General features: G+C 38.0%; 2 protein-coding genes across 2 annotated transcripts; both read right to left on the minus strand.

Annotated features, from left to right (window-relative positions):
* Nucleotides 1-6,719: 6,719 nt before the first annotated feature.
* Nucleotides 6,720-45,419, minus strand: LOC140522747 (BOLA class I histocompatibility antigen, alpha chain BL3-7-like). Its single transcript, XM_072638040.1, has 9 exons — nt 45,345-45,419; nt 9,910-9,967; nt 9,462-9,722; nt 8,933-9,208; nt 8,306-8,581; nt 8,029-8,136; nt 7,553-7,585; nt 7,333-7,377; nt 6,720-7,136 (listed from the first exon to the last, which is right to left on the minus strand). The coding sequence occupies exons 1-9, from the start codon at nt 45,417-45,419 to the stop codon at nt 7,132-7,134; spliced, it is 1,137 nt and encodes a 378-aa protein (XP_072494141.1). The 3' UTR covers nt 6,720-7,131.
* Nucleotides 45,420-61,700: 16,281 nt separating this feature from the next.
* Nucleotides 61,701-63,677, minus strand: LOC140523612 (BOLA class I histocompatibility antigen, alpha chain BL3-7-like). Its single transcript, XM_072638412.1, has 5 exons — nt 63,611-63,677; nt 63,149-63,415; nt 62,641-62,919; nt 62,018-62,293; nt 61,701-61,849 (listed from the first exon to the last, which is right to left on the minus strand). Exons 1-5 carry the CDS (start codon nt 63,675-63,677, stop codon nt 61,701-61,703), a joined length of 1,038 nt encoding a protein of 345 aa, XP_072494513.1.
* Between the last annotated feature and the right edge of the window lie 8,412 nt (nt 63,678-72,089).

A 72,089-nucleotide genomic window follows, 5' to 3' on the forward strand; every position in this document is an offset into this window, starting at 1 on the left:
ATATGTGTGAAGGCTTAGCTTCACTGCCATGGGTCTCCTGGATACTAGAGGAGACCCTAGCACATATGTGTAGTTTACCTCCTCCAACAGCGTAAAGAAGCCTTTTTGCCCATAACTTCTGTGAACTGTTTGGTATTTTCATAATTGACAGTTGATATATAACCTCTGTGGCTCTTAGGAAATTTATTTTCAGAGTTGATATTCCCCATATGGAAGTGGCTGAGGAGTCCACTTCCAGGATGCTCATAGCAACATATAATGAAGTGTTTTGAAGGTACTTCGGAGCAAGTATAGACATTCTCCCAATCTGCTAATCATGCACGGAATTGTAGCCTCTTTGGCTCCAGTAGACCCCTTTGTCTTGGTTAGAACACTTCCCTTGCCTTTATTCCTTAACTGATGGCATTCAATGAGAGACGAGGACATAAATGGAGAGGCTTTGGGTTTTTTCCCTCTGAGGTTGACATGTGGCCTTATGGATACTAGCCTTAGTTCTTTATCTGCTTTGGTGATTGTTCTATTACATTTTTCAGTGAAAAGTTTTAGAGGTTATGAACTTATAAGTTTCCAAAGGTCAAGAGAGCAAGTTGTTTAGGAATCTAGGATTCTGGGAGCCAATATCAGGTTTTGCAATCAGCTTGCTCTTGATGTACCAAGGATTGAAGAAAAACATTCAGGACCCAAGACCAGCAGAAACTGAAATGGAGACTCATCTGACAGTGGTGCTGCATTTAGATGTAAATTTGGTGGGACCAAAGTTATATAGGAACTGTGTTAAGTCTGAGTGCATTTTCCCCACAGAAGGAGGCAGTATCGGGAGAGAGTGAGCTCCCGAGGTGTTGGGGAGAAATTATTTGTACTTTTGTCCTTGTTGTATATTCTAATTAACTATTTATTTGTAAAAAGCTAATCAGTGCTAACTGGTTAAGTAGATCTAAGGGCTCTAGTTACTGGTAACTAATGGGGGGTGGGGGAAAACATGTTGAATGGAGGAAGGTTTGAGCTAATGCCACTCAAGAAAAGACATCCCAGTTTCTTGGGGATATCACTAGTATCCTGATCAGAAGATGTAATAGTCTGACTCTGGAATAGTGAATCCAGAATAGTACTTGAACAGTACAATTTATTCACATTTGACCAAATTGAAAGGGTTATAGTTAAGGAGGAATCTGGTTTCAGGAAAATATCTCTAAAAAGAGTTAAAAGTCCTAAATTTAAACTGTGTCCTTTTCTCTTCCTTTGCTGTAGAATTTTGTATTTTCTTCATACTCACTACACATTGCAAATGAAAACTGCTTGAATCAGAGTATTCTGATCAGAAAGGAGAATTCTGGCATTTGAACCTCTCTCAAAGCAGGCATACCTGAATTATAGTAGTGAACTGTCTCTGACAGAGTATGACTTAAAATGAAACTAGAGAGTTTTTCTTTTACACTTATATCATGGGGCTGATCATAGACATAGGTCACACACTCTAGGCTATGCACTAAAGACACCACCTCTCTCAACAAATAGAGTCACTACTTTATGGTATACCCCAGCAGATACTTAGCATGTCAGGAATATAAAGAGTAGTTATCGGATGTCAGAGGGTTAAGGAGAGAATGGATAGTATAGAAGGGGTAAACATGAAGTATAGACAACTTTTCAAAGTTTAGGGCTGAATTAGAGGAAAGAATTGGGATGAAAAGGGAAGTAAGAAAGATATGATCAGGATGATCCTTTGACAGTCTAATGAGCCACTCCTTCTACATAGATCCTAAATAGTTTACCCAATACTCATGGTACCATGTTGCTTTAGAAGTTGAACATACTCTGAAGACTCTCTTCCCCAGTGGACCTTTACTGTCTAAGTAATTCCAGTAAAATGTGTGTAAAAGAGGACAGAGGTCAGAATGAAATGATATCAGATATGTAAGACATCTTGAAAATCTTAAAGCAGAATTTATATAAGTTCTTTAAGAAGAACATTGTACAAGAGCCACAATGGCAATAATCTTCCTTCCCCAAGGATACACTGCACCAGGAAATCTTCTTTCCTCTTTAGAAGGTCAGATCCCTGAATTCTTAAACTTGGGCTAAGGAAGAGGGAGAGGCAGAGGGAGACTTAGGAATTCCTGAGAAAATGTCAGTTATGCCACATATATGCAGACTAACAGAGGAGACTGAATGGGAGAGAAATGATTAAGTAAAAAGCAAAACTCTGAGTAGTTATTATGTACAAGGCATTGTCCTCAGTCTCCCTTACCTCCTTAATTCTGATAAACAGCAGATCTTTAAAGTTGTTCTTCCTTCTATTCTGCCTATTTCATGGGACAATAGTCCTAACAACCATCTACTATTCTTCTATATGAGATTATGCAAATTAATTTATAGCTTAAACCAAGCTAATAATTGGCATTTCTGCTTGGCAAGAAGATCATATTTAGTGACTAAGGCAAATTAGACTCTCTCATCATGGCCACTGTTTGACTTCCCTACAGAATTGCTGCAATTGCTACACAGATTGTTCTAAAATTCTCTAGAGAATTGTTAAAATTTATTTTCTGGTTTTTGGGTTTTTTTTTTTGCATCAATAACCAATCAATAACTCAGATGGAGGGAGGAAAAGGAGAATGAGGAGGAAGAGGAGATGTATTATAGAACAGTTGCATGGTAGGTTTAGTGATTTTATGGAAAACAAAAGAAGGAATTCTGTTTCCACAGGAATAAAACTACTCCCACTTCTGTATGGATGATAACAGAAATGATAACAGGATGTAAGTCCGAGGTGAGTGGTTCTGGTAAGAGCTATGACCTAACAGAATCAGACTTCTGATCAGGCAAAAGGTCAGAATCTTGTACGCATGTTTAATGAGCTGTTTGAGGGAGGACATATCAAGTAAGAGAACATGAAGTTGGCGGTTCAGGAGGTTGCATCTAACCAATGGAGAACAAGGGGGAAATTCGAATTGGGAACAGCATAGAAAGTATTGCTTTGTCTGAGCAAGTGTACTCCATTGAAGGTTACCCACTTACTAGGAAAGTAGAGTAAATGTAAAATAAAATTAGAACTTTGCTGACTTCACAATGAGTATTGTTCTTTTTAGAGTAAGCACATTTCTCACAATTTGGAGCATAGAATGAGATAACTATTCCTCAGAGATATTAAGAGTATTTGAAGGCAAAATATTTATCCCTTAATGTGTAAACCAGGAGGTAATCAGTAAGAAGAGCAGAGGAGTGGTATAGCACTTAAACTGATGTCAGGTTAATAGTCAAAATTGTTTAGGAATGGATTGACAGCTCCTGTCCCAGATAAGGTCATCCACCTATTCATTTTACTTATCACTGTTAACTCTTTACACTTGTTTAGGGTAAAGCCTTAAAGAGATTTCCTTATCCCTGTGTTGCAAACAATATGTTCTACTAAACCCAAAGGGCTATAAAAATGTATATACTCTTTGACCCAGCAATATCAGTTCTTGGTCTCTATCCCAAAGAGATCATAAAAAAGGGGAAAGGACCCACATGTACACAAATATTTACAACAGCTCTTTTTGTTGTGACCAAGAATTGGAAATTGAGGAGGTGCCCATCAATTGGGGAATGGCTGAACAAGTTGTGTTATATGAATGCTATGTAATACTATTGTTCCATAAGAAATGATAATCAGGCAGAACAGAAAAACCCGGAAAGATTTATAAGACCTGAAGCTGAGTGAACTGACCAGAACTAAGAAAACATTGTACACAGTAAGAGCAACCTTCTGTGATGATTAACTTTGATAGACTTATCTCTCCTCAGCAAGGCAAGGATCTGAGACACCTCCAAGAATCTCATGATGGAAAATGCTATCCACATCCAGAAAAAGAACTATGGAGTCTTAATGGAAATTGAAGCATACTATTTTCTCTCTATTTTTTGTTTCTTCTTTCTTCTGGTTCTTCCCATTGGTTCCAATTCTTCTTTACAACCTTACTAATGTGAAAATTTTAATATGAATGTATATTGTGTGTGTGTGTGTGTGTGTGTGTGTGTATAATCTGTATCAGACTGTGTGTGGTATTGGAGGGTGGGAAGTGGATGGGGAGAAATTTGGAACTCAAATCTTATGAAAATGAATGTTGAAAACAAAAAATAAGTAAATACAATATGTTTCACCATTGGTCATTTGGTATGAGGGACAAATGAATGAAGCAAAAATATATTAATTATTTATTGTGTGTCAAACATTATTCTAAATACAACAAATACAAAAAAAAAGTCCTTAAAGAGCTAGTACTCTTTATAGGAAAGAAGAACAGAGAAAACGGAGGAAGGATGAAAGAAGAGAAAAACTGAGGAAAGAAGGAAAAGAAAGGAAAGACACAAGTATTTATTAAGTGCCCACTATAGTGCTAAGCATACAACAATCCAGGAATGTAGGTCTCCGTTTTTACAGTTCAGGAAATTGAGGCAAAAAGACATTAAGTGACTTGGTCACATAGTGAATATCAGAGGCCAAATATAGATTCAAGTCTTCCTGCCTCCAGGTCCAGCACTTTATCCAACTTGTCAGAATGTGGCAGAGTGTGAAACTCACGTCACAGAGTGTGAAACAAATGTCACACACCTAAATCCACTGTGTGAGTCAATTCAGATTTTTTGAATAAAATTGTTCCTCCAGTTAATTTGCACACATGACCAATAGAGCCTAAGCTTTAGTCTGCTCCCATCACAATGTAACTGGGTAACTTTAATGAATTACTAATTATAATAGAAGTGAAATGCAACAAATCATATAATTAAAAAAATAATGTAACTCACATACATGAATTTCTGATCAAGTGAAAACTTGTGGGTGCCCTTGAGATAGGGGAAAGAACACCTGTCTAATGCCAACTCTCAGAGATACCAAGTCAGTCACTGGAGGAAACAAGACACAGAAATGCAAGTAATTAAAATGTATTTCTATTTGGAAAGAACTGCTGAGAGTAGTATAAAAAGTAGAAATCACTTTTTTTTCCTCTAACAGTACGGATCACACAATAGGGGATTCTTTATGGTTAGGATCCAGTAGGTCCTTCTTTGCTGGTTCCAAATTTAGACCACTTGCAGAAAATTGTGGACTAAACATAAAGAAGAACTATCAGCCTTAGAACAGCCTAAAATGTGGGCAACAGGCAGTAGATGGAGTATTGGACTTGGTAGAAAGACCTGAGTTCAAATGTTAACTTTTCACTACACTCATACTGACAAACACTAAACATTTGATCCTCAGCAAGTTACTCAACCTCTTGATACCTCAGCATCTTCATCTGTAAAATGAGGGTGATAATAACAGCACTTATCTCATGGTTTTTTGTAAGGATACAATGAGTTAACAGTATAAAAAGCTTTGTAAATCTTAAAGTATGAAACATAAAGTATGAATTTTTATTATTATTACTAATATCATCATTATCATCCCCCAGGTACTGAATCCTGCAATGGTCTATGGATGGAGGACACTGAAACTCTGAAGTTTCCTGGGCTAAAGGGTAAAATCAGAACACACACACATACACATACACACACACTCAAACACACAAGAATATGAAAACAAATTTGGTATTGATGGTAGGACTGCAGGCTTAAAACCTGGTATGATGGAAAGAGGATTAGCTTGGAATTAGAGGATCTGAATTCTAAACCTACCTGACATTTACTACCTGTGCAAAATTAAACTTTCTTGTCCCCAGTTTTTTTTTAATAGGTAAAATGCCTGTTTGCTAGAATTTAGGTAGTACTTGGGTTTACAAAAAACTGACATATATCATTTCATTTGATCCTCACAACAACGCTATGAAGTAGGTGTTATTACTATAGTAATATAGTAATAACTATACCTGTTTTACAGGTGATGAAACTGAGGCCAAGAGTGGGTAAGTGATTTGCCCAGGGTCATGCAAGTAGTAAGACTTTAAGCTGGCATTTCTACTCAAGTTTCACTTAAAGCCAATTCCACTGTGCCACTTGCCTATCTCCATGAAATAGAAGAGTCTGTCTACGCAGCCTTTGAAGTTCTAGCTGTAGATCTACTGTCACTCAAAGTTTTTTTGCAGTCATATCCAACTATTCATGGCCCCATTTTGGATTCTTTTGGCTTTGGTTTGCCATTTCTTTCTCCAGTTCATTTTATAGATAAGGAAACTGAGGCAAACAGTTTTAAGAGACTTGTTCTGGGTCAGGCCAGATTTGAACTCATAGAGATAAGTCTTCCTGACTCTAGGTTCAGTACTCTATTCACTTCACCACTGAAATATTCATGACCTTATCAGGCAGTAATGGCATGGTTATACTAATCTCCAGTCTTTCTGAATTCCTGGAAAATGTCAGTTACACTACATATGCAGACTAACAGAATGAAATGCATGGGGGAAATATGACTAAATAAAAAACAAGTATTTGTGTAGCTACTATGTACAAGCTATCATCCCCTGTGTCTCCTACCTGATTAATCCAGCCCCCACCTCCATCTGCAGCCACAGACTCAGCATAGCCAAAAAGACAACTATTTAAAGTCTTCAGTCTTTAATTTCTTTTCCTTTTTATATTGTCATAATGTGTCATATGTAATCCCACAAGTTTGATTTAAATGGGGGAAGGGGATGATTGAGACATCAAGAAAAATTATTCAGAATGCATTTCCTTTCATTAAGCAAACATCAAGAAAAAGATCAGTCATCCTAAAGAATAACTGGGTCAAAGAGCAAATCATAGAAACAATTAATACTTTTATTAAAGAGAATGACAAAAAGGAGATAGCATATATAAATTTACAGGATGTAGTCAAAGCATTACTTAGGGAAAAAGATCAGACTTCAAGGTAACAGCTGAGGAGAAAGGGAAAATCTAAAATTTCTTTGCTCCTCACTCTAATTTTCTCCCTGAAAAGTCTGGCAGAATAGAGAGAATGTGGGAGGATGAAGGGAAGACAGAAAATAATAAGATAAGGACACTGATATCATGAGGTTTGACTGGTAGCCATATGGGCTTGATCACAGAGACCAGTACAAGGAAGGAATTTGGGAGCAGGGAAACAGAAGTGAGAAATGAAATGGAGAATTAGGTGCTTCTGTTTTTTTGCGTTTCTTTTTCCTTCCCTCTGTTCCACACAGAGCAGCTACCTTAGGCTGAAAAAGGAAACAGATTAAGGAAAGATGAAAAACGTCAATTCTACCATCAAGCCCCTCAGTACTTTGAGCAGCCTGTCTCACCCCCACCTCCTCCAAAAATCAGGGACTCCCTCAACCCCAGCCACTGTCATATTTATCTTCACTGCCTTTGCCATCTTTACACCAGCCCCCTCTAGAATCATCAGACTCTCACCTTTTGCCACAAGAGAGACATCTGATCCCTGGGCACTATCATTATCTGGGGAAACAGGAGAAAAGATAGCCTAGTCAGGAATATATTGCTCAGAACAGGAAAATGGGAAAGAATGGTGAGAGGTGAAGAGAGAGGGGAAACTCTGGTTTTCCATTTCCTTGTCCCAAAGTTTAAATGAACAAATCCCTCTCATATATTCCCATGTTGAACCTTTACTTACTTGCAGTTGTAGTATAGCTCTCTCTTTTTCCATCTAGAAGTAAAATAATAATGCTAATTCATTGGGAAAGTTCAAGAGAAGCAAGTACCCTTGAGATTCAATTGATGGTTACCTAAACAAATTCCTATGACTGTGACTCTTTAACTAGTACAGAATCATAATTCAACAGAAAAAGAAAAAAGATTTTAGGCCTGGTCACCTCTGGGTCAGCACTCAATTCTTTTGCCCTAAATTTCTAGATCTATTTGTGGTCTGAGTCTGAATTACCCTGGTCACTGACCCTATTGTACCTGAAATGGACTAGCTGTAAAAATGATGTTTCTTTATTAACTTGTTCTTCTACAGCCATAAAAGGGTCTTATTCTTAGTCTTAATATAAGAATAGGACACTTGTAGGGTGGGACTGATACAGGATGGGATAACCCAGAATCTCCATGATGCCCACTGCCTACTGAGCCCCTTTCTCCTTTCCATACCTGGAATATTTTTCCTCCAGATCACAACTCCAATAATGACTGCAGCGAGGAGGAGGAGGAGAGCAGTGATGACCCTTGCAGAGAGTCCTATGGTTGAGGACTGTGGCTCTAAAAGGAAATAGCCAAGTGAAAAGTCCTGCCCCCTCCTTGGACTCAGGTCTGTCTCTCTCCAAACACCGTCCCATTCTCCCTCACTTAAGAATAGTTCCAGATCCTTCTGTAGCTGGGAGTGAGGAACAATGGAGAGCTCCCCCAAGCCCCACCTTACTGTCCTCACCCCATTTCAGGAAGAGCGGCTCAGGTAGTCCTTCATGCTGCACTCGGCAGGTATACTTTTGTTCACTTCCAGAAAGCATCCCCAGAGCTGCCCACTTCTGGAAGGTCCCATCTCCCGCAGGTCTGGTCTCAATGAGTTCCATCTCCTGGAGCTGTTCTTCTCCATCTCTCAGCCAAGTCAGTGAGATCTCCGCAGGGTAAAAGCCTTGGGCTCGACACCGCAGGGTCACTTCCCCTTCAGAACTTATGTGTCGGGTCACTTTTACGGAGGGAGGATCTGTGGGGCCAAGGTCAGAGACATGGTCAGGGTCGCTTTTCGCTCCTTGTTTTAGGGGCCAATCCTTCAGATAGACAAAGATAGACTGAACACAGGGAAAGGGTTCAGGCATGAAGAGATTCTGGCCTTGGTCCTTAGGTCCTCGGGGACCTGACCCTAAGACTGCGGCTGCAGGGAAGGCAGAGAATGCTAGAGATGAACTCCCTTTCCCCCTGTCTCATTCAGGCAGAGGTAAACTGAGCCCCACTTAGGCCCACAGCACATTGAGACTGGGGCCCTGGTCTCTGGGTGAGGAAGCTGAGCAGGCCAGCTAGGGAGCGAGTGCGGCAGGGCGGGGAGGTAGGACTGTACCTGTCCGAAGTAGTGTCTCCTTTCCGTTATCCAGGTATTTTTGTAACCAGTACACGCACTCCCCCTCCAAATATCCCTTCCAATATTTCGCAAGGCTTTGTTCTTCCAACTCGCGCTTGCGGTTCACGGCTTCTGCGTTCCCCGCGATCCAAAGCAGCGTCTCCATATCCAGCGCCAGGAAGTCTAGTCCATCGTAGGCGTATTGCACGAAGCCCCGGCTGAAGCTCCCGTTGGAGAAAACCTCGCAGCCTGATAGGCTCTGGAATGTGTGAACCCCTGAGACCCCCAAGAAGATTCAGCATGACTCAGAGGGCGGCGTAGCACCAAGATTGCACAGCGCCTGGACCCCAAAGACCATCTGCAGGGTAAGAAATCTTGCTCCTCTTGCCCTGAGACCTCCCCCTCTCCTCTCAAAGTTCCGCCCACCCCAAACCCCTTCCTCCCCGCCATCCCACCCCCTATCGACTATGTGTGTAGGCGGTAACTGTACTGACACAGCACGTTACCCGTTGTCCCTCTGGTCACTCACCTCCCTCACTATGGTTGTAGTATGTGGATACTTTCTGTAGGCACATTCGATAACGCTGCGTGGCTTCCCTAGAAATACGCGTCTCCCGCTCCCAGTAGTCGTGCTCTATCCACGGCATCCTAGGCTCCTTGCTCTGGCTATCGCTGTCGCTATCGAAACTCAAGACCTGCTGATCGTCCACGTAGGTTACGGAGGTGAACCTTGTTTCAGCTAGCCCTGGTCGAGACATGGTCGTGTAGAAATACTTCAGAGAGTGAGAGCCTGAGTCAAAAACATCGGAAACCTTGGCCTCAATGCAGGGACTTGGTCCCGAGAGTATCAGTGAACCCCTCTGTACAGTGTGTCCCCAGTATCTATTTCAGTATCTCCGAGGTTTCGAGGAGCAAACCTGTCCCGGCCCTCTGGACATTTGTCCCCAGGCAGACGTTTAACTTTAAGCTACACTTACCTGCCCAGGTCTCTCTAAGGACTAGGAAACCCAACAAGAGTAGAGTGAGCACATACATCTCCACGGTCAATAATCATAAGACGTTGAAACCAGCTCACAGAGGCGTTATGTAAAAGCAGAGCCTTAATTCTAATTGGCCAGTGACAAATGAAAGTAGAAAAGTATCACGCGTGGGTTGTCAGAATAAAGACAAGTAATCCCCAACATTAGGATAAATCATCATTCTTTGGTATCCACTGACTATGCCCAACTTTCTTCTAATACCCTCCACACATAGCTCCTGTGCTCTGAGCTTGAATTATCCCTCAGTTCCTCAAACTTTTCCCCAATATCTTCTTTTATGATCTTCCTACCTCCTTTTATCCTCAGCTTCTCCCTCTGTGAATGACTTAGTTACTCTCAGGAATACGATAATGCAAAGCAATTTTGCAGGACTGGAGATGAAAAATGCTGTATATCTCTAAAAAGAACAGATAAAGTCTGAATGCAGATGGAGGCATACTTTTTCTTTACTTTCTGTATGTTTCCTATTCCCTTTTTTGTTTTCTTTCACAAGGTGACAGACATGGAAATACATTTTGCTTGTTTTTTTAACCCAGAGCCACCAATACTTGGTTTATACTCCTAAAGAGATCAGATGAAGAGGAAAAGGATATGCACACATGCAAAAAAATTTTTTTAACTCATTTTGTAATAGGAAAAAACATAGCAAGTGAATTATTTGTGAATTTTAAAAAGAGCTATTATGAATATGTAGGAACCAAAAACAATTTGAGAGCACGGACAATGAAAAAGTCTACCTTTTGCCAGAGAGTTATCAGACACAAGATGAAGAATGGGACAGACATTTTGGTGTATGCTCAATGTGAAAATTTGTTTTGCCTGTCTGGCTATTTGTTAAATTCCTTTCCCTTCCCTTCCTTTCCTATTCTTTTTCTTTTCCTTTCCCATTTTTTCCTTTTCCTTCTTGTTTTTTTTTTTCAATTTTGGTGAAAACATATAGGAAAGAAAGAAAAAAATGCTTGTTAATTTGAACATAGCACAAAATAATAATAATAAAAAAGACTAATGAAAATATACTTTGAGAGAAAAGGAGCCAAAAACATCTGACTGAGAAATAAAAGATAATGAGAGTCAATGAATTGACCCCCCAAGAAAAAACAACCTAGAAATCCTAACATCTGTCCCCTACCTAAAAAGAGCTTCAAAAATTATTTTGCGTACAAGATAAAGTTTAATGCAATTCAATAAATATATATTGATCACTTCCTCTGTGTAGAGCACTGTATGTCAAAGTCCTAAATAGTAATTGTTTCTCTTCTATCCAGGAACCCTGGGGGTCTTTCCCTCACAGTTTGATTTTTTCTTCTCTTTAATTAAAGGGGCCATCCCTTGAGAAACTAATTAAAGAAGCCTATTCATGGAATGGGTGTATCTCACTCAAAGTGAGAATGTGACAAGACATTAGCCTGAAAGGGCCAGGGTCTCACATTGCATCCTGGGTCATCTCCAGCCATTCTGATGATCAGGCCACTGGAACCAGATGGCTCAGGAGAAGAAGATGAGGTTAGTGACCTTGCACAGCTTGTGCTCACTCAAAACAAAGTCAACTGCAAGTCCTGTTATCATGTTGATGTCATGGCCCTCTTCATGAATGAAGGACAAAGACAACAACAAGTATGTCAAGGAAAGAGTATTTCAGAAACAAGAACATGGTAAGCCCACAGTACCAGAACTTTTACTTTATCTCAAGATTCCTCTTTTTAGGTGTCTTTTTGTTATGGTCTCTGGACTTCCTTTACTTAGGGAGCCAATTCATTTAATCTCCCCAGTTTTTCCTCCCAGCCAAAAGTGCTTTCCAGTTCTTTCTTTCTTCAAGTATTTTACTTTTTTAAAAAATAGATTTTGTTTGATTGTCAAAGAACATTGTATACAGTATACAATACAGTATTACATACAGTAATATCAATATTGTTTTTAAGAACGACTTTGAGTGAATTCTGACTACTACAAATGCCCTAATTAACCATAAAGAACATGTGAATAAAGATGCTGTCTGCATCCAGAGAAAGTACTGGTAAATAGAAGTATATATAGAATAATTATATATACACACACATATTCTAATGATAGTCATCCCAATGACTAATGATAGCCATCTTCAAGGAGGGAAGAAAAGAGAAATCTACATGATAATTTTCTTGTATATTTGAAAGGAATAGCAAATTGTCCATATTAGATTTATGGTTTAATGTGTAATCATCTTTTTAATTATACTATGTTATAGAAATGCTTGTTTTATTCCATAAATTAAAAAGAAAACAAAATAATTTTATTTTTCAATGAGGTAGTTAGACCCCAGGGATATAAAAATGAAAAAGCTATGCATTCCCTTCAGGAGGTCACATTTCCAATAAAGCTATTTAACATGAAAAAACCAGGTATGATAATAAGGCAGAAAGCAGTAAGAACAAAGGAAATGCCTAGGACAGTATTCCAGGAAAACTGGAAGATGGAAAGATTATGTTCAATTGTAAGAGTCAGGGATAGCTTTCTGAAGAAGGTCAGATCTAAGCTGAGCCTTGAATGAAGACAAAAATTGCAGTAGGCAGAGATGGATGGAAGTTCCTTCTAGGAACACAGAAAACAGCATGTGCACAAGTAAGGAGACAGAAGTGAGGATACTATTTGGAGAACACCTAGCAATCTAGAATGGGTATAGTGAACACTCAGTTTGGCTTTCAAGGACTTTTTTTTTTTTGTTATGACCCCAATCAATTTTTCTAACCTCAACATTTACTACTCATGGGACTATAGATTTAAAGTCGGAAGAGATCACAAAAGTCATCAAATCCAACTCCCTCACTGTACACATGAGGAAAATGAAGTTCAGAGAGACTAAGTGACTTCCTCAGGATTGAATATATAAGAGATAGAAGAGTTAGGATTTAGACCTGGGTCCTGGGACCCCAAATATAGCATTCTACTTCACTATGCCCTACTGTCCCCTCTGTAAGAGTTGCCTAGAATAACCATAGAAAATTATTTTATCCTAAAAATAATACCATTGGCTTTAACCTTATTCCTCCACTTCTCCAAGGTCCTGGTACTTATATTGTTCCTAATGCATTACTCCCTTATCTGAGTTGTCATAGAAAGTTAACTTCTGTGGGCAGTTGTCCATAGAGGCAGTTAGGGTCATATAGACATCAAGGATATATGGAAATACTAAAGGAAAAGGAAGATTAAATAGACGCAGAACTTTGCTTTGGATTGGAAGGAAAAGAAAAAGTATTTATTAAGTCTCTCCTATATGACAGGCCCTGTGTTGTTTTTTACAAATAATGTTTCATTTGATCCTCACAAAAGTCCTCAGAGGTAAGTTCAATTATTATTTTTATTCCCATTCTACAGTTGAGGAAACTGAATCAGACAGAGGTTAAATGCCTTGTCCAGGGTCATGCAGCTAGTGTCTGAGGTCAAATTTGAACTCAAGTCACATTGGCTCTAGGCCCTATGTTCTATCCACTGTGCCAAATAGGCCAGCTTTTCTTACTTTTAATTCACCACTTTTATTCATATTACATATATATATATATATACATATGTGATAAAAACTAGAAGAAAGGGAAGTGCCCGAATAATGTTGTTGCTTAGAAATTTCTTTCCCTATAATAATAGGGGAAACTATTACAGTGTGGTTGCACAGCATAGATCAAACATGATGTTCATTCACCATGGTCTAAAAATAAATATTTTTCACAGCTAGAATCGTCTGGGATTTCCCTTCTTCCCTGACCATGCATATAACCATTATTTGTTCCACTTTGGCACGAATTCAGGGCAAGACGTCCCATATGTATGCACCTGGTAGAGGCTCTATTGGTACATATTCAGTTGATGGCAAGGGAAAGAGAATCAGTAAAGTGGCCAGAGCTAGTTAACCTTTTTGGTAAGACCAAACAGGTACTGAGAATAAAACCTGACCTTAGATTCCTCTTATGATTACGTCTGATAATGTGTTTCAGGGAATTTCCCTAAACATCCATTGGAAAAATCTTTTCCAAGGAAGGCAACACTTGCCTTGCATGGGATGTTGAAATATTTGCTTCCACATAAATGATCCAAAGTGTTGAAAATGTCATTTTACTAACTGCAAAAGTACAAAAAAGAATTACTTAAAAGATGGGTGGAGGTACAACTATTTTATTCATGTATTTGTGGAGACAATCTAATGCTTTTTATGTGACACCAGACATGATTTTGTGTGGTTCAGAATGTAGCACAAAATATAATAAGTAAAAAAACAAAAAAACAAAAAACAGAAAGCAAAAACCAACAGAAAACAATTGGAAAGGTGCAGTAAAGTTTGCCAATTCTTTTTGGTCTTGACGATCCAGTCCAACATTTGAGATTTGCATATAGAACATGAGGAGCATTAAGGGGCATTCAAAGCAATCATCTCTCTATAATTCTACTTCATTCTTTTGCAGTTTGGGGTAGGGTAAGAAGATAGATTATGATGAGGGCTAAAATTTAATTTTGACTATCTCTGATGAAAGTTTACCCTTGACTCTGAAAATGCTATCTCTCTTCCTCCTTCCCTCTTTTCTTCCATCTCTCTTCTCTCTCCCTCTATCTCTTTCCCTCCCTGTCTCCTCTCTCTCTCCCTTTTCTTTCTCCTTCTCTCTCCCTCCTCATCGTTCTTTAGACCTTAGAAACCATCTACTCTAATCTCTCCCTGATCAAGTTAGAAGTCAGTCTTTTATTAAAATTCCATTACCAGTCTTCTGTACAGGGTGGAAAAGAATGCTTATGGTCATTCCCAAACCAGTGAACAGTACAGGAGACAAGTAAATACACATCTCCCTAGATCATACCATCTTGGAAGAACCAAATGCTTAGATACCCCCAGAATTACCCCTCAAAAGAGTTGCATAAACAAAACCCTGAAGCTTGGGACGATGCTCCACCCACTCCAGAAGGAAAGCCCCACTGAGCATAGGGTTAAAGTTCCAAAAGTAGCCTGGAACATGAGGAAACAAAAGAAAAAGGTCCTGAACATAGAAATGTACTATGGGGTAGGGAAGTTCAAAACACACACTCAGAGACAGACCACAAAATCAAAACTGCTACATCCAAAACCTCAAAGGAAAATATGAATTGACTCCAAGTCATGGAAAAACTAAAAAATAAAATTAAAAATTAATAAGAGATGTAGAGGAAAAATTTGGAAGAGAAATGAGAGTGATGTAAGAAAATTATGAAAAAAGCAACAACAGATTGGTAAAGGAGGCACACACAAAAAATGTGCAGAAGAAAATATCACCCTCAAAAGCAGATTCGGCCAAATGGTAAAAGAAGGACAAAAATTCACTGAAGAGAGCTCCATAAAAAGGAGAACTGGCTGAATGTAACTGCAGAAAAGAACTCCATACAAAGGAGAACTGACCAAAAGGAAAAAGATGTACAAAAACTCATTGAAGAAAATAAGATCTTAAAATAGAATTGGGCATGTAGAAGCCAATGATCTTATTATATGCCAAGAAACAGTCAAATAAAATAAAAAATGAAACAATAGAAGAAAATATGAAATATCTTATTGGAAAAACAAGCGACCTTAAAAATAGATCAAGGAGACATAATTTTAAAAATATTGAACTACCTGAAAGCCACAGCAAAAAAAGAGAGCCTAGACATCATCTTTAAAGAAATTACGGAGGAAAATTACCCTGATATTATAGAATCAGATGGCAAAATAAAAGTGGAAAGAAATACCAATAATCTCTTGAAAGCAATCCAAAAAAATACTCCCAAGAATATTATAGTCAAATTCCAGAGCTCTTAATCAAGGAGAAAATATTACAAGCAGACAGAAAAAAAAATCAAGTATTGTGGAATCTTAGTCAGGAAAATAGAAGATTTATCAACTTCTATATTTAAGAATTGTAGTGCTTAGAATATGATATTCCAGAAGGTAAAAGAGCTAGGATTACAAACAAGAACTACCTGCCCAACAAAACTGAGTAGAATCCTGCAGGGAACAAAATACATGTTCTATGAAATGGTTGGTTGGCTGGTTGGTTGGTTGGTTGGTTGGTTGGTTGTTGTCCTTCATCTTCAAAGAGGACCAAAATGACATCACCATGGTAAAGTAAAACTTCAGTGTGTCTGACTGTGTCTGATCAGACCAATACGAGCTCGGAATGCACTACCACAGCTTGGGCACAGATAGTCAGTGTGAATATTTGGTGTGGATATCCCAAATTTAGGCATCTAGAGTTTACTTTGTGCTGTCTCAATTCTGCTTTGCTCAAAGAGCACAGCACCTTTTTTTATGTGGGCAAACCATGCTGAGCAGTCCTGTGCCAGTGTCTCCCTTGCTGCACAATCAAATCTGAAGTTCTTGAGAGAGACCTTGAGAGTGTCCTTGTATTGTTTCTTCTGGCCACCATGTGATCGCCTGCCCCATGCAAGTTCTCCATAAAATAGTCTTTTTGGCAAGCGTACATTTGGCAGTCGAACAACATGGCCAGCCCATCGGAGTTGCGCTCTCTGAAGCTTAATTTGAGTACTTGGTAGTTCAGCTTGAGCAAAGACTTAAGTGTCTGGTACCTTATCATGCAAGGTGATCCTCAGAATCTTCCTAAGACAGTTCAAATGGAAGGGATTCCTTTTCCTGGCATGGCACCGGTAGACTGTCCATGTTTCATAAGCATATAACAATGAGGTCAGCACAATAGCTCTGTAGACCTTCAGTCTGGGAGTCAGTCTTCTCTCTTGTCTTCCAAACTTTTCTTCAGAACCTCCCAAACATTAAGCTAGCTCTGGCAATGCATGCATCAACCTCATTGTCAATGTGTACATCCCTGGAAAGTACACTACCAAGGTAAGTGAAATTATCCACAGCATTCAACTGATGTAACTGATGGTTCCACGTATGGATGGTGGTGGCTGATGGAGCACCTGTGGTTTTTTTGTGTTAATTATTAGGCCAAAATCAGCACAGGCAGCAGAGAATTGATCTATACTTTGTTGCATCTCAGCTTCAGAGGCTGCGTTGAGTGTACAATCATCTGCAAACAGAAAATCATGCACCAACACTCCCTCCACTTAGGAGTCTCAAAAGAAACAGGAAAAGGTAAACTTCAAAGAGAAATCATAAGGGATTCAATAATGTTAGACTGTTTGTGTTTCTATATGGGAAAACATAACTCTTAAAAAGGTTCTCACATTAAGGTAGTTAGAAGGACTATACATAGACAGAAAGTGCAGGCGTGATTTGAATATGATGCAGTGATTACATAAAAAATTAAATTAAATTAAGGCATGAGAAGGAAGAATGTGCTGGGAGAATGGTAAAAGGAAGAGTAAGATGTAGAAGGGAGGAAATCATCTGACATAAAAGAGAATTGAGAGAGATTTTATAGAATAGGGCAGAGGCAAGATGTGGAGTAAAGGCAGTAACTCATCTGAGCTTGCCCATAAAACCCTCCAAATACTTGTAAAATGACTCTAAACAAATTTTAGAGCAGCAGAACTCACCAAAAAAAGTACAGTGAAACAAATTTCCAGTCCAAGACTAACTGGAAGGTTGACAGGAAAAGTCTGTTGACACAGGATGAGAAATGAGGATAGTCAAGCATAGGCAATGCCAGCACAGGCTAGTCCCCAGCAAACCCAGAGCAGGCCTGGGGGGACTGAATTACTGACAGCTGTGATGGTGTCCAGACTTGTCAATCCACAGTCTACAAAGACAACTTGAAAGGTCAGTAGGGAGGATCTGTCAGACCTGGGTGACAAAGTAGCACAGTCCAGCCCTGGCCCCTTCAGCAAACCAGGAGGAGGCCTTGGGAGTGACTGAATCAGCAGCAGCAGCAGCAGTGGCAGAAATTTGGAGCTCTCAGACCATAGAGAGTAAGGGGAATGAACAACTGATCAGGAGGATATTACAGGAGTCTTTTCTCTAGCACCAAGGCAGGACTCTTTTGCCTTGCCCAAACTTAGATCTCAGTGCAGTCCTGTGGTGAGGAGGGCCACAGGTATAGCAGAGTTTGTAGAAACAGTGGAGAAGGAATTCTCCTCACACTTTCAGGGTGGAAAGGAGTGCTTGTGGTCACTCACAGACCAGAACATAGGCCAGAAGAAGAGTAAACACCTCTGCTTAGATCATACCATCTTGGAAGAACTGAAAACTTACAGGTTCCTAGAAGTATCTCTGAAAACAGATGCACAAAACTTCTGAAGTTTGGGACAATACACCCTCCACATTGAAAGTAAGGACCTTTGTTAATAATGAGTTAAAAAGTCAAGTAATAGGCTGCAAAAATATGCAAACAACAGAAGAAAAACTCAGACTACAGAAACTTACTTTGGTGCCAAGAAAGATCATAACACACACTCAGAAGAAGACAACAAAGGCAAAGCTCCTACATCCAAAGCCTCCCAGAAAAAAATGTGAATTGGTCTCAACCAATGGAAGATCTCAAAAAGGATTTTAAAAATCAAATAAGAGAAGTAGAAGGACAAGTGAGAAGAAAAATGAGAGTGATGCAAGAAAATCATGAAAAATGGGTCAACACTATTATAAAGGAGACCTCAAAAGAAACTGGAGAAGATAACACCTTAAAAAAATAAACTAGACCAAATGGCAAAAGAGGTCCAAAAAGTCAGCAAGGAGAAGAATGCCTTAAAAAGCTCAATTGCCCAAAGAAGGTCCAAAAGCTCACTCAAGGAAATAATTCCTTCAAGACTAGAATGGTGCAAATGGAAGCTAATGACTCCATGAGAAATCAAGAAATCATAAAATAAAACCAAAAGAATGCAAAAACATAGAAGACCATGTGAAAAATCTCACTGGAAAAAGAACTTACCTGTAAAAAAAGATTCAGGAGTAGCCATGTTAAAATTATTGGACTGTATATCCGAACCTGATAATCACGATCATAACAAAAAGGCTGTAGACATCATCTTTCAAGAAACAATCAAGAAAAACTGCTCTGATATTCAAGAACCAGAAGGTAAAATAGAAATGGAAAGAATCCTCTGATCACCTCCTGAAATAGATTCCAAAAACATACTCCTAGGAATATGGTAGCCAAATTCCAGAGTTTCTAGGTCAAGGAGAAAATAGCAAAAGAAGTCAGAAAGAGACAATTCATGTGTTGTGGAAACACTATCAGGATAACATAAAATTTAGCAGCTTCTACATTAAAAGATTGTAGGGCTTAGAATATGACATTCTGGAGGACAAAGGAGCTAGGATTACAACAAAGAATCACACACTCAGCAAAACTGAGCATAATCCTTCAGGGTAAAAATTGGAAATTCAATCAAATAAATTACTTTCAAGCATTCCTGATGAAAAGATGGGAGCCGAATTGAAAATCTGACTTTCTTTTTTAAAGGTATGATTTATTTTCAATTGTCAACATTCACTTCCACAAGATTTTGAATTCTAAATTTTCTCCCCATCTCTCCCCACTCCCACTCCAGTATAGAATGCATTCCAACTACCCTTTTCTCAATCTACCCTTCATTCTACAATCCCCCTTTCTCCCATCCCCTTCTCTATTTTCCTGTAAGGCAAAATTGATGTCTATACCCCATTACCTGTACATCTTATTGCAGAGTTGTATGGAAGAAAAAAAATTAACATTGTTTTTAAAGTTTTGAGTTCTATGTTCTCTCCATTCCTCCCACCCAACCCACATTCATTGAGAAAGCGAGTATTTTGATATAGTTTATACATGTGTAGCCATGCAAAACACTTCCATAATAGTCATGTTGTGAAAGACTAACCACATTTCACTCTATCCTGTCCAGTCCTTCATTTATTCCAATTTCTTTCATGACTTGCTCCCCACAATAGTGCTTGCTTCTGATTAACCTTTTCCCCAATCTGCCCTCCTCTCTATTATCCTGACTCTTCTATCTCCTTCTCCCATGTCTTTCTGCAGGGTTAGATAAATTTCTATACCCAATTACTTGTGTGTTATTCCCTTCTTAAGTCAAATCCAATGAGACTAAGGATCAGTTATTCCCTCCGACCTCCTCGCTCTTCTTCTCTATTGCAAACACTCCTTCTTGCTTCTTTTATGTGAGATGATTTAGCACATGCTACCTCTCCCTTTCTCCTGCTCCCAGTATATACCTCTCAAGATTTAATTTTGTTTTTTGGTATCTTTCCTTCATATTCAGCTCACCCTGTTCCTTTGTGTATGTAAACATATCCACATATATACCCATATATATTTATATACATACACACATGTAACATAAACGTACATCTATATATACATATATATGTAGGCATATAAACATGTGTGTGCATACATATGTATATATACACATACATATTACATATACATGTGTATACATATACGTACACACATACATATATATACTTATGTGTGTGTGTATATATGTGTTCCCTCTAACTACCTTAATACTGAAAAAGGTCTCATGAGTTACAAATATAATCTTACCATGTAGGGATATAAACAGTTTAACTTCGACGAGTCCTTTTTAGCTTTTCTGTTTATCTTTTCATGATTCTCTTGAGTCTTGTACTTGAAAGTCAAATTTTCTATTCAGATCTGGTCTTTTTAACAAGAATCCTTAGAAGTCCTCTATTTCATTGAAATTCCATTTTCCTTTCTGAAGTATTATACTCAGTTTGGCTGGGTAGGTGATTTTTGGTTTTAATCCTACCTCCTTTCACCTTTGGAATATCATATTCTAAGCCCTTTGATCCCTTAGTGTAGAAGCTGTTAAATCATGTGGTATCCTGATTATATTTCCACAATACTTGAATTGTTTCTTTCTAGGTGTTTGTAATATTTTGTCTTTGAACTGGGAACTCTGGAATTTGTCTACAATATTCCTAGGAGTTTTCCTTTGGGAATCTATTTCAGGAGGTGATCATAGAACTGTTTCCATTTCTCTTTTACCCTCTGATTCTAGAATATCAGGGTAATTTTCCTTGATGACTTCTGGAGAGATGGTGTCTAGGCTCTTTTTTTAATCCTGGCTTTCAGATAGACCAGTAATTTTTAAATTATCTCTCCTGGATGTGTTTGCCAGGTCAGTTGTTTTTCCAATGATACATTTCACAGTCTTCAATTTTTTTGTTCTCTTGGTTTTGTTTGGTATTTTCTCGATTTCTCATAAAGTGTTTAGTTTCCATTTGCTCCATTCTCATTTATAAGGTGTTATTTGCTTCAGTAAGCTTTTAGACCTCATTTTCCATTTTGCCAATTCTGCTTTTTAAAGCATTCTACTCCATTTTGGATTTTAGGGCCTCTTTTGCCTTTTGGATTAGTCTATTTTTAAAGGTGTTATTTTCTTCAGTATTTTGGGGGGGGTAACTTTAGCGACTTGTTGACTTGATTTTTCATGATTTTTTTGCATCACTCTCATTTTTCTTCCCATTTTCCTCTCCTTCTCTTACTTGATTTTAAAAATCCTTTTTGAGCTCTTCTGTGGCCTGAGACCATTTCATATTTTTCTTCAAAACTTTGAATATAGGATCTTTGGGTTTTCTGTCTTCCTCTGGTTGCATGCATTGATCTTCCTGGTCAGAAAAGGCATAAGAACATACCTTTCTTCCACATTTTTCCAGCCAGTTACTTGACTTTTGAGCACTTTTTAAGTGGAGGGTATACCATCCCAAGTTTCAGGGGTTTTGTGCAGCTATTTTCAGAAATATCTCTAGGGGCCTAAAAGTTCTCATTTCCTCCAAAGTGATATATTGAAAGGAGAGGTGTTTACTTCTCTCCTAGCCTGTGCTCTGGTTTGTTAAGAACCACAAGCTCTCTTTTCTGTCCTGAAAGTGTGAGTTGGATTCCCTCTTTACAGCCACCACCAGCTCCATCTGGCCAGCCTTCCTCCTTGCCCCAGGACCACCACTCAGGACTGCAACCCAGATCACCTGCTTAGTTTTCCCACCATCTTTAGGCTGAAAATTCCAGAGGCAGCCACTGCCCTGTCAGTTGCTGCTGCCATCCTCAAATTGTGGGTGTAGATGTGGTAGGACAATGGTTTCCTCTCACCCAGGTAACAGAGTTTTCTCATTGACCTTTGAGAGTTGAGAAGTCTGGAAACTACAGCAGCTACCAATGATTCAGTGGCCAAAAGCCTACTCAGATCTTGTCTGTGCCATCTGCCCCATACTGTGCTGTGCTCAACTCTGAGCCCAGTGCAATAGACCCTTCCTGTTGGCCTCCTAGATTATCTTGGGCTGGCAATCTGTTTCAATTTGTCATTTTGTGGTTTCTTCTGCTCTAGAATTTGTTTAGAGTCATTTTTACAGGTATTTTGCTGGTATTTTGAGGGACTTGGAGAGAGAGCTCAAGCAAGTCCCTGAGTCTAATCCATCTTGGATCTGCACCCCCCCCCCAATCTGACTTTCAAATAAAATAATTGAGAGAAGTATGAAATGGTGAATAGGAAAGAAAAATTATAACGTACTTGTTAAAGTAAAGCTGTTTACATTTCCGCATGGATAGATGATATTTATAAGTCATAAGACCTTTCTCATTATTGGGGAATAGGAGGGAATATACATACATAAACACACATACACACACACGCACACGCTCAGAGAATACAGGGTCAGTTGAATATGAAGTGATGATATCAAAAAATAAAATTAAGAGGTGAGAGATGACTGTATTGGGAAAGAGATAGGTAGAGGTAGAATGGGGTAAATGATTTCACATGATGCAAGAAAAGGAGATGGAAAAAAAGTGGAGGTGAGGAGGTAGAAGGGAGAAGGAATGAGTGAACCTCACTCTCATTGGAATAGATTGAAAGAGGGATCAACACACTCAACTGGGTATGTAAATCTATCTTACCCTATAAGGAAGTAGAGGGAAGGGGATAAGAGAGTGGGGCTCATAGAAGAGAGGACAGATTGGGGGAAGGGGTAATCAGAAGTAAACACTTTTGAGGAGGGGCAGGGTGAAAGGAGAGAATAGAATAAGTGGCGATGTAACATAAGATGTAGAGAAATATAGCTTGTATTTCACTATTATGTAAGATGACTATCATGGAAGTGTTCAGCATGACTACATATGTATAAACTACATCAAATTGCTTCCCCTCTCAATGAAGGTGGGTGGGGAGGGAAGAAGGGACATAATTTGGAACTCAGAGCTTTAAAAACTAATGTTACACATGTTGTTTTTTTTTTTTTACACATAGTTGGGATATAGCACATACAGGCATATGTAGATAGACATCTATCTTGCCCCACAGCAAAACAGAAGGGGAAGAGGATATGAAGGGAATAAGAAGATTTGATAGAAGGGAGGGCAGACTGGGAGAAGGGGTGATCAGAAGCAAAACACTTTTGAGGAGGGACAGGGTTAAAGAGAAAGAGAATAGAATAACTAGGGGTAGAGGAAACAGGATGGAAAAAAATACAACCAGCAATAGCAACTGTGAAAAAAATTGAAGTTTCTCTGACAAAGGCCTCAGTTCTCTAACATACAGAGAACTGCATCAATTTTATAAAAAGTCGAATCACTCTCCAATTGATAAATGATCAAAAATTATAACCAGTTTTCAGATGAAGTACTTAAAGCTATTTATAGTCATATGAAAACATATTCGAACTCTCTATTGATTAGAGAAGTGCAAGTTAAAATTTTTCTAAGGTACTGCCTCTTATCTCTCAGATTAGATAATAGGACAGAAAAGGGAAGTAAATCTACTGGAAGGGATGTGGGAAAAATGAGTCATTAATAGTGTACTGTTGTCAAAGTTGTGAATTGACTAAATAAGTAATTTGGAACTATGCTCAAAGGGCTAAAAAAAAACCATGCATACCCTTTGACATAGCAATGCCACTACCAGGTCTGTATAGCAAAAGACATAAAGAAAAACAAAAAGGAAAAGGACTTATATGTGCAAAAATATTTATAGTAGATCTTTTCTAAGGTAAATAATTAGACTTTGGAGGGATGCACATTAATTGGGGAGTGTCTGAATGTGGCATGTAATTATGATTACTATAAGAAATGATGAGCAGCATGCTCTCAGAAAAGTGTAGAAAGACTAACTGTAGATGATGCAAAATAAAATATTCTGGGTACAAAGTAGTAGCAATATTGTAAGATGATCAGCTATGAATGACTTTGCTATTCTCAGCAATGCAATGATTCATTGCAACTTTGAAGGATTTAGGATGAAAAAATGCTATGCCTCCCCTGAGAAAGAACTGATGGTGCCTGAATACAGATGTAAGCAACCTTTGTTTTGTTTTTTCACTTTCTTTATTTTTCTTGATCATTTTTGTCTATGGTTTCTTTCACAGAATGACTATTATGGATATATTTTTCAAGAGTACACAAATATAACCTATATGGAATTGCTTACCTTTTCAATGGGGGGGGGGGGTGAGTGAGAGAGAAATGGAGAGAATTTTGAACTCAAATTTGTAAAACCAAATGTTAAAAATTATTTTTACATGTAAATGAGGGAAAATTAAACACTGAATAAATACAAAAAAGGTTGTGTCATAGGGATGATGTAATTTTCTTGGAGCAGAATGATCCACTGGGAAGGGAATGTTCCTGGGCATTCTTATTTAAGAAGCTAGTCTTTTCTATGTCTGTTACTTTGTAAATAAAGTATTTCAATGTTTTATATTCTTGTAAGCATGATTTCTCATAAGATATTTAGTGATTATCTTCAAGGAGGTACTACTATATAAGTTCCCAAGTTCCAGTTGAGTGATGACAATGAGTCAAAGAAATGAGAGGCCTCCAAAGTACATATAGTGCCTTTGTGTCAGAGAGGATGCCTCTACCCTAAAGTTTATGTGTATCTAGCAGTTCCTTATAGTTTCTGGAAATTAAGCCATTTTCTGATATATTTATTTCACATATATTTTTTCTCTGAATCTGCTTTTCTCTTTTTAGTTTACAGGTTTTGCTTTCTGTTGTATAAGGTCTTTTTCATCAACATTCTCAAAAATCAATTATTCGATGTCTTATCACAGTTTAGAAATAACTGTGGGTCCTTGGAGGGTGGACATGTAGTATGAAAACAGATTGAAGGAAAAATATGGGTGGAGGGAAAGAATGAAGATCACCCTACACCAGTGGTGTAAAACTCAAATAGAAAGAAAATACTAAGATACACAAAAGAATCCCTGCAGGCTGATTATTGATTTAAAGAAGCACATGTTAACATTGCTTGTGTCCTACTGTATTTTTGTTTATTTTGTTAAATATTTGCTAATTACATGTGTTTTCCCTCAGGATTGTGGCCAGCTGCAGACAGAATATTTGACACCTCTGCCTTATATGAACAGGGAGAACAGACAATTGCAAGGTTATAGATTGCACTAATACTGAGGTTAAATTTTCCTCTCTCATAAACATACTCGTCACACAAGGGAAATAGAGAATATTAACCTGACTGAGAGATCACCATCTAATCAGAGCTAAAGATAGTTGAGAAAGTTTTTGTAATAGTTTAGAAGGGAAATGATGATGATTTAAGAAGGGGTCATGTGCAAAAGATGTGGTGAGAAAAAGTACAAGATTTGGCAACTGAATTTATATGTTGTATGAGTGAATATAAAGAGTTAAGGATGATTCTGATATTTCTAACCTCAGTGGGTAGAAAGATTGTTGTAGTGACCAGACCAGTCCTCTGAGTGCAGACCAGACCAGCATGCTGAGTGCAGACCAGCACGAAACAATAGAAACAGGACCCAGAATAGGATTCAGGGCACCACTGGCAGCAGATTCCTCAGCCCACAGACTCCACAGACAGCTTCAAAGGTCAGTGTGAGGGCTCGTGCATCCAGGAGAGGGGAGCGCGATCTGGACATCTGGCAGCAGGAACTACAGCAGCAGCTGCCATTTTTGGAGCCCTCTGCTTAAAGACCCTGGGGGAATTGAGCCACCAATCTGAGTCTCAACCCTGAGTGGTGGTCCAGGGGTGAGGGAGAGTGTGGGCTGGCGTGATAGAGCTGGTGGAGGGTCGGGAGGGAGAATTCAATTGCATATCCTGGGCAGAAAAGTTTTTGGTTGCTCCGAGACCAGTGTGCAGGTCAGGAGAAGAGTAAATACCTCTCCCTTGATTGTGCCACCTTGGAGGAACTGAGAACTTACAGGTCCCCAGAATATATGCTCCTCTCAACAAAGGTCTCAAAAGTCAAGTAACTGGCTGGGAAAAGGCCCAAAAAAGGGACAACAAATAAGACTATAAAAGGCTATTTTCTTGGTGAACAGGTATTTTTCTTCCATCCTTTTGAATGAGGAAGAACAAAGCATAACATCAGAGGAAGCCAAGGCTTCTGCATCCAAAACGTACAAAATAAATATGTAATGGTCTCAAGCTATGGCAGAGCTCAAAAAAGATTTTGAAAATCAAGTAAGAGATCTGGAGAAAAAATTGGAAAAAGAAATGAGAGCAATGCAAGAAAATCATGAAAAGTGAGTCAACAACTTGCGAAAGGAGACCCAAAAAATGCTGAAGAAATTAACACCTTTAAAAATAAGCTAACTCAATTAGCAAAAGAGATTCAAAAAGGCAATGAGGAGAAGAATGCTTTAAAAAGCAGAATTAGCCAAATGGAAAAGGAGATTCAAAAACTCACTGAAGAAAATAGTTTTTTAAAAATTATAAATTGCAAAATAAAAGCAAAAGAATGAAAAAATAGGAGATAGTGTGAAATATCTCATTGGAAAAACAACTAACCTGGAAAATAAATCCAGGAGACACAATTTAAAAATTATGGGACTACTTGAAAGCCATGATCAAAAAAAGACCCTAGACAGCATCTTTAATGAAATTATCAAGGAAAACTACCCTGATATTCTGGAACAAGAGAGCAAAATAAATATTGAAAGAATCCACCAATCACATCCTGAAAGAGATCCAAAAAGAGAAACCCCTAGGAATACTGTAGACAAATTTCAGAGTTCCCAGGTCAAGTAAAAAAATATTGCAAACAGCCAGAAAGAAACAGTTTGAGTATTGTGGAAATACAATCAGGATAACAAAGGATCTGGCAGCTTCTGCATTAAGGGATTGTAGAGTTTGGAATAGGATACTCCAGAAGTCAAAGGAACTGGGATTAAAACCAAGAATCACCTACCCAGCAAAACTGAGTATAACACTTCAGGGAAAAAAATGGTCATTCAATACAATAGAGAACTTTCAACTATGCTTGATGAAAAGACCAGAACTGAACAGAAAATTTGACTTTCAAACACAAGAATCAAGAGAAGCATGAAAAGGTAAGCAGGAAAGAGGAAACAGAAAGGACTTTCTAAAGTTGAACTCTTTACATTTCTACATGGAAAGATAATATTTGTAGCTCTCTAGACTTTTCTCAGTATTTGGGTAGCTGGAGGGATTATACACATATACACATATATAGACAGAGAAAACAGGGTGATTTGAATAAGAGGGGATGATACCTAAAATAATAAAATAAAATTGAGGGATGAGAGAGGAATGTATTGGGGGGAGAAAGGGAGAAATGCAATGGGGTAAATTATCACTCATCAAGGAGACAAGAAAATGTTTCTTCAGTGGAGGAGAAAAGGGAGTATGTGAGAGGGAAAAAGGGAAGTTTACTCTCCTCGCATTTGGCTTGAGGGAATGACATGCTCACTCAGTTTGGTATAAAAGTATATCTTGCACTACAGAAAGGTAGGGGAGAATGGGACAAGTGGGGTGAGGAGGATGATAGAAGGGAGGGCAAATGGGAGAAGGGAGTAATCAGAAGTAAACCCTTTTGGAGAAGGACAAGATCAAAAGAGAGAATAGAATAAATGGGGGGCAGGATAGGATGGAGGGAAATATAGTTAGTCTTACACAATATGACTATTATGGAAGCCTTTTGCAAAACTACACATATACAGCCTGTATTAAATTGTCTGCCTTCTCAGTGGGGATAGGTGAGAAGGGAGGAAGAGAGAGAAGTTGGAATTCAAAGTATTAGGAATAAATGTTGAGAACTGTTTTTGCATACATTTGGAAGATAAGAAATACAGGCAATGGGGTATAGAAACCTATCTTGCCCTACAAGAACAGAGAGAAGAAGGGGATAAGGGAAGGGAGGGGTGTGATAGAAGGCAGGATATATTGAGGAAAGGGGTAATCAGGATGCAAGGCATTATGAAGTGGGGGAGGGAAGAGAAGGGGAGAAAATTTGGAACTCAAAATTTTGTGGAAATGAATATTGAAAACCAAAAATAAATAAATAAACATAAGAAAAACCATTGTTGTACCTTTGACAGCAAGAGGAAAGTTTGGAATCAGAATGAGCTTGGAGGAAAAAGAGGAAATGATCTCTCATACAGGGTCTTCAGATGATTTAGAAAACCTGTGTCTGCACTGCAAATGCCCTCTGTACCTAGTATAATGTAGAACAAGATGACAATATGGAAATTACTCATGACTATAATACTCATCAGTGTTTATAGCCAGGGAAAATGGAGAAATTGCACCATGGTATGTGAATTAGAGTTCTTAATAGGTGGAAAATGCTACATTCCTAGAACCCTAAAATCCTAAAATTGAAAGGGACCTAAGAAGTCTAGTTCAATTCTTCCATGAAGCATCCCCTCCACAGCATCTTTCAGTTGAAGACTGCCCTTGGAGTGGATAATTTCTCTCTAAAAATAACCATACACTTTGAAATCTCTACTTACCTTGAAGCGAAATCTAGGGACCTTCAACTTCCACTTACTGCTCCTAGTTATACAATGATTGTGGTACAGAGGGATGGAAGAAAAATAAAACTAATACTTCTTCTACATGACCACCTTCAACTATTTGAAAATATTGGTTCTTTCCCATAAATCTTTTATTCTATAGTGAAATATCACTAGATACTTCGAACAATACTAATACGATGGGACTTTAAGCCTTTTCAATATCTAGTGACTCTCCTCAGGATGTACTCCAGCTTGTGTCTTGTGGAGAAGGATGCTAGTACTTCCCCAAATGTGGTTTCTAGGAACTCTCAGTGTGGTCAGTCCAAGGCAGAGGACAGGGACTTTTACTCCCTTTACTCTGGAGAGCATTATTATGCTAACATGGCTTAAATTTACAGAGTATCATAATTGAAGATCTCAGAGTCAGAACAACTGAATTCATTTCCTACCTATGGTAAATCCCGACTGGCACTGGGCTAATACTTCAATTTCTTGGTGCCCCAGAAAACTATTAAAAAATGATGATGAGTTGCAGAATTACTGATCTACCCTGGTAGAGCGGTTTTCCTCAATGGGAGTTCCTTATTCCAATGAAATCATAGGTTAGAGAAAAAAAATATTTTCTTGGGCTGCTATTAACTCTTATTATGCCAGTTATGCCAGCAGACCCACAGACTCAAAGAGGTAGAAGAGACTTCACAAGGTAGCTTATAAAACAAGATCAAGAATTCCTACCAAAATATCTACAACCACTGGTTATCTGACTTCTTTTGAAGACCTCTCATGAGGGATGACATCCTTTCCTTTTGAAGCAGACAAATTTTGTAACCTCTAAAACTTAGGAATTTTATTTTCTTATATTAAGTCTAAATCTTCCTGCCCAATTACTATTCATTATTCCTAAAGCTTCCCTCTGGACCAAGAAGAACAGACATTTCCCATGTAACAGACTATTACATAATTAAAGAAAAAATTTATGGCCCCTATAAGTCTTGTTTAAACCAGACTGAAAAGCTAGAGTTTCTTCAACCGATCTTCATACTTATGGTTGCCAATGGTTTCACAATTCTGGTCACTGTCTCCTGGGCAAACTCCAAATTTTCTATGTCTTTCCTAAAAGAATCCAAAATGTGGCCCATCGGGGCAGAGACTATCACCTTATTCATAAATAACATTATCATTTAGTCCTCCAAAGTCTTGCAATGCTTTTCACGGTGACCATAGACACGGCATACTTTCCCCATCCTGTTATTTATGAGTCTGTCTCTTTGAACCCATATGCAGAACCTATAATTAATCTCAATTAAATTTAAGTTTAATTAACTTGACATGTTGTCCTAGTGAGTTGATTTCCCTTCAGATTCACGTTCTCATTCATATGTTTTCTTTATCTCCAAGCACTGTGTCATCTATAAGTTTGATGTGTATGCTATTTATGCCTACATCCAAGTTATTGATGATAATGTTGACTAGCTAAGGGACTTGGAAAATTCCTTCTTATAGAGAGCTCACTCAAAATTAATGTCTGCTCAGGAATGACTGAACCTACTCCTTGGTTTCAGTCATTCAACCAGTTCTTTTTTTAAAAAATTAAAATTTAATATTTTCCCAGTTACATTTTTGTAAAAACAATTTTAATATTCTCTTTTGAAATTTTGAGTTCCAAATTCTCCCCCTCCCTTCCCTTCTCCTCCCATTGAGAGGGCAAGCAATTTAACATAGGTTATACATGTGTAGTCTTGCAACATGGTTACATGTACATCATGTTGTTAAAGAAAGCACAGACAAAAAATTCCAAGAAAAATAAAGGACAAAGTCTCATAGATCTGTATTCAGTCTCCACCAGTTCTTTCACTGGAAATGGAGAGCACCTTTCATCATAAGTCCTCCAGAATTTTCTTGGATCACACCATTGCTAAAAATAGCTAAGTTATTCATAAAATATTGCTATTACTGTGTACAATGTTCTGAAAGTACTGCTCATTTCACTTTGCATTAACTCATGTAAGTCTTTCCAGGTTTTTCTGATAGCATCCTGCTCATCATTTGTGTGTGTGTGTATGTGTGTGTGTGTGTGTGTGTGTGTGTATATATATATATATATATATACATATATATATAATCTGTGTGTATGTATATATATATCTGTGTGTAATATATATATAAGCATGTATATATGTATGTACATATATACACATATATTGACATACATACATATATAGAGATATACATATCCAATCATCCACATATATAGACACACACACACACACACACACACATATATGTACAGCTTGTGTTTGTCCTTTGTTTTCAAAGAAGACCATGACTTCAGAGAAATGATGACATGACTTGCACTTGACTTTGTTTTGAGTGAGGGAGGGCTGTGCAAGTTCACCAGCCTCACTTTCTCCTCCTGAGCCATCTGAATCCAGTGCCAATATATTCATCAGAATGACTAGAGACAGTGTGGGATGCAATGGGAGACCTTGGTCTTTTTAGACCAAGGCCTATTCAGGTACTCACATAGAGTAAGGTAACACCCATTTAGCGAATAGGCCTCTTTAGGAAGTAGTCAGGGAATGACCCCTTTAATGAACAAAAGAAAAGAAGAACTGGATTAAGCTGGGAGAGAAAGAGCAACAGTTACTCTTGATAATCATTTTAAGCCAGGAGGCTCCAGACATTAAGCGGAGTTTGGGCAGGGACCTATTGTCCAATCTATGGGCTTCAGAGTCCACTGGGTCTAAGTTTTGGGAAACGGAAGGAAGGAAGGAAGGGAGGAAGGAAGGAAGGGAGGAAGGAAGGAAGGAAGGAAGGAAGGAAGGAAGGAAGGAAGGAAGGAAGGAAGGAAGGAAGGAAGGGAGGGAGGGAGGGAGGGAGGGAGGGAGGGAGGGAAGGACGGAGGGAGAGAAGGAAGAAGGGAGGGAGGGAAGCAAGGAAGAAAGAAAAGAATCTAGTCAGTAAACTCCAAGTTAACTGGGCATCATCTTGTCATCCTAAAGAGAAGGAAGGGGATGAAGAGACAGAAGGGAGAGGATGAGCTGAATTTCCCAGATATCTGGATCCCCATTCAGGCAGCTCGGGCTACTCTCAGTTTGTGTTCATCCTTCGATTTTGAAGAAGACCATGACATCAGAGAAATGATGACATGACCTGCACTTGACTTTGGTTTGAAGAAGGGAGGGCTGTACAAGGTCACCAGCCTCACTTTCTCCTCCTGAGCCATCTGGACCCCATGACCAGATATTATATATGCATATACATATACATATACATATACATATACATATATGGAGATAGAGACATATAGAGATAGATTTATGTGCAGATAGATATATGTCTATATGTGTATATAGATAGATGATAGATCAATAAATAGATACACAGATACATAGAGACATATAATACATGGAATACAGTAGTATTTTATCAAAATCACATGCAGTATCTTCTTCAGTCATACCCCAATTGATAGTATCCCCTTGATGTCCAATTCTTTGCCACAAGCATCAAGACTGGTTTAATTAAAGTGATGGGGAAATTCAGAAGCAGCTAAAAAAACAAAACAAAAAACAAAACAAGGACTCTATAGGGTTTACCACCAGGATAGTTCATTCATCTCTCAGAAGGCAATATTTAATTGAATCAAAAGTAAAGTGCAAGTGAAGTTTAGAGATTCTTGGCTCAATAAGAAAGTAAATGATATTCAGTTTTATGCTGATAGTGATAAATCCAAAGCACTTTTACGATGCTCTGAAAGCTATTTATGAACCAAAGACCTATGGTATATCTCAACTACTCAGTGGTTTAGCCATATCAGATTATTTTTGTTATAGACATCATCATCTGCTTTGCCTATACACCCTAATGACCATGGGACCTTTCCCTTTGAGTTATGGATAAAATATTCTGTATGCACTGCCTCTACCATTAGCATGTGAACTCCTTGGGAACAGAGACTTTCTTACTTTTCTCTTTGTATCCTGTATGCTTGGCACGATGATTTGTAGATAGTAACCATTTAAATGCTTCATACTTATAATTATATTAAAGAAAGTTCCATTTATTCTTGTGGGGTTTTTTTTCAGATTTTCAAATTAGACAGTTACTAGATTCCATCAAAAACATTTTCAGCACTTATTGAAATGATCTTACGATTTTATTTATATTATTTATTACATTTGTAGTAGTCCTTATGTTGAACTAATCCTGCATTCCTGCCATAAACTCAACCTGGTCATCATGTATAATTTTTGCAATATGTTATTGTAGCCTGATTGATAATTTCTTTAAATTTTTTGGTATCACTATTTATTATGGAGATGGACATTCTGTTTTCTTTTTCCAATTTGTCTCTTTAGGGTTTAGGTTTTCAGACAATATTTGTATCATAAAAATAAATTAGATTGGAAGGAGTCTTTTCTTATTATTGCAGTTTATATAAAATTGGGGTACTTTGAATGTTTGATAGAATTTACTTGTGAACCCATGCAGTCCTGGACATTGACAGGGGAAAGGGAGTTCATTTATTGATTGTACAATTTCTTTTTCTGATTTTGGGTTATTTAAATAGTTATTTCCTCTCTTGTTAACTCTCTTGTATTTCATATTTTTCTTAGAATTCATTCATTTACTTTCACTTATTGGTTTTGTTAGCATATGATTGTCCATAAAAATTTCTTACAATTAAAAAGAAGTTTCTCCTTGTTTCAGAAGAACAATTTGGTTTTCCCCTCTCTTTTAAAAATCAGATCAATTGTTTGTCTCTCTATGTAAGCTTGTACTTTTTATTAGATTTTTCCCAAAAACAATATCATCTAGTTTTATGTATTAATTTTTTACTTTCGTTTTTTATTAATCTTTTAATTTACTTTACAGAATTTCTACTATTTTTAGGTGAGAATTTTTTAATTTGATGCTTTCCAAGTTTTAAAATTTACATTCCTAATTCATTGATTTGTTCTTTCTCTCTTTTTGTTAATAAAGGCATGATTTTCCCATTTTCCCATAATATATTTTTAATTTCATTAAATATTTATCAATTAGATAGAAAAATATTTCTAAAAAACATTTTGAGCTCCAAATTTCCTCCCTCCTGATCTCCCAATCTCCTTCTTGAGAATGCAAGTCATTTAATATGGAATATACATGTGAAGTCATGAAAAATGTATTTCCACATTAGCCATGTTGCAAAATAATCCCAAGAAAAATAAAGATTTTTTGTAAGCATGCTTCAATCTGCATTCAGACTGCACCAGTTATTTCTCTGAGATGAAGAGCATTTTTCACCATAAGTCCTTCAGTATTCTTTGGATCATTGTATTGATCAGAAGAGATAAGTCTTTTACAGTTGATCATCATACAATATTACTGTTGCTGTGCACAATATTCTCCTTATTCTGCTCACTTTACTTTTATCAGTTCATATGAATCTTCCTAGATTTTTCTTAAAGCATCTTTCTCAACATTCCTTGTAGCACAGTAGTATTCCATCCCAATCATATGCCACAACTTGTTCCCAAATGACGGATACACCCTCAATTTCCAATTCTTTGCCACAGCAAAAGCAGCTTTTATAAATATTTATGTACATATAGGTCATTTTCCTTTTCCTTGGATCTCTTTGTGATATAGCTCTAGTGGTGTTACTGGGCCCTTTGGGCATAGTTGCAAGTTGTTTTTCAGAATACTTAAATCAGTTTGCAACTCCATCAATGAATTGGTGCCCTAATTTCTTCACATCCCTTTCAACATTTGTCATTTTTCTTTTCTGTCATATTGACCAATCTGATAGGTATGAGGTGGAACCTCAGAGTTGTTTTAATTTACATTTTTCTAATCAATAGTGATTTAGAGTATTTTTTTTCATACAGCTATAGATAGATTTGTTTTCTTCTTCTGAAAACTCCATGCTAATATTCTGTGATCATTTATCAATTGGGGAATGACTTGGATTTTCATAAATTTGACACAATTCTCTATACATTTGAGAAGAGAAACCTTTATCAGAGACACTTCTATGCTTTTTTTCTCAGTTTCTTGCTTTTCTTTTAAATCTTGGGTATATCAGCTTGGATTGTTCAAAAAGTTTTTAATTTAGTGTAATCAGAATCATCCATTTTGCATCTTGTAGTGTTCTCCATCTTTATGGTCATAAATTCTTCCCTTATCCATAGTTCTCACAGGGAAAGGTTTTCATGCATCCCTAACTTGCTTATGATATCACACTTTATGTCTAAATCATATAACCATTTTGATCTTATCTTGCAATATAGTGTGAGATTTTTATACCTCGTTTCTGTCAAGCAATTTTCCAATTTTTACTGAAATTTTTGTCAGACTGTCAGGCATTTTGCCAAATGGTTGGAGTTTGGGGTTTATCAAAGACTAGATTTCTGTGACCTTCTACTACTATGTGTTGTGTACCTGATTTATTTCACTGATTCATCATTCCATTTTTTTGAGAAGTGCAAATTAAAACAATTCTGAGGAAAAACCTCACCCCTATCAGATTGGCTATTATGACTGAAAAGGAAAATGATAAATGTTGGAGAGGATATGGAAAAAAAAAATTGGGACAGTAATGCACTGCTGGTAGTGTGGATCCAACCATTCTGGAGAGCAATTTGGAATGATTTCCAAACTTCTATAAAATAGTGCATACTCTTTGACCCAGAATGTGGGCTTATCTTATGCCATGCAATTTGCTAAAGTTGCTTATTATATCAAGTATTTTTTTTAGTTAATGCTCTAAGGTTCTCTAAGTGTACCATCATATCATCTGCAAAGAATCATTGTTTTGTTTTCTCATTATCTTTACCAATTTCTTCCATTTCCTTTTATTTTCTTATTGTTATAGTTAGCATTTCTAGTATGGCACTGAAAAAGTGAATTAGTTTAAGCAGAATTATCATTTTTATTATATTGATTCAGCCTTTGCATGAGCAATTGATATTCTGATATTGAATAATGTCGGTTATGATGGGTACCCTTGCTTCTCCCTTGATCTTACTGGGAAGGCTTCTAACTTATTTGCATTAAAGGATTGTGGGGGGGGGGGGTTGTTCTCTCTTTCTATTCCCCAATGCTTAGTACATAGCAGACTCAATAAATGCTACTTACCTGGATGACTGATCATAAAAACAATCTCCAGTCTTAAAATCTATTCCTCTCATCTCTAGGAATATTCTATGAAGGTAAAATCCGCTTGATAATTTTTAAAAACTTGATTATTAAAAACAAAGATAAATACTTGTAATTATTAATAATAATTATAATAAATAATAAATAAATTCATAATTAATGCGAGATAAATATTTAAAGGGAAAATTCTGGAAATAGAAGGTCCTAAAGTTGCTTTCTGGTTAACTGGGAAATGAATTCTTCACATATGGAATAAAAGTGAATAATACAGGACTGTTGTTATTGTTTAGTTGTCTCTGAGTTTTCATGACCCCATTTGGAGTTTTCATGGCAAAGGTACTAGAGCTGTTTGCCATTTCTTTCTCCAGCTCATTTTGTAGATGAGGAAACTGAGGTAAACAGGTTCCAGGGACTTGCTCAGTAACATAGCTAGTAAATGTCTGCAGGAAGACTTGAACTCAAGAAGATGAGTTTTCTTGGCTCCAGGTCAGGCACTCTATCCACCTTGCCACCTACTTGCCATGATTATAGTGAGATTTTAACATTATTTTTAGACTCTAAGTTATGAAGTCCATGCCAGACCAACCTTAGGACTTCACAGGAGATGGTCTAAGATAACCAGAGAAGAATTCCCAGTGAGAAAATGACTTAGACTTCAAACAAGAAGTTTATATTTCTTTATGTCACAGGTTCTTCACCTGGAGTACACTGACTCCCAAGGGATTTGATGATAATTTTAAGGGGTCTGTGAACTTGGATAGGGGAAACATACATCTTTATTTTCACTAACCTATGATTGAAATGTAAAGTTCCTTCAATTTTTAAAAGTTTTTAAATAGTAATGATATTCTGATAAGGCATTCATGAGCTTCACCAGATGAAACACAAAAAGATTAAGTTGCCCTTGTCTAGGTAGAGAATAGATGGGGCAGTGAGAGAAGTAATCAAGTAACATGTCATTAGGTTAATTGGGTAAAGTTAACCATACTAATAATATATTAGGCAAATTCTTTCAGACAAAATGGATCAGTATTTAACATACATAGGTATGAATATTTTGGACTAAAACAATTCTGAGTACTAGACTTATTTTCCTGTACCAGAATGATGAGGGAAATACAACTGTATGATAGGTGCCTTTACATATTTTTCATACATACATATATATTTATATATATGTACATATATATGTGTGTCGATGTGTGTATGTATATACATATACATACATATACATAGGCATAGACACATAGTGTATTTGTGTGTATATATATATATATATATATATATGTATGGGAGATAATAACTTTTAACCAATCGATTCGTCAATAAGTATTTATTAATAACCATATGTCAGGCACTCTCCTAAGTGCTGAGGATAGAAAGACACAAATGGAACAGCTCCTGCCTTTAAGGTACTTACATCCTATCAAGGTTTATCTGGGACTAGTTCACAAATTCACAGTTATTTTGCCATCTTCACCATCCCTTTCTCCCCCTCCATAACCAATTAGCTGACAAGTCTTTCTAAATCTACTTCCATAGCATCTCTAGTATCCTTCTCCTTTTTTCCACTCAGAAGACCACTACACTATTTCAGGTGTCATCACCTCTTGCCTGGACTATTTTGATAACCTCCTGTTTTGCTCTCCTTACTTTCAATCTCTCTCCTCTTTCTCCTTTATCCTTCACAAGCTGCCAAAATAATCTTCCCAAAGCAGAAGACTGAATTCTGTTATTTCCCTGATCAACAATCTTCAATGTCTCCCTGTTTATTTTATTATAAAATATAAGTTTCTCTATTTGGAATTAAAAGCACCAAACTTCCAGACATTTCATTTTACTATATTCCATTGAAAATTTTAGTCAAAGTGGCCTACTTGCTATTTCCTGACCTTGACACTCAGACTCCTACTTCCATTCCTTTGTATAAATTGTCCTCCATGTTTGAAATGCTCATCCTCCACCCTCTAAACCTTTTGCCTTGTTTCAAGTTTCAATTGAGTCGTCTTCTTCTTTGGGAACCATTCCAGGCAAGCCTTACTTGTTACTGTTTTCACTCTCCTCAAAGTATCTTGTATAAACTTGTTTATGTCACATCCCCTTCTTAAAAGTAAACTTCTTGTATTCAGGTAGCATTTTTATATTTGTCTTTGCATCCCTAGTCTATTTTCTTGTCCATAGTAGGCTTTAAAGGTTCCTGTTTAATGGAATTGTATTGGGAAGGTCACTGGATCAGGATTCAGGGCAGTTATGATTTCTCTGGGCCTTATCATCTTCTGTAAAATTAGTGGGTTGAACTAGATAATTTCTAGGATCCTTAAAGCTATAAATTCCATGAGCCTCCTTTGTAAAAAAGAAAGTAATGCTTGTACATGCCAAAGTTCTTGAGAGGACAGAATAAGACAGTCTGCTCAACAATCTGATGTACAAGTAAGAGCTGTTGAATGCAGACATTAGAGGGACAGCATAACCTTACCTCCATAGTCACAGCAGGTTCAAACCAGCTAAAAGTAGTCTTGTGACTTCTCTGGAAACTCCCCACTGCTGTACTTGGAGCCTACTGTCCTCACCATTTGTCACCACTCTTTGAGCCTACCCAGCCTTCTCTAAGGACTTTTAGCTATTTTGCAAAACAACTTATGTAAAAGCTTCATATGGCCCCTCTGTCCCTCCCAAGCACTCCAGTACTTTGGTGTCACATGGGGTCCCAAACTGCAATTCCATTAAAATCTCCATTAAAGACTTCTGTTGTTGTTACTTTGTGGTCCTTTGTATTTCAAGCTTGATAGAACAAACTGCTGCAGCATCTTTTGCCACTTGACAAACTGTTTGATATGTAAACTTTGTCAAATAAGACTCTCTGCCCTTGACTCTGGAAGGTGCTCGGGAAGAATAGAATCTGCAGAAAATGAGAAGGTAGTGGAAAGGAAGAGAGAAAAACATTACACCTGTCTGAAATTTTCCTGCTGCATAATTTGTTTACATACCCAGTTCACATGCCTAAATTCATATGCAGGACCTTAACATAACCTCAGGGATAGCAAAGCTTCTGTTCCCACCCTAGGGAGTAAATCTCCATTCCTGCTAGGATCCAGAAAAATTTTTTTTTCGCTGATCAACTCCCATGAAGGTGGGACTCATCTGGTAAGGTTGGACAATACTTGTGCAGATGTGTGTGTGTGTGTATGTGTGTGTGTGTATGCAGTACTAAAATTCATGCCTTATCCATTAATGAGGGGCACCTGCAGCAAGAGCCAGGTGGGGATTCACAGGTACTTATCTACCACTCTGTAGCAAGGGCTGTTAGAGTTCAAGACCCTCCTCCCTTGCCTCAGAGATTCAAGGATGGAAAATATGAAGCAACTGTGTCAATGCCGCACACAGAGTAAGTGGTAGAGCCTTAAGGGATATGGATATGATTTTCCTACCTTCCCCACCACCAGTTCACTGATTTTCCAAAGGATAAGAGGTACACAAAGAAGATACCAATGGAAAAGACAACAGGATCAAAATTCTGGCCCAAAATTTCAATCTCACAACTAGTGTAGTGGGAGATGAATGTCTGACAGGGGTGAGGCATGAGCAGTGTGGGTTACAGGCACCATCAAGGACCCATTCCCACATCCATCTAGATCTATTCTTCCACATCCATATCTCTCCATGTCCATTTACCAATGACTGAGACAAGAAGGAGAAGGCTATCTTTCTCCTGTGCTGAAGGAAGGGGTTCTGAGGGGCTCAGCACCTTCCATGCAACATAGATCTTTCCCAAGCCTCCATAAGCCACCACCATCCAGGCCCATGGGGCTGAGGGTAGGAGAGGGAAGCAGTCTCAAGGCTCCTGGAACCAGGACCCTGAAAGACAGGAATTGGGGGGGAGGGGGATTACTCAGGCATAAAGTAGTCAGTAGTTTTTCCATGTTCTCAAGCCTCTCCAATAAACTTAGAACCCCTCACAGTGCCCCCATTTGAAAAGCCTCCTGCAGTCAAAAGCAAAGGAGCCCTGGAAGGAATAGGGTTCCCAGCAGCTCCTGCAACAACCCCAGAAGAGTCAGATCAGACAAGAGGAGTTGAGACCACGGCTTCAGGGCAGGGGGTTGCATGCTGGCACTTTTTAAGGAATATTAAAAAAAATTGCTATGTTGTCAAATTATTATTTTCTTTCATGAAATCACCTACTATTTCTATGGTTTGTGGGGTTTTGGGCACACAAGTTCTTTTGAAGTAATTTTTTACTTCACAATTAATCCTTAATAACAAAAAATTTGGAACAAAAACAGTGCCTACCTATTGGGGGAATGGCTAGGATACCAGGGTATATAAATGTAAGGGATTATTAATGTGCCATAAAAATGATGAAATGACTTTTTCAGAGGAAGCTAGGAACATCTCTGAAATGATGCAAAGCAAAGTAAGCACAACTATGGAAATTCTTTAGACAAGGATAAAATTATAGAGAAAAAATAGCTTTGAAAGACTTTAAAATTCTGGTGGATGTAATGATAAATCAATCAATCAATACTTTTTAAGTACCCACTATGTGTCAAGTTGTGTTCATCCTTCATTTTCGAAGAGGACCATGACATCAGAGAAATGATGATATGACTTGCACTTGACTTTGTTTTGAGTGAGGGAGGGCTGTGCAAAGTCACCAATCTCACTTTCTCAGGCACTGTGCTAAATGCTGCGAATGCAAAAGGAAGCAAAAAAACCCCAAAAAACAAACAGTCTTTGCCCTCTGTGAGGTCTCCATCTAATATAACATAGCCATGAGTCCAGAGGACTGAAGATGAAGTGTACTGCCCACTTCTTGGCAGGGAGATGATTGACTTAGAATGGAGAATGAGGAATATGTTTTTGGATATAGTTAATATGCGAATTTTTTTTGGGAGAGAGAGAAAGAAACTGAAAGACAGACAGAGAGAGAGAGAGAGAGAGAGAGAGAGATTTTTAAATGTATATTTTTATCATGGAAGTTGATGTAACCTATGAACTCTTCAGAATAATGTTTTTAAATGCATGAGATAAAGTACAAAAGACTACAAGGTGAATCAATTATATTGATATATTGGAATAAAATTTCTATTTTCTTCAGGCCACTAACATCAGACACCATGGTTATATCTATTACTCTACAAAGTGCAGTGATATCAATATAGAGAATGGTATGATCATTAGTGGTGACAATTTTGCACCAATCATTCCAAATATTTTGTATACCACTATGCACATTTATCCAATGCCTTCTTAATAAATATAATTTTGACTACTAAGATAGAAAGTGGAGAGTAGTGGTACAAAACCCTAAATGTGCATGCTGCCTACTCCAAGTTTGAGTAGTTATGCATATTCCATTCCCAGATGAATATTCCATAATTGCTTTAGACTTTTGTCCTGGAGATGGTAGACACTTTCCTATGCAGCACAGTCTGTTTGCTGTGGAGTGGCATTTCCCCTTCTTTGGAGGGGAGAGAGGTTACCAGCACAGGAGTAGTAGTTACTAGCAGTAACTGTGTGTTACCTCAAATTCCATAGAAGCAATAGTTCATTTATAATTTACAATTACAATTTACATGACCATAATATTGAAGATCTTGGCTTTTAGAAGTAGTTTTGGGTATTGTCAGTAATGTGGTTAGAATAGTTGCTCAATTGTTTCCTTTGTGACTATTTTAGGGTCTATTTTAGTAGTGAGTAAGGATCAATCCACCCCCAAAACATATATATATATATACACACACATACATATATATGTATGTATGTATGTATATATATATATATATAATGACAAAAAATATACTTATCACTTCAGCATTTAATCATTTGAATAAAATTTAGTTATATGATAACAAAAGAAAAAAAAACAAATTATGGAGAAGGAGGATGAGCAGGAATAAATTTTGGGAAAATATCTCCCAAGAATAAGTCACCTCGAAAGACAAAGAAGCAGAGTTATGGGGTTATGTAAATAGTAACTCTCAGATGACATTTTATTCCCTTTCTTACTGAGGATAATCGTAAGGAAGGGAATAAAACTGATTCCATCTTGAAGGAAGATTTGATTATCTTAGAAATTTACCACCAACAGTAAAAATCTGATAAAGTTAAACACGAAGGAAGGTATTCTCATCAGAAACAAACCTGACCTTTAGCGAGTCCTGTGACTCCAAAGCTTTCAGACTTTCCTCCAATTCCCTTCACTAAGGAAAGATGCGAATTGTTTGTGTCCTGTGAGAGAACCTAAAATCTACCAAAGAAAAAAAACCTCAAAATACCTAAAAAAAGCTGAAGCTTTTACCCACTTGAGAAGTTTTCAGTAGGCTGCATCAAATGCTTTCCCCCAGTCCCTCGAACATTTTTTTATTTTCTTCTTTTTCCATCTTTACAAAGTAATAAGTATAAGGTAAAACTCTAGAACTATTTTAATTTACATTTCTCTATTAGTGATTAGGAATATTTTATTTTCATATGGCTGTAGATAGCCTGAGTTTCTCCTCTTGAGAAATTCCTTTTCATATACTTTGATCATTAATCTATTGAGGAATGTCCCTTAGTTTTATGGAGTTGAATCAGTTCCTTATATATCTTGAATATGAGGCATTTGTTGCTAAAAAGTTGTACCAAGTTACCTTTTGTTTCTAATTTTAACTGTCAGTTTTTTTGTGCAAAATCTTTTTAATTTTGTATTATTAAAATTGTCCATTTTATCTCCTACAATTTTCTCCTTTGTGTAGTACTATTTCCAGTGACCTGTAAGGTAATTTCTTCTTTGCTTCACTAATTTTCATATGATAAGAAGTTTTATATGTTCCTCACATATCCATCTATTATTTATCTTGATATTATGTGAGATAATATTCTGGAGCTAATTTCTGCTGAACTGCATTCCAATTTTCCCAGTAGTTTTTGTCAAATTGTAAGCCCTTATCTCAGTATCTGGGGCTTTGGATTTATCAGATGCTCTAGTACTACATTCATTTGCTACTATACCTAATTATTTACCTAATATATTATTGATTAACCTCTATTTTCTAGCCTACGTCAAATCATTTTTAATGATTATTATTTGGTAATACAATTTAAGATCTGGTTGCTCTATAACTCCTTCTTTTAAATCATATTATTAAGATTCCTAGCCTTTTGCTCCTGCATATGAATTTTGATATCATAGCTCTCCATAACTCTAGTAATATAAAACAATCCTTTGGTACTTTGATTTCTTTATCTCTGAATAAGCAATTTAATTTGGATAACATTGTCATTTTTAGTATATTGGCTTGACCTAACTATACATTAGCAATGAACAATTTTCCAATTATTTGTTTGTACTTTTGCAAAGAATCTTTTGTAGTTGGATTCATATTCTGAATGTGCCTTAGTAGACAGAATTCCTAATATTTTATAGCTTCTGTAGCTATTTGGCCAAGAAGGAAAAAGATGATAATCTATGTTGAAGGATATGTGGAAAGATAGTCATATAAATGCTTTGTTGGTAGAACTATAAATTAGTATAACCATTTTGAAAAGTATCTAGAAGTTATGCAATCAAATAGTTCATAAAAAAGACTCCCATCCAATATATTCAACCTTTAGAAAAGCTATGAAATGAGTTTCTTTAGTGCCTCTAGCCCACTTCTTTGGTGACTTTTTCTGTCACTTTCAGGGTCCTTTGCATCTCTCTCATCTTTTATTCTTGCCATACTACTACTTGTGCTTCATTTTACATACACACAATTCCTTCATTGTGGTATGTTTCAGGCTGCCCATGCCCACCACTTGCCTCTCTCTATTGGGTGAATTTTAACAATTTTTCATCCAAAACTTGAATTTTATGACTTGATGCCAAAGATACAGGATGAACGACAGTTTGGAGAGCTATCTAAATACTTAATAACTATCCAAATTTTATAATTGTCAGAAGTCTCATCAGAGAATGAAAACAACCCCCATAAACCTTACATATTTGAAACCAATTTTATTGTGATGAAATTCTGGGAGGATAGTCAGCTGGTCCTTAGATTCAAGTGGATGGGGAGCATAGCTATTGCTAAGTCCAAGAAGGCTTCCAGTTGGAAAATATTTTCCTGGATCTTGAGGAATTCTCTGACTTTAGGACCTGATATGGAAAAAACTAGCATCCTACCTACTAGTGTAAGAACTAACATATAGGGCACAGCTCCTTAAAGTGTGAAATGGAATAAAACTGAATCTTTCATTATTTGAGGACACACTGATCTTTATTGGACCCTATTTATTGCACAGTGGATAGAGTGTCTGACCTTGAGTCAGGAAGACCTGAGTTCAAATCCAGCCTCAGACACTGGCTATATAAGCCTGGGCAACATATTTAATGTTATTTGTGTCAGTTTTCTCTACTATTAAAGGAGATGGAGAAAGAAATGTCGAAGCACGCTAGTATCTTTGCCAAAAAAACTCCAAATGGGGTTATGACGAGTTAGACACAATTGAAACGACTGAAGAACACAACAACTGGGTCTTGAGTGGAGCTTATTGAAGACCTTTGGGAAGCTATTGGGCTGCGGGAAACACACACTCACAGTTATACAGGAATAGATAGATAGATGATAGATAGATAGATGGATAGATAGATAGACAGACAGACAGACAGACAGACACACAGACAGATAGATAGATAGATAGATAGATAGATAGATAGATAGATAGATAGATAGATAGATAGATAGATAGATAGATAGACAGACAGACAGACATAGAGATAGACATATACAGATATAGCTATAGATATAGAAATAGATGTAGATGGTAGGGGCCTTTAGAAAGTTGATGTTAAGGGCATGCCTATTGGCTAACCACACTGTAGTATAGTTCCAGGTCCAGGGATAACATGTAACTTCTACTATTTCAAGTACTATAACAAGGCAAAGTTATATTGTAGCAACATATGCAAACTAGCAGTACAGACTGCAAGACACACTACAGACAAGGAACTATCCCCTACCTCAAGACTTTTCATCCCTTTATCTCAGTCCCCATCTGAAACCCCAGATTTAGCAGAGTAAGCAAAACAACTCTCACAAGTTTTCAAGTCTTTCCTTTGTTTCCCCTTTCTTATTGCCAGAATGCCTTCACAGGAAATAGTGCCCACCAAGCTTCCCCATCCAGACGTTGGACTGATTTATATTGGAGGAGAAATTAAGGAAAACAATCCAGTGTGCTTCCCCCTTACACTATCTTTCCTCAACAAATATGCAACAGGAAAACAATCCCAATAATTGTGAAGAAAAAATTTCAAAATTCTCTTTCACTTATGGTTCTGTCCCTGCAAAGTCAGGCAGATGGAAAGAAAGAATGCAGGGGTAGGAGGTCTAATGGGATGATCCTTCCCCTGGCGTTTAGCTAGTAGAAGTATGTAGCCATAGTAACAGGGGTCCGTGTTGGGGAAAGAAGCTAGGATGGAGAGAGTGTCAACAGAAATGAGACAACAAACAAAGGAGTATCTTAGTTTGTGTATGATGCTGGGCAGCTCTCTTAAACTGAAGAAACAAGCATAAATTAAGGAATGAAATTAGCGAAGCCATCTGAACCTTCAAGCTTTTCATCATTCTAAAGATTCTTCCTTACCATTTCCCTAAGAACTAAATCCTCTTTCACATCAACCACACACTCACCCACTATCCTTGCATTTACCACCGTCATACCAACTTCTGTATACCTCCAAGACCTTGAAGGTTTCACCTTGTCTTATGAGACATCTCATTTGTAGGCACTGTCATTGTCTTGAACGATAGGAGGGAGAAAACCCTACCTTGAACACATATCTCAGAAGAGGTGCATAGGAAGAGAAGGAGTGGGCAGAGTGGGGGTTGGGTAGCCTCTCTTCTGAGTTCCTATTTTTCTTCACTGATGGATCATGTGGACTGATGCTTCATTTCTATCCCTATGTCACTCTTTCACATATATGCAGTCTCAGCACATTTCCTTTCTTCTCTACATGGAAGAGAGAGAAAAAGTAAACAGAATTCAATAGAGACTCAAGAAAAGGAGAGCTCAGCAAATCTCCAGAGGGTATGCTGGAAAATGTTTAACAACTTTTTCTACAAAGAAAAAAAAATGTACTTAACGCATTTTAAGAATAATTCCAGTCGTTAACATTTTCTTCATCACTTATATCAACCACAGATCAAGTCCTAACTTGTAGAATTTCACAGTTCTCAATATATACATGCTCACAGTGAAAAATAATCGCATCTACAGTTAAGAATTAGATCCAACTAGAATATGTGTAGAAAAGAGGGTGAGATGGTGAGAAATCTAAAAAATATTACATAAAAGATCATTTGAAGAAATTGGAGATGTTTACCCAAGAGAAGACATCAAGGTGATAAGATAGTTATCTTCAAGTATTTGAATTTAGTTAGATATTTAAACAATTTCTCTGGGGACACATTTAGAAACAATGTGTGAAAGTTGTAGAGTGTCGATTTCACTTTGATGTAAAATTGAGATCCAAAAGGGCTTCTTTTTTTTGTAAAGATGATAACTATCCAAAAGCTGATTAGGCTACCACTGGATATAGTGAGTTTAATCTCCCTGAAGGTCTTCAAACAGGAACTAAGCAATCACTTTATGATGATGTGTACAAGGCACTGTTGTTGTTCAGATATAGATAGATCCAGTTGATATCCAAGTTCTTCTAGTTAATAGAGTTTATGATTTTGAGTTTTTAGCTCCAACCACCAATAGCCATGCCTTCAACTGCAAGTGCATTCTAAGCTCCCCAGTCACATGAACGTGAGAGGAAAAAGTTAAAAGAGCTTTGTGCAACCAGTCTCTCACCCAAGCAGAGTGAGAGATGGATAGTCTTGTGCTTTGTTTGGAGGTCGGAGGGAGATGTAGCTTTAGATTCAAAAACAAAAACCTTACAGGGATGCTGTGTAAAGGAGTAAATTGCAGGGGGAAAGGGGGATGGAACCAGGATAGCAAAGTAGAAGCAGGGACCTGCTAGAGCTCTCCCTCACAAACCCTCAAAAATATGTAAAAAATGATTTTAAACAAATTCTTGAGCAGCAGAAACCACAAAATGAAAGACTGAAGCAAATTTCCAGCCCAAGAAAATCTGGAAGTTCTATAGGAAAGGTGTACTGCAGCTGACTGGATCAGAATGCAGTTGAAAGTGGGCCATGCCAGGGCTGACATTCAGGACTTAAGGAACTGAATTGCTGGCACCTGTGGTGGATTCCAGACTTCTCAATCCACAAACATTCAAGACACCTTCTAAGATCAGTGGGAAGTGTTTCTCACTTGGCTAAGACGGGACTATGATCTGGACCCAGTCACAACTCCACCTTGAATTAGGGATAGCTGCACTTGCTGCTGCTTCTGTAGTCCTCCTTTCAACAAAGCTCAAAAGCAAGTAATTGGCTGAGAAAATGAGCAGATGGGAGGGAAAGAAGCATACTATAGATTCTCACTTTCCCAGTGAAGAAGTATTTTCTTACATTATTGGTGATGAGGAAAATCAAAACATTCAGCAAGAAGAAAATAACAGAGTCAACGATCCTGCACTCAATGCCTCCAAGAAAAATATGAATTGGTCTCAGGCCATGAAAGAACTCAAAAAGGATGTTGAAAACCAAGTAAGAGAAGTACAGAAAAACTGAGAAGAGAAATGAGAGTGATACAAGAAAATAATTAAAAAACATACCAACAAATTGATAAAGGACTATAAGAAAAAAAGCTAAAGGAAATAGGAAAAATTAGAGTAACTCAAATGACAAGAAGGTCCAAAAAAATCAATGAGAATAAGAATGCCTTAAAAAGAAAAATGATTCAAATGGAAAAAGAAGTCCAAAATCCCACTGAAGAAAATAATTCTTTTTTTACTTATTTATTTATTTAACTTTTAACATTCATTTTCACAAAATTTTGGCTTCCAAATTTTCTCCCCTTTTCTCCCCTCCCCCACCCCAAAACACCGAGCATTCTAATTACCCTTATCACCAATCTGCTCTCTCTTCTATCATCCCTCTCTGCCCTTGTCTCCATCTTCTCTTTTGTCCTATAAGGGCAAATAACGTTCTATTCCCCTTTACCTGTATTTCTTATTTCCTAGTGGCAAGAACAGTACTCAACAGTTGTTCCTAAAACTTTGACTTCCAACTTCTTTACCTCCCTCCTTCCCCACCCCTTCCCTTTGGAAGGCAAGCAATTCAATACAGGGCAAATCTGTGTAGTTTTGCAAATGACTTCCATAATAGTCGTGTTGTATAAGACTAACTATATTTCCCTCCATCCTATCCTGTCCCCAATTACTTCTATTCTCTCTTTTGATCCTGTCCCTCCCCATGAGTGTTGACCTCAAATTGCTCCCTCCTTCCCTCTTCCTCATGCCCTCCCTTCCATCATCCCCCCCACCTTGCTTATCCCCTTCTCCCCCACTTTCCTGTATTGTAAGATAGGTTTTCATACCAAAATCAGTATGCATTTTATTCCTTGCTTTAATAGAATGTGATGAGAGTAAACTTCATGTTTTTCTCTCACCTCCCCTCTTTTTCCCTCCACTAATAAGTCTTTTACTTGCATCTTTTATGAGAGATAATTTGCCCCATTCCATTTCTCCCTTTCTCCTCCGAATATATTTCTCTCTCACTGCTTGATTTCATTTTTTTACGATATGCTCCCATCCTCTTCAATTCCCTCTGTGCACTCTGTCTCTATGTGTGTGTGCATGTGCATGTGCATGGGTGTGTGTGTGTGTGTGTGTGTGTGTGTGTGTAATCCCACCCAGTACCCAGATACTGAATACTTTCAAGAGTTACAAATATTGTGTTTCCATGTAGGAATGTAAACAGTTCAACTTCAGCAAGTACCTTAAGACTTCTCTTTGCTGTTTACCTTTTCATGCTTCTCTCCATTCCTGTGTTTGAAAGTCAAATTTTCTTCTCAGCTCTGGTCTTTTCATCAAGAATGCTTGAAAGTCCTCTATTTCACTGAAAGACCAATTTTTCCCCTGAAGTATTATACTCAGTTTTGCTGGGTAGGTGATTCTTGGTTTTAGTCCTAGTTCCTTTGACTTCTGGAATACCCTATTCCATGCCCTTCGATCCCTTAATGTAGAAGCTGCTAGATTTTGTGTTCTCCTGATTGTATTTCCACAATACTTGAATTGTTTCTTTCTAGCTGCTTGCAATATTTTCTCCTTGACTTGGGAACTCTGGAATTTGGCCACAATGTTCCTAGGAGTTTCTCTTTTTGGATCTCTTGCAAGTGGTGATCTGTGGATTCCTTGAATACTTATTTTGGCCTTTGGTTTTAGAATCTCAGGGCAGTTTTCCTCGATAATTTCATGAAAGATGATGTCTAGGCTCTTTTTCTGATCATGGCTTTCAGGTAGGCCCATAACTTTTAAATTGTCTCTCCTGGATCTATTTTCCAGGTCAGTTGTCTTTCCAATTAGATTTTTCACATTATCTTCCATTTTTTCATTCTTTTGGTTTTGTTTTGTGATTTCTTGGTTTCTCATAAAGTCATTGGCCTCCATCTGTTCCATCCTAATTTTGAAAGAACTATTTTCTTCAGTGAGCTTTTGAACCTCCTATTCCATTTGGCTAATTCTGCTTTTGAAAGCATTCTTCTCCTCCTTGGCTTTTTGAACCTCTTTTGCCAATTGAGTTAGCCTATTTTTCAAGGTGTTATTTTCTTCAGCATTTTTTTGGGTCTCCTTTAGCAGGGTGTTTAATTGTTTTTCATGCTTTATTTACATGTTTCTCATTTTTCTTCCCAGTTTTTCCTCCACCTCCCTAACTTGATTTTCAAAATTCTTTTTGAGCTCTTCTATGGCCTGAGCCCATTGGGTGGGCTGGGATACAGAAGCCTTGACTTCTGTGTCTTTGCCTGATGGTTAGCATTGTTCTTCCTCATCAGAAAGGAAGGGAGGAAATACCTATTCACCAAGAAAGTAACCTTCTATAGTCTTACTTTTTTCCCTTTTCTGGGCATTTTCCCAGCCAGTGAATTGACTTCTGAACAATCTCTTCACCCCCACTTGGCCTCCAGATCTGTCCAGCCAATGCTTGGGGTCTGAGATTCAAATGCTGCTTCCCAGCTTCAGGGCTTTGGGAGGGGGCGGGGCTGCTATTCATTGTGAGATTAAGTTCAGGTGCTCAGGTGGGGGCAGGGCCGCCTTTCAGGCTCAGTTCCCTCAGGGGGTTTATGCAGAGACCTTCAACAATGAATCTGGGCTCCTTCCTGCTTGGGGAGTCCTGGTCTGCTCCAGCCTCTGCTGCTGCCTCCCCAGGGGGCCCAAGCCACGGGGACACCCCACTCCCCTGTGGGCCACCCAAAAAGAGTCTCTCACTAACCCTTGTCATCTGTGGGTGGAGGGACCCGCGTGGCTGCTGGAGATTCCTTCCCTGAAGCCCGCTTGGATCTGCCCCTCTCGGTGCTGCGTGGCCAAGGCAGAGCTGGGCTCAGCTCCTGGTGCCAGGCACCACGGACCTTGTGCATCAGGTCTCTCTGGAATAGAAATCTCGTCTGCTCCTTTGTTCTGTGGCTTCTGCTGCTCCAGAATTTGTTGGTCCAGAATCTTTTTTACAGATATTTTATGGGCTCTGGGTTCAGAGCTAGCAAATGTGTGTCTTTCTACTCCGCCATCTTGGCTCTGCCCCAAAAATAATTCTTTAAAAAGTAGAATGGAACAAATGGAAGCTAATGACTTTTTGAGAAATGAAGACATTATAAAACAAAACCAAAAGAATGAAAAATAGAAGATAATGTGAAGTATCTCATTGGAAAAACAATTGACCTGGAAAATGGATCCAGCAGAGATAATTTAAAAATTGTTGGACTGCTTGAAAGCTATGATTTAAAGAAAGAGATTAGATATCATGAGAGAAAAACATGAAGTTTACTCTCATCACATTCCACTAAAGGAAGGAATAAAATGCACACTCATTTTGGTATGAAAACCTATCTTACAATACAGGAAAGTGGGGGATAAGGAGATAAGCAGGGTGGGGGGGATGATGGAAGGGAGGGCACGGGGAGGAGGGAGCAATTTGAGGTCAACACTCATGGGGAGAGTCAGGATCAAAAGAGAGAACAGAAGTAATGGGGGACAGGATAGGATGGAGGGAAATATAATTAGTTCTTACACAACACTACTATTATGGAAGTCATTTGCAAAACTACACAGATCTGCCCTATATTGAATTGCTTGCCTTCCAAAGGGAAGGGGTGGGGAGGGAGGGAGGGCAGATTGGCAGACAGGAGCAATTAGAACACTCGGTGTTTTGGGGTGGGGGGAGGGGACAAAAGGGGAGAAAATGTGGAACCCAAAATTTTGTGAAAATGAATGTTAAAAGTTAAGTAAATTAATAAAAAATAAATGGGTAAACAGCACAAACAGGAAAGAGAAGTCGTTAGGGATTTATTAAAGTTGAACTGGTTACATTTCGATGTGGAAAGATGACATATGTAACTCATGAGAACTTTTTCAGTATTAGGGAAGTGAGAGGGGAGATACATATCTCTATCTATCTGTCTATCTATCAATCTTTCTATCAATCTATCTATCTACCTATAGACACACATATACATTTATGAATGTATATATAGTTTATAAAAATATATAAATATGTATATATGTGTGTGAGAATGTGTGTGTTTATGGGTATGTATATATGTGTATACTATGTCTGTAGAGGTATGCATAAGTGTATGGGCATATGTATGTATGCAGTTATATATGCATGCATATACATATGTGTAAACATACATATACATACATGCACAATTACATGTACATATACACATGTGTGTGCGTGTGTGTATATTTTTTTCCCCAGAAACAGAGGGCACATGATGAGCTGAATATGAAGGCAGAAAATATTAAAAAAATGAAATTTATTGTTGAGTCAGACTTACTAGGAGTAAGAGAAAGGGAGAGGTAGAATGTAGTAAATCATCTCACATAATAGAGGCAAGAAAGAGCTTTCATAATGGAGGGGAAAAGTGGGAAGATGAAAGGGAATAAGTGACCCTTACTCCTTGGGATTTGACTTCAGGAGGGAATAATATACACTCAATTAGATATGGACATCTATTTTACCCTGTAAGAAGGTAGGAGGTAAGGGGATAGAAGAGGGAAGATAATACAAGAGACAGCAAATTGGGGTAAGAGAGAATCAGCAGCAAACCTTTTTGGGGGAGGACAGGTCAAGGGAGAGAATGAAATAAATGGAGGACAGGATAGGACAGAGGGAAATGTGGTTAGTCCTTCACAACATACCTATTATGGAAGTGTTTTGCATGACTACACATGTATGACCTATATTGAATTGCTTACTTTCTCAATGACAGTGGGTGGGGAGGGAGGAAGGGATAGAACACAGAATTCAAAGCTTGAACAACGAATGTCAAAAAAGGCTTTCTGAATACAACTGAGAAATAAGATGCACAGGCAATGGGGTGGAGAAATCTATTTTGCTTTATAGGAAAATGAAGTGGAAGGGGATGGAATAAGGGTGGAGCAATAGAAGGAAGGACAGACTGAAGGAAGTATGAGAAACAGGGAAGGGTTAGCAGAGAAGATGTTGCCTGAGCTGAAACTTGAAAAAAGCAAAATGGTTTAGAAGGTGGAGGGGAATCAAAAGAACATTGCAAACACAGAGTTCAGTTTGTACAAAGGAATGGAGGTGGGACACTGAGTATCAAGATCAGGAAACAGCAAGAAGGCCAATCTGACTAAAAGGTACAGTAAATATAGTCTAGTAAAGTGAAATGTCTCAAAAAGATTGGTACATTCAACACCAAACTGGGGAATCTGCATTTTGTAGTAGAATGAATAGAAAGAACCTGAAGACTCTTGGACAGGGAAATGACAGGATTCCATCTTCTTCTTTTGAAAGAAAATTTTGACATCTGTGTGAAGGATGGATTGTAGAGCCAGAAAGTAAAAAAATTAAGAACATAATGGGGAATTATCACAATAATCCTGACAAAAGATGATGATCATTTAAATAATGTGGTGGTCCTCTGAGTAGAGAGAAGGAGATGGATAGTAGAGATACTATGGAGTTAGACTTGGAAAGACTTTTCACTCATTATTTATGGAAGTTGGTAAGGACACGTGGAGGTAGAAAGATGACTGTAAGTTTGTCAACTTGGGTAAGTAAAAAATGGTGATGCCTTCAATAGAAATCAGAAGGGTTAGAGAGAGGTGGATTTGATGCGGAGGATGAGTTCTACTTTGGACATGTTGAGTTTAAGATGCCTATTGGATATCCAGGTGGGACTGCCCAAAAGTCAATTCTTGAATGGGAAGCAGAGCTCAGAAGAGAGAGGATAGTTGAATCTGCAGATCTGGAGAATCATCTGTATAGAGATTAGTTAAACCCTTGTGATTTGAGGAGATCACCTAGGCACCTCACCATCTTTAGATCTTTTGAACAGAGCAGTTTCAGTTGAGTAGTAGTGACCAGAACTTGGCTAAAAGATGTTTAGGATTGAATAGGTTATGAGGAAGTATACAGGGAACTTTCTAGCTCAGCCGTGTTGCTGTTTTTGTTGGCTCAAGGGGCCAGTTCTATGGCAATTTCTCCTCATTGCTAGAGATTATTACTGAATCTCCCACACCTGCATAAAGAGCACCAGGTAATTTCTGGGATCCACTTTAAGTCTGATATCCCATCATTTCTGTGAGTTGCGGGACTTTTAGTGTACAACATTGTAAAGAATGGAGCTCTCTAGATGTGGAGATTGTCTTCTTGACTCTGCACCTTGGGGACATGGGAATCTAGTCTGTCTGGGATTTTTCAGTTACCCCTTGATTTGATAAACTTGTGTAACTTCATGGATGTGCAGAAGAAAAAAAAATCTGACAACAGAAATCCTCTAACACCAGGGAAAGCTAAGCAGCTCCTGGGGCTCTCAGCATCTTGCTACCCCAAGACTAACTAAAACCCCACAGGCACCATCACACTCAGGATAAATGGCTGCTCATTCCCTCTTCTCGTGCCCTCTCTACATAACTGAGTGAATCTTTGGTTTGTTTTTTCTTCCATTCTCTCTGTGTCTACCAAACAAATGGTATTTGATTACATTCTGAAAATATGACATACCTGTGAAGGGAATTATGATTTTTATAATAATACTTATGATTTGTTTAAATACAAATTGTAGGTGAATGACCTATAGTCTGGGAGACAAAAATCTTACTAGCAAGTCTGAGCAGTAAGAGTGATGTCATAATTGGGGGGAAACAAAGAAAAGGAAGCAAGAGTCTCATTGGAATTATTTACAGTTGACATATAGGGTTATCTGATCTTGTTACTTTCCCAAGCTTATACTCTGGTTCCACTTCCTTTAGGAGCATCAGATTCTATTGCAAAGTAACAATACTTTTGCAGGTAGACATTTTCCACCCGTGGATTCAATAGTTACACAAATGAATTTTGTAGAGACTGACTTTTACTCCAATTATAACAAAAGATTTGGGAGGACACTTAAGTAATGACTAGGCCAAATAGATTACCTCACTCTAAGAAAATTGATAACACTGAACTTCTCTTCCCCAAACAAAACTGAAGATGGTTCTGATTTAATTTCTGTAGTTTTGAAATATGGAATGACTACACAGTGAGGTCAAAACAACAGGATCTCACACACTTGTATATTGCTTATATATTTTATTATCCATTTACTCCAATTATAGAAATTTGCTATAAAATGATAAAGCAGGGGCAAGATTGGTCAATTTCACCTCATAGTCAGATTCAGGAACAGCTAGGTGAGTGACATTTCTTTTCAATGGAACATAATGAGGAAATTGTCCCAGGTAGATCCCATCTTAGACTGAGGATAAAAGTGTCCTCTCAACTCTTCCAGATATGGACTTCCCACTCTCTCTGAGTAGCTAGCAGCATTTATCTCAGAAGGTGGATTATTGACTATTGATTTTGGGTGAAATATTATGATCCATTAGACAACTCAAAACAAAATCAATTATGGTCCCGTCAGCTTTTACCTCAAACAGCAACTTTTCCTAGCTACAGCTTAGGGAAAGATTAACCAGGACTTTTGTCTCAAATTTAAATTTATCCTGGTGTAAAAACCAGTCTTTAGAGAGAATTCTATATATGTGCAAATTCTCAACAAACAAAATCCATTATTTAGGAACTCCATAACCCAAACAAGCTTTTTGGAAAGTTTTCAACATAAGGGGAATCTACAGGGACACAAGAGAGTGGGACTAACCACTCCCTCTATCCCTTTGGACATAGTTCCAAATGGCTCTCCAAAACAATGGATCAGATCACAACTCCACCAAAAATGCACTAATGTTCTAGTTTTCCTGAATCTTCTCCAGAATTTACCATTTTCCTATTTTGTCATGTAACCCAATCAGATAGGTGTGATGTGACAACTAAGAATTGTTTTGATTTGCATTTCTCTAATCAGTAGTGATTTAGAGCATTTTTAAGGCTATCGATACCTTCGATTTCTTCCTCTGAAAATTGTCTATATCCTTTGACTATTTATCAGTTGGGGAATGACTAATATTCTCACAAATTTGATGCGATTTTCTATATATTTTAGAAATAAAGAGACATTGGCTGTAAAAATTCTTTCCCAGTTTTGCTTCTCAATTGTTGCTGTATTGGTTTTATGTGTGCAAAAATTTTTCAATTTGATGTAATTAAAACCACCCATTTCACATTTCATACTGTTCTCTATATTTTGTTTGATCATAAATTTTGTTCTCTTTAAATCTGACAGGTAAACTCTTTCTTACTCTTCCAGTTTGCTTATAATATCAGCCTTTATATCTAAATCATCTACCCATTTTGACTTTATCTTGGCATATGGTGTAAGATGGTGGTCTATGCCTCATTGCTGCCATAGTATTTTCCAGTTTTCCTCACAGTTTTTGTCAAAGAGTGAGTTCTTATCCCAGAAGCTGGTGCCTTCGGATTTATCAAACAGTAGACTACTATAATCATTGACTACTGTATCTTGTGTGCTTAACCCATTACACTGATACACTACTCCATTTCTAGTCAGTATCAAGTAGTTGTGATGATTGCTACTACACACACATAACATCTGGTATGGCTAGGCTACCTTCCCTTGAATTTCTTTTTATTAATTTCCTTGATATTCTGGACATTTTGTTCACCCAGATGAATCTTGATATTATTTTTTCTATCTCTGAAAAATGTTTTTAATAGTTTGATTGGTATGGTACTAAATAAGTACTTAATTTAGATAGAATTGTCATTTATTGCTTATCAGCCTATTATCGGCCTATCCACTAGCAACTAATATTTTTCCAATTATTTAGAACTGACTTTATGTTCGTGAAAAGCATTTTGTAATATTGCTCATATAGTTCCTGGATTTGTTTTGGAAGGCAGACTCCTAAATATTTTATAATGTTTATAGTAACTTCAAAATGGATTTCTTTTTCTATCTCTTGGAGTTGGACGTTGTTAGTAATATATAGAAATGCTGAGGATTTATGTGAGTTTATTTTATATTCTGCAACTTTGCTGAAGTTGCTAATTATTTGAATAGTTTATTAGTTGATTCTCTAGGATTCTGGAAGTATACCATCATATTATCTCCAAAGAGTGATAGCTTTCTTTCTTCTTTGCCTATTCTAATTTTTACAATTTCTTTTTATATTCTCTTATTGATAAAGCTAATATTTCTAATACCATATTGAATAACAATGTTGATAATGGACATCCTTGTTTCACCCCTGATATTATTGGAAATGCTTCTAGTTTATACCTATTACATATAATAAATAAAGGAGGGGCAGCAAAGTGGTGCAGTGGATAGAGCACCAGTGCAGGAGTCAGGAGGACCTGAGTTCAAATCTCACCTCAGACATTTGACACTCCCTAGTTGTGTAACGCTGGGCAAGTCACTTAACCCCAATTGCCTCATCCTGGGTCATCTCCAGTCATCCTGATGAATATCTGGTCACTGGATTCAGATGGTCCTGGAGGAGAAGTGAGGCTGGTGACCTGTGCAGCCCTTCCTCACTCAAAAACAAAAAAAAAAGTCAAGTGTAAATCATGTCATCATTTCTGTGATGGCATGGTCTTCTTCGACAATGAAAGACGAACACATACACATTACATATAATACTTGATGATTGCTCTAGGGATTTGTTATTTATTATTTTAAGGAAAACTCCATTGTTTCATATGCTCTCTATTGTTTTTAGTAGGAATAGGTGTTGCATTTTTCAGAAGTTTTTTTGCATCTATTGAGATAATCATATAGTTTTTGTTAGTTTTGTTGTTAATATAGTAAATTATGGTGATAGTTTTCCTAATATTGAACCAGCCTTGCAGTCCTGACATAAATCATAATTGGCCATAGTATATTATTCTTGTGATAAATTGTTGTAATGTTTTTGCTAATATTTTATTTCAATTTTTTGAATCTGTATGCATTAGGGAAATTGGTCTATAATTTTCTTTCTCTGTTTTGACGTTTTCTGATTAAAGGTATCGGTAACTTATTTGCATCATAAAGGGAAGTTGGTAGGGCTCCTTCTCCTATTTTCCCAAACAGTCTATATAGCATTGAAATTAATTTTTCTTCAAACGTTTGATAGAATTTCCTGATAAATTCATCTGGCCCTGGAGATTTTTTCTTAGGGAGTTCATTGATGACTTATTCAATTTCTTTTTCTGAGATGGGGTAATTTAAGTATTTTATTTCCTTTTCTGTTACTCTGGGCAATTACGAATTTTGTAAGCATTTATCCATCTCACTAATTTTGTCAAATTTATTGGCATAATTATGCAAAATAATTCCTAATTATTGTTTTTTATGTCCTCTTTATTGGTCGTGAATTCACCCTTTTTATTTTAGATACTGGTAATTTTACTTTCTTCTTTCTTTTTTTAAATTCAAATTAGCCAAAGGTTTATCTATTTTATTGAATTTTCATAAACCAGTTTTTATTTTTATTTCTTACTCCAATAGTTTTCTTACTTTCAATTTTATTATGCTCCCCTTTGCTTTTCGGTATTTCTAATTTGGTATTTACTTGAGGATTTTTGATTTGTTCTTTTTTAGTTGCATGTCCACTTCATTGACCTCCTCTTTCCCTATTTTATTCATGTATGCATTCAGAAACATAAAGTTTCACCTAAGAACTGCTTTCACTGCATCATATAAATTTTAGTAAGTTGTCCTATGATTATTATTCTCTTGGATGAAGTTATTAATTGCTTCTTTGATTTGTTGTTTAACTCATTCATTCTTTAGGGTTAGATTATTTACTTTCCAATTATTTTTAGTTCATCTTTCCATAACCCTTTATTACATATTCTCATGATGTGAAAAGAATGCATTTAATATTTGTCTTTCTCCATTGATTAGTGAGATTTTCATGGCCTAGTACATGACCATTTTTTTCTGAAGGTTCCATGTAATGCTGAGAAAGAAGTATATTCCTTTCTATTCCCATTCAGTTGTCTCCAGAGGTCTATCACATATAAATTTTCTGAACTTCTATTAACCTCCTTTATTTTTTTATTGTCAATGTTGTGATTAGATTGATCTAGTTCAGAGGAGGGAGAGGTTGAGGTCCTCCACTAGTAGAATTTTGCTGTCTATTGTTTCCCATAACTCCTTTAACTTTTTCTCTAAGAATGTGGATGCTATACCATGTTGTGCATGTAAGTTTAGTAATGATATTACTTCATTGTCTATGGTACTCTTTAGCAGGATGTGGTTTCTTTCTTTACCTCTTTTTAATTAGATCTAATTTTACTTTGCCTGTGATCAAGATTGCTACTTTTGCTTTTTTTTAACTTCAGCTGAAGCAAAATACATTCTACTTCAGCTTTTCACCCTCACCAGTTGTGTGAATCCCTCTGTTCCAAGAGTGTTTCTTGTAAACAACATATTGTAGCATTATATATTTGATCCATTCTGCTATCCACTTCTGCTTTATGAGAGAATTCATCCCATTTACATTCATAGTTACGATTACTCTGTGTGTGTTTCTCTCCATCCTATCTCCCCCTTTTCTTTCCCCTTTCTCCCTTTCCCTCTTCACTAGAGAGGGACCACCTTTTGACCAACAGCTCCCTCAATCTGCCCTCCCTTCTATTAATCCCTTCCCTTTTCTTTCCCTTTCCCCTCAATACTTCTTCCATCCTTTCTATTCCCCCTCACTTTTATGTAAGTTCTTTAGGAAGGACACTGTGCAAGAACCACAGTGACAATCGTCTTCCTTCCCCAAGGAACATAATGCACCAAGAAATCCTTTCCTCTCTAAAAGGTCAGATCCCTGAATTCTTAAACTGGTGCTGAGGAGGAGCGAGATGCAGAGGGAGACTTAGGAATTCCTGGGAAAATGTCAGCTATATCACATATGAAGACTAACAGAACAGACAGCATAGGGTAGAAACGACTAAATAAAAAACAAAACTTTGAGTAGTTACTATGTATAAGGCATTGTCTTCAGTCTCCCTTAACTCCTTGATTCTGATAAGCAACAGATCTTTGAACTTGTTCTTCCTTCTATTCTTCCTATTTTATGGGAAAGTAGTGCCAGTAATCATCTACTATCCTTCTATACGCAATTACACAAATTAATTTATAACTTGAACCAATGTTGTTCTTAATTGCCTTTTCTTCTTGGCAAGAAAATCACATGGACTGACTAAGGCAATTTTTAGACTCACCTAGGCAACTATTTGACTTTCCCCTCAGAATTGTCAATAATTGTTCTATAGATAGAACCTCACAATAAACCTATGAAGTTGGTGCTATTACTATACCTATTTTACAAGTGATGTAACTGAGATCAAGAGTGGTTAACTAATTTACTCAGGTTCATACAAGTAGTAAGAGTTTGAGCTGGCACTTCAATTTTCTCCTAAAGCCAAGTCCACTATGCCACTTTTCTATCTCAGTAAAATAGAAGGGTCTGACTACATAGACTTTAGCATTCTAGCTATACATCTATTATCACTTGAAGCTGTTGTGCAGTCACGCCAACTCTTTGTGCCCCTATTTGGGGTATTTTTGGCAAAGATGCTGGAGTGGTTTGCCATTTTCTTCTCTAGCTCATTTTATAGATGCAGAAACACAGTTTTAAGTGACTTGCTTCGGGTTAAACAGCTAGGAAATGACAGGCCAGATTTGAACTCTAGGAGATGAATCTTCCTGACTCCAGGGCCAGGTCCATTTTGCTATTGAAATATTTGTGACCTGATGAGGCTGTCATTGTATGATTAGAGTAACCTGGGATCTTTCTGAATTCCTGAAAAAAAGCCAGTTATACCACATATGCATACTAACAGAAAAAAAGCTTCATTGTGGAGAAATTATTAAACAAAAAATAAAACAAATATTTGAGTAGTTACTATATACAAGTTGTCATCCCTTGTGTTCCCTACCTCCTTAACCCAGTCCCCATCCCTATCTGCAACCACAAACTCAGCACAGCCAACAAGACAATTATTAAAGTCTTCAAGTCTTCATTTTTTTTCCTTTATGTATTGCTATAATTTGTTGTGTGTAATCCTGTGAGTTTGATTTAAGTGTAGGGGCAGGGAGGAGTCTCAAGGCATCAAGAAAAATTATTCAGAATGAATTTTCTTTCATTAAGCAAACGTCCAGAAAAAATAATACTAAAAAATAAGTGGGTCAAAGAAGAAACCACAGATATAATCAATAATTTCATTAAAGAGATTCACAGCAATGAGGTAACATACCTAAATTTATGGGATGCAGTAAAAGCAGTACTTGGGGGAAAAGCTATTTCTCTAAAGAAAAAGATCAGACTTCAGTGTAACAACTGGAAGAAAGGGATAGCTTTCTGCGCCCCACTGGGTTTTCTCCCTGCAAAATCTGGCAGAACAGAGGGAAAGCAGGTGGATGAGGAGAAGGCAAAAAATAACAGGGTGAGAACACCTATCATAAGGTATTCCCTATCATAAGGTTTGGTTGGTAGGAATATGGGCTTGATCACAGAGGCCAATAAAAGGAGAAAATTTGTGCACTGGGTAACAAATATGACAAAGGAAACAGATAAATAGTTGCATCTGTTTTGTTGTAGCTCTCTTAGGCTGAAAAAGAAAACAGATTAAGGAACGACATGAGAAAAGTCAATTCTACCATCACGCCCTCTTTACTTTTAACAGTCTGTGGTCTGTGTCACCACCCCACCAAAAATCAGGGACTCCCCTTAAGCCCAACCAGTGATATATTCATCTTCCTTGCATTTGCTACCTTTATACCAGCCCCTCTTTAGCTGTAGAATCACGGGCCTCTCACCTTTTGCTGTAAGAGAGACATCTGATCCCTGGGCACTATCACTACCTGGAAAAGGAGGAAAGAGATAACTTAGTCAGGAATATATTGATTAGAACAGGAGAATGTGAAAGGACAGGAAGAAGTGAGGAGAGATGAGAGACTCTGGGTTCCATTTTCCAATATGCCAAGGTTTAAATGAACCAACTCCTCTCATCTATCCCGATATTGATCCTTTACTTACTTGCAGTTGTAGTATAGCTTCCTCTTTTTCTATCTAGAAGGCAAATAATAATAATAATTCAGTGGGAAAGTTCAGAAGAAGCAAGTACCCTTGAGATTCAATTGGTCAGTCATTTACCTAGGACACAATTCTGTGACTATGACTCTTAAACTAGTAGAGAATCATAATTCAATAGAAAGAGAAGAAAGATTTTAGGTCTGTTCCCCATCTGGGCTGGTATTCAATTCTTTTGACCTAAATTTCTAGATCTATTTGTGGTCTGAGTTTGAATTACCCTGCTCTCTGATATTATTGCACCGGAAATGCAGCATCTGTTAAAATGGTGTTCCTTCATTAACTTCTTCATTTACAATCCCATGGAGGTCTTATTCTGAGTCTTACTATGAAGAATAGAAAAATTGTAGGGTGTGACAGATACAAGATGAGATAACCCAGAATCCCCATCATGCCTGCTGCCTACTGAGCCCCTTTCTCCTTTCCCTACCTGAAGTATTTTTCCTCCAGATCACAGCACTGACAATGACTGAAGCAAGGAGGAGGAGAAGAGCAGTGATGACCCCTGCAGAGAGTCCTGTGATTGAGGACTGTGGCTCTAAAAGGAAAATGCAAAGTGAGAGATCCTGCCCCCTCTTTGAGCTCAGATCTCTCTCTCTCCAAACACAATCCCACTGTCTTCACTCAAGAAAAGGTCCAGATCCCCCTGCCTCCGGAAGTGGGGAGACGCGGAGAGCTCTCCTAAGCCCCACCTTACTGTCCTCACCCCATTTCAGGAAGAGCGGCTCAGGTAGTCCCTCATGCTGCACTCGGCAGGTATATTTCTGTTCATTTCCAGAGAGCATCCTCACAGCTGCCCACTTCTGGAAGGTCCCATCTCCCGCAGGTCTGGTTTCAATGAGCTCTGTCTCCTGGAGCTGTTCTTCTCCATCCCTCAGCCAATCTAGTGAGATCTCCGAAGGGTAAAAGCCATGGGCTCGACACCGCAGGGTCACTTCCCCATCAGAACTTGTGTGTCTGGTCACTTGTACGGAAGGCAGATCTGTGTGACCAGGAAGGAATGGTCAGGGTCGCTTTTTGCTGGTTCTCTGAGAGGCTGCTCTTCTTTCAGGTAGACAAGGATACATGCACTGGACACAGGGAGAGGACTCACAATCCAGGTTTTGATAAATTTTGGCCTTGGCCCTAAGGTCCTGGGAGACCAGACTCTAAGACTGCGGTTGCAGGAGAGGCAGAGAAGGCTAGAGACCCAACTCCCCGCCCCTTCCTATTCAGGAAGGGCTAAACTGAGCCCCGCTTTGGTCCACAGTACACTCTGGCTGGGGCCATGTAGAAGCCGAATAGACAGTGAAGGAAGGGGTGCAGCAGGGCGGGGACGTAGGACTGTACCTGTCCGAAGTAGTGTCTCCTTTCCGTTATCCAGGTATCTTTGAAGCCAATACACACACTCGCCCTCCAAATAGCCCTTCCAATATTTCGCAAAGCTTTGTTCTTCTTCCCACTCCCGTTTATGGTTCAGGGCTCCTGAGTTCCCCGCGATCCAATGCAGTGTCTCGGTATCCAGCGCCAGGTAGTCCTGTCCGTCGTAGGCGTATTGCACGAAGCCTCGGCTGAAGCTCCTGTTGGAGAATACCTCGCAGCCCGACAGTCTCTGGAGTGTGTGTACCCCTGACAACCCCAATAAGATTTAACATGGCTCAGAGGGCGGCGTCGCACTAAGATTATACAGGGTCTTAACCCCAAAGACCATTCCTACAGGGTCAGAAATTTCGTTCCTCTTGGGTTGAGGCCGCATCCCCTCCTCTCGACGTTCCATTCCCCCTCCCCTGCCTGACAGTGTGTGTAGGCAGTAACTCTACTGACCAGACAGGTCACTCGAGTCACTCTGGTCACTCACCTCCCTCACTATGGTTGTAATACGCAGACACTTTCTGCAGGCACATTCGATAAACCTGCTTTTGCTCCCTGGAGACCCGAATCTCCCGCTCCCAGTAGTCGTGCTCGATCCACGGCGTCCTAGGCTCTGTGCTCTGGCTCTCGCTGTCCCTGTCGCTATCGAAGCTCAAGATCAGCTGATCGTCCACGTAGGTTACGGTGATGAACCTTGGTTTTGCTAGCCCGGGTCCAGACATGACGATGTAGAAATACTTCAGCGAGTGGGAACCTGAGTTGGAAACATCAGAAACCTTGGCCCGGGTTAAGAGTGGGCACTTGGTCGAGAGACTATCAGTGAAGCCCCTGTCCCACATCAGTCTGTCTTCAATATCTGCAGCAAAGGCCAGGGTTCTGCGGAGCAAACCTGTCCCGGTCCTCTGGACATTTGTCCCTAGGATAACTTTTAACGTTGGGCTATACTTACCTGCCGAAGTCTCCGTAAGGACAACTACGGCACTCAGCAAAAGTAGAGACAGCACATACATCCCCATGGTCAATAATCATAAAACATAGAGAACAGCTCACATCGATGTTATATAAAAGCAGAGCCTCAATTCTAATTGGTCACAAGGCTTTATCACCCAATGGCAAATGAAAATAAAAAAGTGTCATGCGTGAACGATCAGAATAAAGACAGATGGTAGAAAGAAAACTGGAACACATTCTAAGGGAATTCCCAGCATTAGGATCAGTCTCTGGTATCCACTGACTTTGCCCATTTTTCTTCTAACACCCTCCATCCACAGTTCCTTTACTCTGAGCTTGAAAGAATTACCCCTCAGTTCCTCAAACCTTTTCCCAGTGTCTTCTTCTTCTTCTATGTTCTTCCTCCGTCCTCAGCTTGTACCTCTGTGAATGACTTAACTACTCTCAACAATAAAAGTAATCTAAAACAATTCTGCAGGACTTAAGATGAAAAATGCTATATACCTCCTGAGAAAGAAAAGGTGGAATCTGAATGCAGATTAAAGCATTTTTTTCTTTACTTCCTCTATTTTTCTTCTTCTATTTTCTTTGTTTTATTTCACAACATGACTAACACAGAAATGCATTTTGCATGTTTGCACATATATAATTTATATCAAATTACTTGTCTTCTCAATGAGAGGGGGAAGGAAGGGAAGGAAGAAGAGGATCTGGAACTCAAAAAATTTAAAAGCAACTCTTAGAATTGTTTTTACATGTAATGGGGAAAAATTTTAAAAACATTTTCTTAACTGTAAAATGGAGATAATAACAGTATCTATCTCAAAGGGTTATGCTGTGAGGATCAGAAGAAATATTTGTAAAGTGCTTAGCACAGTGCCTACCACATCCAAACAGCATGTTCACTAGTTAGGAGACAAAAGTGAGGATACTATTTGGAGAACACCTAGCAGTCTAGTTTGAGTAGAACAAAGTGACTCAACTTTGCTTTCAAGGACTATTCTGGCCCGAAGCACCTTTTCTAAACTTAACATTTATTATTCATGGGATTATAAATTTAAATTGGAAGAGATCACAAAGATCATCTAATCAAACTCCCTTGCTGCACATATGAGGAAACTGAGGCTCAGAGAGACTAAGTGAAATCCTCAAGGTTGCATGTAGAAGAGCTAGGATTTAGACCTGAGTCCTGGGACTCCAAATATAGAATTCTTTTATAATATATCCTACTGTCCTCTCTGTACAAATTGCCTAGAATAACCATAGAAAAACATTTTGTCTATCAGAAAAACCACTGACTTTAACCATATTCCTCCACTTATCCAGTATCCTTGTACTTGTCTTGTTCCTAGCGCATTACTCTCTTATCTGAGTTGTCATAGAAAGTTGCCTTCGGTGGGCAGTTGTCCACAGAGGCAGTTAGAACCATATAGACATCAAATATAGCTGGAAACATTAAAGGAAAAGAAAGAATAAATAGGAACAGAACTTTGCTTTGTATAGGAAGGAAGAGAAAAAGTATTTATTAAGTTGCTCCTACATGCCAGGACCTGTGCTAAGTGCTTTATAAATAATATTTCATTTGATCCTCAAAATAGCCCTCAGAAGTAAGTGCAATTATTATTACTCTTTCCATTCTGCAGTTGAGGAAATTGAATCACACACAGGTTATATGACCCGTTCATGGTCGTGCATCTAGCAAGTATCTGAGGTCAAATTTGTACTTAAGTGTCTTTGACTCTTGGTCCTGTGTTCTACCCGCTGTGGCAAATAGGTCAGATTTTTGAACTTTTCATCCACCACTTTCATTCATATTATTTATAAAGAAGTGAAAAAACTAAAAGAAATGGAAATCTCTAAGTAGTAACTTGTTCAAAAGTTTCTTTCAATAAAATAATAGGGGAAATTACTACAGTGTGGTTGCAGAGCATAGATCAATCACGATGTTCATTCACTGCAATCTAAGCAGAGATATATTTCACACTTAGAATGGTCTGCAAATTCCCTTCTTCCCTGCCCATATGTATAAGCTTTAATTGTTTCACTTTGGCCTAAATTCAGGGTAGGAGGTCCCATACGTATGCATCAAGTGGAGGCTCCACTGGTACATGTTCAGCTGAAGTCAAGGGGAAGAAAATCAGAGAAGTAACCACAGTTGGTTAACATTTCTGATGATACCAAACTGGAATTGAGAATAAAACCTGACCTCAGATTCCTCTGATAATTACGTATATGATAATGTGTTTCTGGCAATTTCCCTAAATAGCCTTTGGAAAAACCTTATCCAAGAAAAGCAACATATCCCTCTCATGAGAAGCTGAAATATCTGCCTCCACAGAAATGATCTAAAGTAATGAAAATGTCATTTTACTAACTACAAAAGTAGAAAAAGAATTATTAATTTTTTAATTTTTTTAATTTATTTAACTTTTAACATTCATTTTCACAAAATTTTGGGTTCCAAATTTTCTTCCCTTTTGTCCCCTCCCCCCACCCCAAAACGCAGAGCATTCTAATTGCCTCTATGAGCAATCTGCTCTCTCTTCTATCATCCCTCTCTGCCTTTGTCTCCATCTTCTCTTTTGTCCTATTAGGCCAAATAACTTTCTATACCCCTTTACCTGTATTTCTTATTTCGTAGTAGCAAGAACAGTACTCAACAGTTGTTCCTAAAATTTTGAGTTCCAACTTCTCTTCCTCCCTCCCTCCCCACCCATTCCCTTTGGAAGGCAAGCAATTCAATATAGGCCATATCTGTGTAGTTTTGCAAATGACTTCCATAATAGTCGTGTTGTATAAGACTAACTATATTTCCCTCCATCCCATCTTGTCCCCCATTACTTCTACTCTCTCTTTTGATCCTGTCGCTCCCCATGAGTGCTGACCTCAAATTGCTCCCTCCTCCCCATGCCCTCCCTTCTATCATCCCCCCCACCCTGCTTATCCCCTTATCCCCCACTTTCCTGTATTATAAGATAAGTTTTCCTACCAAAATGAGTGTGCATTTTATTCCTTCCTTTAGTGGAATGTAATGAGAGTAAACTTCATGTTTTTCTCTCACCTCCCCTCTTTTTCCCTCCACTAATAAGTCTTTTGCTTGCCTCTTTTATGAGAGATAATTTGCCCCATTCCATTTCTCCCTTTCTCCTCCCAATATATTTCTCTCTCACTGCTTGATTTCATTTTTTTAAGATATGATCCCATCCTCTTCAATTCATTCTGTGCACTCTGTCTCTATGTGTGTGTGCATGTGAGTGTGCATGTGTGTGTGTGTGTGTATAATCCCACCCAGTACCCAGATACTGAAAAGTTTCAAGAGTTACAAATGTTGTCTTTCCATGTAGGAATGTAAACAGTTCAACTTTAGTAAGTCCCTTATGACTTCTCTTTGCTGTTTACCTTTTCATGCTTCTCTTCATTCTTGTGTTTGAAAGTCAAATTTTCTTTTCAGCTCTGGTCTTTTCATCAAGAATGCTTGAAAATCCTCTATTTCATTGAAAGACCAATTTTTCCCCTGAAGTATTATACTCAGTTTTACTGGGTAGGTGATTCTTGGTTTTAGTCCTAGTTCCTTTGACTTCTGGACTATCCTATTCCCTGCCCTTCGATCCCTTAATGTAGAAGCTGCTAGATTCTGTGTTATCCTGATTGTATTTCCACAATACTTGAATTGTTTCTTTCTAGCTGCTTGCAATATTTTCTCCTTGACCTGGGAACTCTGGCATTTGGCCACAATGTTCCTAGGAGTTTCTCTTTTTGGATCTCTTTTCAGGTGGTGATCTGTGGATTCCTTGAATACTTATTTTGCCCTCTGGTTCTAGAATCTCAGGGCAGTTATCCTTGAAAATTTCATGAAAGATGATGTCTAGGCTCTTTTTTTGATCATGGCTTTCAGGTAGTCCCATAATTTTTAAATTGTCCCTCCTGAATCTCTTTACAGCTCAGTTGTTTTTGCAATGAGATTTTTCACATTATCTTCCATTTTTTCATTCTTTTGGTTTTGTTTTTTTGATTTCTTGGTTTCTCATAAAGTCATTGGCCTCCATCTGTTCCATTCTAATTTTGAAAGAACTATTTTCTTCAGTGAGCTTTTGAACCTTCTTTTCCATTTGGCTAATTCTGCTTTTGAAAGCATTCTTCTCCTCCTTGGCTTTTTGAACCTCTTTTGCCAATTGAGTTAGCCTATTTTTCAAGGTGTTATTTTCTTCAGCATTTTTGGGGGTTTCCTTTAGCAGGGTGTGGACCTGCTTTTCATGCTTTACTTGCATGTCTCTCATTTCTCTTTCTAGTTTTTCCTTCACCTCTCTAACTTGATTTGCAAAATTCTTTTTGAGCTCTTCCATGACCTGAGCTCATTGGGTGGGCTGGGATACAGAAGCCTTGACTTCTGTGTCTTCCCCTGATGGTAAGCATTGTTCTTCCTCATCAGAAAAGAAGGAAGGAAAATATCTGTTCACCAAGAAAGTAACCTTCTATAGTCTTATTTTTTTCCCTTTTCTGAGCATTTTCCCAGCCAATGACTTGAACTCTGAATATTCTCTTCTCACCCACTTTGCCTCCAGATCTGCCCAGCCAGCAATTGGGGTCTGAGATTCAAATGCTGCTTCCCAGCCTCAGGGCTTTGGGAGGGGGCGGGGCTGCTATTCAGTGGCTTCTCCTGCTCCAGAATTTGTTGGGAGTTCTTTCTTACAGATATTTTATGGGCTGTGGGTTCGGAGCTAGTGTATGTGTGCCTTTCTACTCCGCCATCTTGACTCCGCCCCCAAAAAAGAATTATTTTAAAGATGGATGAAGTTACAACTATTTTATTCATGTATTTGTCTAGATAATTAAATGTTTGTTTGCTTTTTTTATGTGAGACCAGAGATGATTTTGCATGTGCAAGAATGTAACATTAAATGCAATGAGTATCAAAAACACAAAAACAAAAATGGACAGAATGAACTGGAACAGTGAAGAAAAGTTTACCAATTCTTTTCGATCTTGACCATCCAGTCCAGCATCTGTGTTTTGCATAGAACATGAGAAGGGTTAAGGAAGATTAAAAGCAATCTCCTCACTATACTTCTACTCTGCTCATTTGCAATTTGGGGTAGAGTAAGAAGATGTATTATGATGAGAGCTAAAATTAATTTTTGACCATCTAAAATGAAAGTTCACTCTTGACTCTGGACATATTGTGTCCCTTCCTGCCTTCCTCTTTTCTTCTATCCCTCCTCTCCCTCCCTCTGTCTCTCTCTTTTTCTCTGTGCCCCTTCTGTCTCCCCACCTCTCCCTTTTCTTTCTCATTCTCTCTTTCTCTCCCTTTCTATCTTCCTCTTTCTTTCATCCTCTCTTTCTTCCCTCTCATCCTTCTTTAGACCTTTGAAGTCATCTAATCTAATCTCTCCCTGATCAAGTCATAAGGCAGTCTCTCATTAAAATTCCTTTTCCAATCTTCTGTCCAGAGTGGAAAAGAATGTTTATGGTCCCTCACAAACCCATGCACAGTACAAGAGAGTAGTAAATACACCTCTTCCTAGATCATACCACTATGGAAGAGCCAAAAGTTTAGATGTGCCTAGAGTTACCTCTAAAAACAGCTGCACCAGAAAAACCCTGAAGTTTGGGATGATGCTTCATCCATTCTAGAAGCAGAGTCCCACTGAGCATAGGGTTAAACTTCAAAAAATAGCCTTGAACATGAGCAAATAGCAGAAAAAAGATCCTGACTGTATAAAGTTACTATTGTGACAGGGAACATCAAAACGCACACTAAGAAGAAGACCACAAAGTCAAAACTCCTACATAGGAAACCTGAAAAAAAATATGAATTGACTCTAAACCATGGAAAAGCTCAAAAAGGAATTTAAACATCGAGTAAGAGACATGGAGGAAAAGTTGGGAAGAAAAATGAGAGTGATGTAAGAAGATCATGAAAAAAGAGTCAATAGATTGATAGAGGAGGCACAAAAAGAGTACAGAAGGAAACAGCACCTTAAAAATAGATTTGGTCAAATGATAAAAGAGACACAAAAATTCACTGAATTTCACTGAGAGCTCCATAAAAAGCAGAATTGGCCAAATGGGAAAAGAAGTTTAAAAACACTGAAGAAAACGTCCTTAAAAATGGAAAAGGAAGTACAAAAACTCACTGAAAAAAATGTTTTATAATTGGAATTGGCCAAGTAGAAGCTAATGATGCTATGAGGCATTAAGAAACAATAAAAAAATGAAAAACAAATAGAAGAAAATGTGAAATGTCTAATTTGAAAAAGAAGTGTCCTTAAAAATAGATCAAGGAGAGATAATTTTAAAATTATTGGACTACCTGAAAGCCATAATAAAAAAAGAGCTTAGAAATCATATTTAAAGAAATTTTAATGGAAAATTGCTCTGTTATTCTAGAACTAGAATGTAAAAGAGAAATCGAAAGAATCCACCAATGATCTCTTGAAAGATATCATAAAAAGGAAATTCCCAAGAATATTATAGTCAAATTCCAGAACTTATAGTCAAGGAGAAAATATTACAAGCCCCAAGAAAAAGAAAGAATTCAAGTATTGTGGAGTCACAATCAGGATAACAAATGATTCAGGAGCTTCTGCATTAAAGAACTGGAGTGCTTGGAATATGATATTCCAGAGGGCAAAAGAGCTATGATTCCAAACAAGAACTGTCTACACAGCAAAACTAAATAGATTTATGAAAAAAAAATAGATATTGTGTGACATTGAGGACTTTCAGCCATTCTTAAGGAAAAGACCAGAGATGAATTAATACACACGCGCACACACACAGACACATAGACACACAGACATATAGATATAGATAGATATAGATATAGATATATACAGATATGACTTGAGATTTCCGGATCCAGGAGCCAAGATAGGGGAGTGATCAGTAATTACTATCTCCCTCCCCTTGTTCACCTTGAGGAGCCCAGAGAACATTTCCCTGGGAAAAATCCTGGAACAGTGTGTACAGCAGAAGGGGTAAGCAGACTCTTAATCAGTGAGGCTACAAAGATTGCTAAGCAGAGTTCCTCCTGCTGTGCCCAGGGGGGAACAGTGAAGGATCAGAGCTGTCCTAGAGAGCCCCACCTCAACAAACCAGGAGAAGATCCTGAGCCCTGAGGGTGGGGGGGTGAAGCCAGCAACCACCAACAACAGGACCCCAGGCGTGCCTCATTTCTTGGTAGGGAAGGTCCACACATTCCAGTTGCTACAGGGGGCTTCTATAGTGTTATGAGTTATTGCAGTTTCATTCAGGGAAATCTGTGGCCACAAGAGTTCGCCAGAGGAACCAAGTGAGGCATTTAGGAAAGCAACACATCTGGAGTTCAGAAAAAAAGGTGGAATTAATTGTGTGGGATTTTTTTAAAAAATTAATTATTATTATTTTATTTGTTTTCGGTGTCCTACAATCACTTCTATATAACTTAGATTTTTCCCCTCCCTTCCCTCCTTCCCCCCTCCTTTCTCCCTCCCTCTCTGCTCCATCTTCGAGTCAGCATACAATTTTATATAGGTTCTACACATACATTTCTATTAAATACATTTTCACCTTAGTCATGTTGCATAGAAGAATTAAAATGATTGGGAGAAATCATAAAACAAACCAAAACGTAATACAAAAGAAAATGATCTGCTACATTCTGAGATCTAATACCACAGTTCCTTCTCTGGATGTGGAAGGCATTTTGCCTTAAGATACCATCAGGAATTTTTTAAGTCCTTGCATTGCAATGAAGTTTTAAGTCTACCAGAAAAAATCCTCACACACTGGGGTTGTTGCTGTGTATAAAGTTCTCCTTGTTCTGATCCTTTCACTCAGCATCAGTTCATATAAGTCTTTCCAGGCCTCTTTGAAGTCTTCCTGTTCATCATTTCTTATAGTGCAATAATATTCCAATACATTCATATACAACAATTTATTAAGCCATTCCCCAATTGATGGGCATCCCTTTGATTTCCAGTTTTTGGCCACCACAGAATGTTGCTATGAATACTTTTGTACATGCAGGACCCTTTTCCGTTTTTATGATCTCTTGGGGATACAGTCCTAGAAATAGTATTGCTGGGTAAAAAGAGTATATACATTTGTGTAGCCCTTTGAGCATAGTTACAAATTGCTCTCTAGAATGGCTGGATCAGGTCACAGCTCCACCAACAATGAATTAGTGTTCCAACTGTCCCACATCTTCTCCAATATTTATCATCTTCCTGTTTTGTCATGTTAGCCAATAAGTTGGGTGTCATGTGATATCTCAGAGTTGTTTTGATTTGCAACTGTCTAATCAATAGTGATTTAGAAGATTTTTTCATATGAATATAGATAGCTTTGATTTCCTCCTCTTAAAACTGTCTGTTCGTATCATTTGACCATTTATCAATCGGGGAATGTCTTATATTTTTGTACATTTGACTCAGTTCTCTATATATTTTAGAAATGAAGTCTTTATCACAGACACTAGCTGCAAAATTTCTTTCCAA

The sequence above is a fragment of the Notamacropus eugenii genome, chromosome 2 (assembly GCF_028372415.1).
Source record: "Notamacropus eugenii isolate mMacEug1 chromosome 2, mMacEug1.pri_v2, whole genome shotgun sequence".
Lineage (NCBI taxonomy): Eukaryota > Metazoa > Chordata > Mammalia > Diprotodontia > Macropodidae > Notamacropus > Notamacropus eugenii.

Excerpts from the sequence above, each read along its gene's own strand:
- LOC140522747 (XM_072638040.1), bottom strand. The coding sequence starts at position 45,419 with ATGACGGTGGTAAATGCAAGGATAGTGGGTGAGTGTGTGGTTGATGTG. Across the intron at positions 9,723-9,909 it reads CCTTAGAGAGACCTGGGCAG|GCTCTCACTCTCTGAAGTAT; the intron begins GTAAGTGTAGCT and ends TTTTTGACTCAG. Across the intron at positions 7,378-7,552 it reads GAGCTATACTACAACTGCAA|ATAATGATAGTGCCCAGGGA; the intron begins GTAAGTAAAGGT and ends CTGTTTCCCCAG.
- LOC140523612 (XM_072638412.1), bottom strand. The coding sequence starts at position 63,677 with ATGGGGATGTATGTGCTGTCTCTACTTTTGCTGAGTGCCGTAGTTGTC. Across the intron at positions 62,294-62,640 it reads GGAGACACTACTTCGGACAG|ATCTGCCTTCCGTACAAGTG; the intron begins GTACAGTCCTAC and ends CTGGTCACACAG. Across the intron at positions 61,850-62,017 it reads GCCGCTCTTCCTGAAATGGG|AGCCACAGTCCTCAATCACA; the intron begins GTGAGGACAGTA and ends TTTTCCTTTTAG.